Below are 72,089 nucleotides of genomic sequence, written 5' to 3'. Positions count from 1 at the left end.
TGGTGAGTTTGAGTCCCAGGTCGGGCTCTGTACTGACAGCTCAGAGCCTGGAGCCTGCTTCGGGTTCTGTGTCTCCCTCTCCCTCTGCCCCTCCCCTGCTCATGCTTTGCCTCTCTCTCTCAAAAATAAACATTAAAAAAAATTTTTTTAAAGAGTAGGTGGAGTGATTATTATAAGGATATTTCTAAGACCCTTGTGCACAGCCAGGCTTCAGAGGGATCAGCCCTAAAGAGTCAAGAACCAAGGCTACTCTTACCACCACTCTGTTACCACATGGTCGCTTGTCTCTCTTTCTCTGAAAGGCCTTACCATTTTATGGCATCTATGGAAAGACTGGCTTCTCTGCTTACTCATCATTCAACTGGCCAAACAAAACCTAACACTCCAGTCCCTGCCCTACACCTTCCACTAACATCTTCCACTGTGTCTCTTTGTTGAAATCCTTAAATGAGAATCTGATTGGTCACTGACCAACCAATGAATGAGGTGAGTGTCTATCAGCAGGCCAAACAGCCATAGTCAAAGATACGTAGGACTGGCCTTTCCAGGGGTTGTGGGTAAAGCAGAATCTCCAGAAGGGGCTATAAACACAAGCAGGAAATAGGTATGTCCTACACAACCAAGAAATCTGAATTCAGTTGTTCTAAAGGGGAGGGGAATCCAGTTCTTTCAAGTGCCTCAGTACTTTCAACTTTCTGTGGGGAATTTGTTTTTCCATCATTTACATATAGCATCCCCTTCCAGGCCTGTGTTGGTAAGTTTGTAAAAACGTGAAAGAATAATTTTCTGAAGGGCTTACTTTTTCATAGCCAATTCCATTGGATGATACAGAGAAGAGTGTTCTCTATAGAGAAGACCTTGACACTTGAGCTTGACCCAAATTTCTTCTCAGAAACTAATTTCATCCTGGTTTTTAGTACTTGCTCCCCTCCTGTGTGTAGATGCCCCCCCCCACCCCCCACCCCCACTTCCCTCTTTAGGGAATGATTTCAGTGCTAGGGGAAATGAAGCAGACCCCTTGGATGAATAGCCTTCATAGGGAGGGGCAGTTATTCTTATTTTCTTAACATTAATTCTTTTCCTCCACTGAATTTTCTTTTTTTTTAAATTTTTTTTAGTGTTTATTTTTGAGACAGAGAGACACAGAGCATGAATGGGGGAGGATCAGAGAGAGGGAGACACAGAATCTGAAACAGGCTCCAGGCTCTGAGCTGTCAGCACAGAGCCTGATGTGGGGCTCGAATTCACAGACTGTGAGATCATGACCTGAGCCAAAGTCGGATGCTTAACCAACTGAGCCACCCAGGCGCCCCTGAACTTTCATTATTTGGTTATAACTTATGAACAATAAAATATACAAATCTTAGAGGTACAGACTAATCACATTTTACATATACACATATATGTATGTCTGTATGTATATAAACATGTGTGTACATGTATGTATGTGTAAATATAAATGTGTGTGTGTGTCTCCATACCCATATAACAACCACCTGAAACAAGATCTAAAGAATTCTACCTTAAAAAAAGATAAAAATAAATAAAAAATAAAGAATTCTTTTTCCACAAAATAACACCTACCCTAACCCTAAATTAATTACTTAAGAATTTTTTGTAACCATAGATGGGTTTTCCTTGTTCTTGAACTTTATATAAGTGGAATCTTACAGTATGCACTTTTTTGTGTCTAGCTCCTTTTGCTCAATATAATATCTGTGGGATGCCTCTATGTTGTCATATTAGTAAGTCTTCCTTTGTTTGTTGCCCCCTTTTCATTGTATATACACGGTTTGTTTAACCTTTCTCCTATTGATGGACACTTATACTGTTTCCAAGCTTAAGAGCTAATATGAATAAGGCTTAAGAAGGGTGGGGGCGGGCAGCCAAAAGCCTCAATGGGAAGAGCATCTGACTCTCGATCCCAAAGTCCTGAGTTCAAGCCCCGTGTTGGGCATGGAGCCTACTTAAAAAATAATAATATGAATATGAACAAGGCTGCTATGAACATTCGTGAAGTAGTCTTTTGAAGACATATGCATTCATTTCTCTTGGATAAATTCTCAGAGTAGGACTGCTGGATCATGAGGTGTGTTCATGTTTCATTCTGTTGGACCTTGGCAGTTTTTTCAAACTTGTTTTGAGACTTCTCTATTTCTCTCTCCCAATCTTTCTGCCCTACTGCCATCTAAAGTATCTCCCTTCTGCTTCTGTTATCAGGCCTTTTTGCTGACTTGCACCTTTCTCCCCGCAGGACAAAAAGCAGTAGCCACCCCTCTTAGAGGCTCACAAGATGATGGAGGCCCTACAGACTGCGAGATCTTTACACTCACCCCTCCACCCACCATAAGGAACCCGGTGACGAGGATTCAGCTCGTCCCAAGGACACCCAAGTGTCCCTTTCATTTTTTTCCACAAGGGCCTAGAGTCCACATTAGGTTTCCAAACAGACCTTTCCTTCCTCGGAAGTGCAATCGTCGTTTTCAGTTTCGTCCGTTCTTTTGGCCACACAGTCGCCTCACTCCTCATTATAGATACTTCCCCAGAAGAAAACTGTGGAGAGGAAGCTCCTCTGAAGAAAGCAGAGAGAAAAGAGAAGCCCCAAACATGCTGATGTGAAAGAGGCCAATACCTCCGAAAAGAGATTAAAAAGATTCCTGCTTTCTTTTTCCAAACTAAAATGATTGGAGTTGAACATGAAGTATCTTAAACACCACAGACTAGAAATTGTTCTTCATGTCTGCATGGACTATATTGGCTTACAGGATATTCATGTTTGCCAGATAGGAGCGATAACTACATTACTCTTATCCCCAACTTTTTAAGATCTCAAGATATTCATGCAAATAAAATCCTAAAATGGGTGGTTCCAAGAATTCCTGTACAGACTGCAATGCCAGGAGACTCAGCTCTCTCTTCTAAATTAAAGTGAAAGCATTTAAACAAATCGATATAAACCAAATGAAGACATTAATGACACCCTGTGTACTCACTGGAAAATTTACAGAGCGAAGCGCATTTACAAAGTGAACTGTAAAGGAAATTATAGAAAACTGAAAGTTTAATGTTATTCTTATTTTATTCTCTGTTTGGCCATGGTGTAGATAGTGGCTACTTATTCATTTATCTTTTACCGAGGTGTAATTGACATGACATTATATTAGTTTCAGATGTACAATGTAATGATTCCATATTTGTATATATTGCAAAAAATCACAATAAGTCCAGTTAATAACCATTACCATATAAGTTACGTTTTTTTTTTTCTTATGATGAGAACTTTCAGGATCCACTCAGTTTTCTAATGACAACGACAAAAGAATTATAATCATTAAAGCAAAACAAAGTTATGGGGCATCTAAGATAATACCTTGAAGATATCATAAACTAAATTACCTAACTTAAAAAACTATTTTTAACTGTAATATCTAAAGTTACTTTTATGTTGACTTTTTAAGCAACCAGTGCAAATTAGTTTGATAAGTATCTCACTGTTTCTCACCTTATCATCATATGGATACTAGCTTAGATTGCTTATTATTTATTTCCCCTAGAACTTTCAGTAAGGTTCCAGACTCAAAGTCTGATTAAAAGTTTACATGGATGATTTCACTCATATGTGGAATTTAAGAAACACAGCAGATGAACATAGGGGAAGAGAAGGAAAAATATGATAAAAACAGAGAGGGAGGCAAACCATAAGAGACTCCTAAATACAGAGAACAAACTGAGGGCTGCTGGAGGGGTGTTGGGTGGGGGTATGGGCTACATGAGTGATGGACATTAAGGAGGGCACTTATTGGGATGAACACTGGGTGTTGCATCCAAGAAATGAATCACTAAATTCTACTCCTGAAACCATTATTACACTATATGTTAACTTGGATTTAAATAAAATTTTTAAAAAAATTTGTTTTAAGTTTACATGGATGTTCTTGTAACTCTAGAGCTCCAAAGACATAAGTTGAGTCAACTATAGGAAGCTGAGCGTGCAACAGGAGTTAACAAATCCCACCGATTGCATTCATTGGGCATTACTGTAGCCATTCTATAAATACTGCCTCCTGTCTGTGCCACTCACCTTGCCTGTAACATAGGAACTTGACTTTTGCATATGTGGTCAAGGGCTTACACCTGTTCCTCCCAAGAAGTGCGTGCAAAAGTTGCTGCTGCTGCCACTGCTTTTACAAAGGAAAAAAAAAAGAACATAAAGACATGAGGTCGCTGGGAGTGTTGCCTGGGAAAGGAAGAGACAGAGAAAGTCATCATACTGTTCTTCTTTGCTATGTGAAAAGATAAAAAGGAAAAAAAAAAATTCCTTCACTCACTTCCTAGCAAATTTTCTTATAAGAACAGATATTTGCTTCAAAATTATGAGCTTAAATAAAAACTGTATTTGAAATCCTAAGAAACTCTGTATTTTGTAATAAACTGGCTGTCTCGTTTGCTTTCTTTTTGATTCATGGGGCATAATCAGAAAAGGGCCAAAGTCGGGCAAACCTGAAGACAGGTAAATGTTTGTGTTTGAATCTCACCTCCCTTTCTGGACCCCCTCCGCTATTACAGCACTCTTCCTGCTCCCCACTCCCCACTCCAGAGTCTTCCATGGCTCACAGGAATCCCAAACTCAATTGCTCTGAAATCTAGTCCATGGAGACCTTGCTGGGTGACATACAAACCTCAGAAAAACTAAGACAAACTAAAGCATCACCGCTTCAATGCCTCAGTCACTGCATCTGTTATAGAAAGCAGGCTGTTTCTGCAGTGTTTCATAGTGGGTACCTTTTCCAGAATAACTCTGGGTATAATTGCAACATTCCTCCCCCTTGAACATGCATAGAGTTGCCCATATGAAAAGTAGCCTACACCTGTAATTTAAAACGTATGATTTAAATGATTTTTTAAAAATCATGATTAAAAAAATTTGTATCCTTTTGTCTAATAAATTTTTCTTTAAAAATACAGTGATGCCTAGCAGGTTTGTTGCCTCAGGGAGATAGTTTTCATCACTAACACCTCAAAGTGAATTTATGTATCAAATGTGTTCCTCTTAGCATGTAAGTGGGCTTTGTTGCTTTTAAAGCGATGGAAGGGTGTGATAACTCTTGTGCTTTGTGGCATGAACAGCCTATGCATGTCTAAAGTTCTGATTATGCTAGAAAGGCATAGCCTGAATCTAATCATCAGACGAACCCAGACTGAGGGACATTTACAAAACACCTGCTGTGTAATCTTCAAAAATGTAGATGTCGTGGTAGGCAAAGGTTAAAGGAGATCAAAGAGACATGATAATTAAATGTAACATGTGGTCCTGGAGGTGGGAAGGAGAGGGAGAGATTACCAGAAAGAATAGTATTGGGATGACTGGCAAAATTTTAATGTGGCCATGTGTTACATAATAGCCTTATGTCAGTGTTAATTTTTTTGAATTTGATGATTATGTAAGAGAACATCCTTACATAATAAGATGAAGTATTTGAAGGTAAAGGAGTATGATTTCTTCTCAAAACCATTTCATCTCAAACCATGCAGGGGGCAGCCAAACCAGGAGAGGAGGGACATGCAGGCTGCATGGGGTTGGCTACTAAATGATTGGTTTGTGGCCCATTTAAACCCTGGGGTTTGCTACGCCCCTGATTAGACATGAAAAATTAAGAAAGAGCTGACTTATTTTATAGATGTTACCGTATGGCATTTGGAAAATCATTTGAAACCAATCAAATGTTAGTTTGCTGGGACTGCTATAATGAAAATGCCACAGCCTGGGACGCTTAAACAGTGCAAATTCACTTTCTCACAGTTCTGGAAGCTCGAAGTGCAAAGTCAAGGTGTCAAGAGGGTGGGCTTCCTCTGAGGCCTCTCCCCTTGGCTTGCAGATGGCTGCCCTCATGCTGCCTCTTCACGGGGTCTTTCTTCTGTGCACGTGTGTGCCGGTGTCTTTCCTGTGCGTGCAATTTTTCTCTTCTTAATAAGGATATCTGTCAGATTGGATATCTCCAAATATAGTCACCCTCTGACGTATTGGGGATTAGCACTCCAACATACGAATGTCAGGATAAATTCAGCCCATAACACGAGGTATCCAATTTTGAAAGCAATGAACTACAAACTCCTAGAACAGCTGCATTATCTAGAGAAAGCTGGCTTTGATTCTAAAGAACACAGTGGGACAATGCTCAGGTGCTTCCATGGAGGGAGGGAGGAAGGAAGGAAGGAAGGAAGGAAGGAAGGAAGGAAGGAAGGAAGAGGTTCAGCATTTTCCTTTTTTAAGCACAGAGCATATCTGACTTATTTGTATAATAAAATGTAAGTAACTTTCAAGTTCCTACTGGAACCTCCAGGCTTGTTCTGAACAGCAGAGGAACAAAGGCATCAAGGATGGGAGGTGCAAACGAGTAGGCGCAGCTGAAACCATGCACTGGGGCGGTCAGTTCTATATACCTCAGCACTTCCTAGGGTCAGCACCACATAGAACCACTGAGTCATCATGAAATAGCTCTTACCTGGAAACACAAAGTCCATCAACAGTAGAAAGGATGACTAAATTGTTATTGTGTCATACAGTGGAATACCACACAGTAAGGCAAAACCGTGGATGACGGCTTCACATCACAGCATAAATGAACCTCACTTCATGTTGAGTGAAAGATGTCAAATACAAAAGAATACATACAATAAGATTTCATGTATATTAAATTCAGGGGCAGGCAAAACTAATCCATGGTGACAGAGGTCAGAATAGTGATGACATTTAAGGGGTGGTTGGCTGAGTAAGGGCAAGAGGGAGACTGCTAGGAGCTAGAAATATTCCATAACTGGGGGCACGTGGGTGGCTCAGTTGGTTAAGTATCTGACTTCGGCTCAGATCATGATCTCACAGTTCGTGAGCTCCGCATTGGGTTGTCTGCTGTCAACGCAGAGCCTGCTTCAGATCCTCTCTCCCCATCTCTCTCTGCGCTCCCCTCAAAAATAGATGAACATTTAAAAAAAAAAAGAAAGAAAGAATTATTCCATAACTGGATCTGGATGGTGGTCACACAGGTGTGTGCATTTATAAAAATTCATCAAACTATATACTTGAGATTTATGTATCTTACTATATGTAAGTTATCAGTTAAAAATTTTTAATGCTGTAGGGGCGACTGGGTGGCTCAGTCAGCTAAGCATTCGGCTTCAGCTCAGATCATGATCTTGTGGTTCATGGGTTTGAGCCCTGCATCTGGCTCTGTGCTGACAGCTCAGAGCCTGGAGCCTGCTTCAGATTCTATGTCTCCCTCTCTCGCCCCTCCCCAACCCATGCTCTGTCTCTCTCTGTCTCTCAAAAACAAATAAACATTAAAAATTGTTTTAATATGTTTAATGCTGTAGTATAAAAGAAATCAGTAAATATATGCTAATTATAATTATAGATTTGTTTATCGAACAAGCATTCAAATATTCTATTTTCTCGTAGATACCAAGGTTGTATAAAGTAATACTTCACTGATAATAAATCAGACCAAGAAAGGCAAATACTGTATTATATCACTTATATGTGGAATCTAAAAAAGCCAATCACCGAGACAGGGAGAGCAGAGTGGTGGTCACCAGGGGCTGAGGGGTGGGGAAATGGGGAAATGGGGAAATGGGGAAATGATGGTCAAAGAGCATAAACTTCCAGTCATAAGATTAACATGTTCTGGGAATCTAACATACAGTGTGGTGATTATAGTTAATAACACTGTATTATAGACTTGAAAATTGCCAAGAGAGTAGACCTTAAATATTCTCACCACAAAAACAGAGATCGTAATCATGTGACAGGATGGAGATGTTAGCTAACACTACTGTGGTAATCATACCGCAATATATGTGTGTCAAATCACCATGTTGTACACCTTAAACTTATACAATGATCAATGTCAATTATCTCTCCATAAGTGGCAGGGGAGCAATATTTCACTGGAGAAATATTTCACTGAAACATCACCTCCTGACAGTAAGCAGAAGACTGCATATTTTTTAGTATATGGCAATAAGCATTTGTCTTTCCCAGCGAAGGCAAATTTCAACCGGAGTAGTCTGAACAGCCTTAAATATAACCCTATACTTCATACAGTTGGTTAGCCAAAGAACCACAGAAAGAGATTAACACGCATGCCAAACAGAAAGTCTCTCCTACAATTTCAACATGGGAAATTTATGATAAGCCTGAATTGGACAGTAGCGGTTCAATGATTTGTATAGAAGGGACCGTGACAAAGTATGACATCTGAAACCTCCTGACACAGATGTCCAAGTCCTTACGGTGGCCTGCATGACCTGGACTCCCACTCTGGGTCCCCAACCTCTTCCTCTCTGACCTTATCTCCTACCTGTCTCTTCCTTTTTCACTCCACTTGGACACACTACCTGCCTCACTGTTCCTCAAATAAACCAAGCATATACCTGTTAGTGAACTTTTAAACTTCCTGATATTTAACCCTAGATGATTCCAAATCAGCTTCCACATACCAGGGGTAACCTCAGGATTTTAAAATCTTCTCCAGAAAAGGGGCACCTGGGTGGCTCAGTTGGTTAAGCACTCTTGATTTCAGCTCAGGTCATGATCTCATGGTTTGTGAATTGAAGCCCTGACAGGGCGGGGCCTGCTTGAGATTCTCTCTCTTCCTCTCTCTCCGGCCCTCTCCCACTCATGCATGCACACTCCCTCTCTCTCTCTTTCTCTCAGAAATAAATAAGCATTAAAAAATAAAATAGGGGCACTGGGTGGCTCAGTCCATTGAGCAACTGACTTCAGCTAGGGTCATGATCTCGCAGTTTACGAGTTGGAGCCCGTGCCAAGGTCTGTGCTGACAGCTCGGAGCTTGGAGGCGGCTTTGGATTCTGTGCCGCCTTCTCTCTCTGCCCCTCCCCCACTTACATTCTGTCTCTCTCTGTCTCTGTCTCTCTCTCTCAAAAATAAATATGCACTAAAATTTTTTAAAAAATAAAATAAAATAAAAAATAACACCTTAAATCAAATTAAATTAAATTTCCCCAGAAAAAATAACTTATTGAGGAGATACATACATCCCTCTCAAAAAATAGTTACTGCCACCTATGCATGCTTTCCACCTTCTTTTAGGAATTTTAACGTGAATATCCCTCCATTTTAGTGCAGATAAATCTCTCTCTTTTGGGAATTTGTTAGAGAACTGGTCGTAATAGCAACCAGAGATAGAGAATCTGCCAATAATAATCTCACTCATTTTGTAATTTCGTCAGGCTTTCATTAGCAACATCTATCACTTAAAAAAAAAAAAAAATCTGAGTCCAGTCCTCTTTGTCAAATTTTCTTCCAGGCCAAGGGAAGACATACAGGTTTCCTAGGAAGGCTAATCATCTGAGATGCCTCTTCAAACTGTTAGTCTTTAAATATCTGTTCACCAGTCGGGAGAAACTGATTTTCTGACAACAAAATTAATAACACACTTTGGTTCATGTTCTAAACAGAAGGGTTATTACATGTTTAGTACATAGTAAACCCTTTACTTTCTTTAGAAATATCTTTCAAAAATAAAAAAAAATTTAATTAAAAAAAAGAAATACATTTCAAAATTTTATTCCCTTGGAGAATTAGATGCCCACCCTTATTCAAAACAGAGGTAGATTTCATACGATCATTGTGATCATTTATGATCATTATACAATCATAAAATTGTGTTTGAAATCTGTTTTAAAGTTCTCCATGTTGGCAAAGCATTTCTCATTTTCTGTAGTCCCTTTTCAGTTTTCCTTGGTGGTGCTTTCCTCAAATCAACATGTTGAGAAGTACATTAAGGACTTACGTTTTAGACACAAAATAGGTCGCTCATTTCCCCTAAACAAGATGTTCTACAGTATTTCAAATTCCGAGTTCTTGTGTACTGACGGCTGACTTACACATACCAGCTGGCTGACATCAAGGTTGGAAGTGTGTCTGGGGCTGTACCAGGCAAACTCCCCATGAGGCATGCCAACAGAACTAGCCAGTGTGGACTCCCCAAATCCCATTCATTGTGAGCATTGGCTTACATTTTGCTGCTTGTACAGAAACCACACTTGAAGACCATGCTTCCAGTGAATCACAAAATGTCCTGAGCCCTCTTTGGATTAGCACTATTGGAAGTGGCCTGGTTGGCCCTCCTTGCCACTCTGCCTTTGCCCTTCTGCTCACATTTCATCGCTGTGAGGCAAATTTACTTTCATAATTCTCCAACTTTTTTCTTTTACTCAGGATTTCCAGCAAAGTCCACAGCGCTGCCCTACCACCCCCATACTCCCATCGGCCTAGCCCTCCTCCAGCCACTGCTTCTGCCTTCTGACCTCTGAGTCACCAGCCACCTGCTGACATCAGGGGAGGGCTGACACTGTCCCAAAGACCGAGGCATATGCATTGGTCTCTTCTCCCATTGTGCTTCATAAACCCCTGGGACTGGACTACTGGAGTGTTTAACTGTCAACGTCCACCAGAGGGCGCCACAACACTGCCGGTACCATGTGATGGCCATGGATCACACCTACCGTTCAAATAGATTAAGAACTCGTCAATATTGGGCCCTTAAAAATGGAAAAAGAAGACCTTTTCTTGCATAGACAAAAGGAATGGATAAATACCCCTCAGGTAACGTTCATCACGGATTTAGCATTTTTGCCCTTGTAAAGGACAGGATAAGACTTACAGTGAGCCTTGAGTACAGTGAGTGGGGCTTTACTGCCACCTCCTGGAACATGGCTTGGCAGCACTGGGCAATCCTGGGCAGAGCCAACGGAGTAGGGAGGGTGTCATCTTAGCAAAATGGATTTAAGGCCAACTGCAAGCAAACCCTGAGCTCAGAACTTTCATAATTACCCTGAAATAATTCGTCTGCCCAAACAGAACCGACTTCTTCAGCCTCTACCCTGGAAGGTAGGAGTGCTTATCTCTTACTTCTCTCAGGACCCAACAGAAGAATGGGAACCTGACAACCTTACTTAAAAAGCCAAGTGATTTTAAAGTACATTTTGCTGGCTGGTACTGCGGAAGACAGTATGGAGGTTTCTCAAAAAATTAAAAATTGATCCAGTAATCCATATGATCCATATGATCCAGTAATTCCACTACTGGGTATTTATCCAAAGAAAATGAAAATCCGCATTTGAAGGGATACGTGCACCCCTATGTGTATTGCAGCATTATTCCAATAGCCAAATTATGGAAGCAACCTAAGTGTCCATTGGAAAATGAATGAAGAAGATATGGTGTACATATATATGATGGAATATTATTCAGCCACAAAAAAACAAATGAAATCTTGCCATTTGCAACAACATGGGTGGATCTAGAGAGTATAATGCTAAGCAAAATATGCCAGTCAGAGAAACACAAATACCATATGATTTCACTCATGTGGAATTTAAAAAACAAAACAAAGGGGGGAGAAGAGAAAGACAGACCAAAAAACAGACCCTTAAATAGACAACCAACAGAGGGTTACTAGAAGGGTGATGGGTAGGCAAATGGGTGAAATAGATAGATACAGGGGGTTAAGGGTACACTTATCAGGGCGCCTGGGTGGCTTAGTCAGTTAAGCCTCCAACTTCAGCTCAGGTCATGATCGCACCTTTGGTGAGTTTGAGCTCCACATTGGGCTCTGTGCTGACAGCTCAGAGCGTGAAGCCTCCTTCAGATTCTGTGTCTCCCTCTCTCTCAAAAATGAAAAAATGTTTAAAAAAAATTTTTTTTAAAGAGTACACTTATCTTAATGAGCAATGAGTAATACGTGGAATTAATGAATCACTATATTCTACACCTGAAATGAATGTAACACTGTATGTTAACTATACTGGAATTAAAATAAAAGTTTAAAAATAAATAAATACATTCTACTGGCTGGGTTGCATTTCCCGATACAAAATATTTTTTTTTAATTTTTTAATGTTTAATTTATTTTTGAGAGAGAGTGTGAGTGGGGTAGGAGCAGAAAGAGAGGGGGACAGGATCCGAAGCCGGCTTTATGCTGACAGCAGCAAGCCCGATGCAGGGCTCAAACTCATGAACCACAAGATCATGACCCGAACAGAAGTCAGACCCTCAACAAACTGAGCCACTCAGGCACCCCTCAGATCAAAATAATTTTGATCTAAAATATACCTTGAGCCAAACTATATGATCTTAATCTGGAATCTGGCTTTGTTTTCAGGAGGTAGGAAAAACATTTACAAAGGAAAATCTCCAAAACTCAAGCTACAATCTACCTTTTTTTAAGACTTTTAAGATCTTTTTAATTTTTTTAACGTTTTATTTATTTTTGAGACAGGGAGAGACAGAGCATGAACAGGGGAGGGTCAGAGAGAAGGACACACAGAATCAGAAACAGGCTCCAGGCTCTGAGCTGTCAGCACAGAGCCCGACGCGGGGCTCGAACTCACAGACGGCGAGATCATGACCTGAGCCGAAGTCGGCCGCTTAACCGACTGAGCCACCCAGGCACCCCATAAGATCTTTAATATCTTTTATTCACAGAAGGAGGAAACCAAATGACTGATAAACATACGAAAAGAATAATTATATAAAAATATGTGTAACCTCAGTAGTAAACAAGAAAATATAAACTAAAGAGATGAGTTCCACCCATCAGACTGGTCAAAATGGAAATTATTAGTAATATCTAATATGCTCTGGGTGTGAGGAAATACTTTCTCATACACTGTTGGTGGGAAACAGTACAGCATTTTTTGGAGTACAGTTTGGCAGAACCAGTCAAAATCTAAAATGAAGCCTACCTTTTGCAGCTCCAAATATCCATCTCTGCTGAGCTTTGTGACTGTTTCTCCAGCATCCATTCTATGTATATTCTCCAAGCTGGGTGGTTCCACAGGTAAACTGACATTGGCCTAAACCAATCAGAAGAATCCTGTTTCCTTTTGCTCCTGTCATTATTAATTCAGATAAAGGAATTTAACAGAGGCTCAAGCCAATAGGTGCATGCCATTCCCCTGGCTACAGTGCTCGATTAACAGTGAGCAATATCCAAATTTGGCTTAGAGTGAAATGAAGTTTTGTCTGGTGGCTAGAGAAACGCACTTCCTCCTCCATAAGTGAATGAAGAAGCATGTGACTCCAGGAGTCTAATCTCCCAAAGTTTATATTATCTAAACAAAAAAGTTTACATTCATTCCAGTTCTAAATAACCATACCCATATATTTATTTCAACAAACACACACTGCTCTACCATTGACTGAGCGGGGCTGAGTAAATTCCTTAAGCCTTTTAAGCCTAGTAACTTGCCTATAAAATACGGCTTATATTCCTTCCTTCATAGGATTATTCCTATTGTCACATGGAAATCACTGTGTGAGATGGTGTGGAACAAAAATAGATAAATAGGATGTTCCCTATTCTTATTCTTTAGAATAGTTCCCATCTTTAGAGACACAGAAAATTTAATGGGGTGATGACACTGGATTATTGTTCTTGCATATGGACCTCAGAATCAGGCCCTGACTCTTCTGGAGAGTCTAGGAACAACTTAATAAACAACTTTTCTACACACACACACACACACATACACACACACACACACACAGTATCTTCTATATATCTACATATCTATATCTACATATCTATATCTATATACCTATATATAAATATAGATATAGATATAAATATCTATATATCTATATATAAATATAGATATATAGAGATATGTAGATATAGATATGTAGATATATACATATACATATACATATACATATACATATACATATACATATACATATAGTTGGGGGGAAAGACAGTAGGTATACATGTAAGCAAAAGGAAAACAAGTTGGGGAGGAAAGTAGCCAGTTGGAACACTGTTGTCATGGGGAGGAGGGATAGTTTTAAATTCTAGCAGCTATGTTAATAGAGATCACCTTCCATATCTAGAAGCAAGGAGATAGCTGAATGGGTATAAACTGACAAAAAAACCCTATTCTCGTGACTGATAGGAGATACTCCCATTGACTAGAGACAGAAATATACTGAATGGAGATATTTTAGTTTCAATTCCCTGATTCTTTCTTATTTTAAATTCATGTTAACCAATGATACATTTTCTAAAATTTTGCTAGAATCTTTCTCACTTCTACAGATGATCCTGCATGCCAAAGTAGAACGAGAAAGGATTGAATAAGGCTATGTAATGGGGAGAAATAAAATTTCACTGAAAACAAAGGAAAATAACATTTTGTGGGTGGATTTTTTTAAGAGAAAATTTCTCAGTGTATAGTACATCCAACATCAGATATCCACAAACATCTATAAACACAAAGCTCTAAATCACAAGTTACTTACAAGTGATGAGAAGTGATGTCAAGGTTTGTGGTAAGGTACTTCTCAGAAGGCCATGTTAAGAAACAAATACACTGTATGTTAATTACAGTTGCAAATTTTCTCATGTCTGAAGTTAAACAGAAAAAATAAGGCCTTATAAAAGCAGTGAATGGAAAACGTAATTTTTCATTCACATAGAGGCATGTTAAGAGTCCATTACCAATGTAAGAACACATCACAAAACAATAAAGAAAAATTCATTTAGTACAATTCACAAGAACCAGCCTTAAAGCCTTAGGAGCAGTGACCCTTGCTGTTTCTAATTCCCTGCCAGTGGTTCAGTTTTATATAGGAAGGCTTAGAAAACAAGTTAATCACATTTTTCAGTCTAGTCTGACTCAGAGTTTAGTGCAGATCGAAAGTTCTATTGTAGCACAACTCAGATAAAAGAACAAATAATGAGAGAGTCACATAAGGAAACATGACTTCTTTGTTCCCATTTCAATAGAAAGTCAGCTATTCTAACTGAGCAAAGGATTCTCAATCAGGAGACCCAAACTCTAAGCCTCGGTCTGTTACAGCTTTGACCAAGCGGTCTTTACAAGACATGTTACTTTATGACTAGGCAGCTTGTATCATGTGCTGTATAAAAAAACTAACTTGCCAACACCCAAAAAATAAAAAGTCCAATTAAAAATGGGCAGAAGACATGAACAGACATCTCTCCAAAAAAGATATACACGTGGCCAACAGAAACATGAAAAGATTCTCAACCTCACTCACCATCAGGAAAATACAAATCAAAACTACCATGAGATATCACCTCAAACCTGTCAGAATTACCAAAATCAAAAACATAAGAAACAGCAAGTGTTGGCAAGGATGTGGAAGAAAAGGAACCCTCACGCACTGTTGGTGAGAATGCAAACTGGTGCAGCCACTGTGGAAAACAGTATGGAGGTTCCTCACAAAATTAAAATTAGGGCTACCATATGATTCAGTAATGTCCACTACTAGGTATTTACCCAAGAATATGAAAATACTAATTCCAAAGGATATATGCACCCCTATGTTTATTGCAGCATTATTTGCGATAGCCAAATTATGGAAGCAGCCCAGTGTCCATCAATCCATGAATGGATAAAAAATATATATATTCTTTATATATATAAAGAATCTTAATATGGGATATATATATATGTGGAATATTATTCGGCCATAAAAAAAGAATGAAATCTTGTCATTCACAACAACATGGATGGATCCGGAGAGTAGAATGTTAAGCAAAATAGGTCAGGCTGAGGAAGACAAATATCATATGACTGCACTCATACGTGGAATTTAAGAAACAAAACAAAGGAGGCGGGGAGAGACAAACCAAAAAGCAGACCCTTAGAGAACAAACAGAGGGTTACCAGAGGGGAGGTGGGTGGGGGAACGGGTGAAATAGGTGAAGGGGATTATGGGTACACTTATCTAGATGAGCACTGAGTAATGTATAGAATTGCTGAATCACTATATTGCATGCCTGAAACTAATATAACACTATATGTTAACCATACTGGAATTAAAATTTAAAATAATTTTAAAAAGATAACTTGCCACCTCTATATCAAAGTTTCCCCCCCAAAAAATTAACAGATAATTTAAAATTTATCTAAGTACCATACAGTGCTATACACATTATTTGTATTCTCTTCATTAAATAAATGCAAATAAAGCCATCTATGGAGCTCAGTAAGGTATAATATTTATTCATTTTAAAACATACATCCACACAGCAAGCCCATTTCTCCCCACCAATACGTATACATATTTCCTATTAGGCTTAACCATATTCTTCTAAGGAGAGCAAAGTAATCTTAAGCTGAAAGAAAGAATTACTTTGGTTCAGTATCTATAGGCCCAGTTTGCAAAATCTTCTTTTTCAAGTAGTTCTGCCAAGGTTCTAACCAGATATGATCTTTGAATCTCAACTTGCACTTACAGTATTTAATTTTTAGTTCCTTAATTCTAAAGTTCACAAAATGTGTCAATAGGCAAAATACACCAAAAGCAAATACAGAGACAAAAAGGTAATTGATCCTAGATCCTCAGTCATTGAGGTGATATGTTTACACTGATCTTTAAATAAAAATAACATTGAAATAAGCTGGAAAGCCACTTGACTTTGAAATATTGTCTTCTTTCCATACTGTACAGTCTATTGGCAATATTTTTTAAGTAAAAATGAAACAATATCTTAATGTGAAGCCTATTAATGTCTATACATTAACTGTCTTTAGCATATTAGCCATACCAATGTAGTCAAACACCTGGTCAGAGGTTAAAAATAGAGTTTCAAAATCAAGACCAAATTTTAATTGAACCACCTATAGACTTCTACATTGGAATCTCTCATTTTGCCTCCTCCTGAATGTCCTGCTTTTTTGAGGACAAAGTATCTAAGGTCAGAATTTTACTATTAAGCTCCTCAGAGTAATAGAAAAGAGTATTAGTTAAATTCTTGGGCTAAGTTTTAGTCAATGCCTTTTGGAAAAAACAACACATTGTTAACTGGTTAAGGCAAAAAAAACCACACAAATTCTGGTCCCCTTAACAGCCATTCTCTAAAATAAATTCAGAGTGTGACCAGCAACCTAGAAGCCAAAAACCTACAGCCAAATTGGCTTAAACTTCCCACCTGGAAGTCATGGACTGGGGCATGAGAAACGGTGTGTGGACTGTATGTAGGTAGATATTTTTGCATGTTCGTGAAGAGCTTTTGGGAAGGCCTATGTGTTTGAGGAAATGAGAAGACAGGAGCATCTCTGGGTTCTGTCTGATATCACCTTCAAACTATCAGTGGACAGGAGTGAGGTCCATAACAGTGGACACTTCCTCCCCAAAGCCTCTTCAGCTGGGGAGTTCAACAGTAACTGGCCTAGAGAAAAGTAACCAGTCCTAGTCAATCAGTAACACTGCTTCCCATCTCCTGGTTTTGTATGTATATACTTCCCCTTTCAAGGAGAAGCATAGTCCTCAACTCCAAGGTATACCTACAAAATTCTCCTTCACTATTCTCATTCCATAATCATGTTCCCGCACGCAGGAACACTGGCTCCAGAATCTCACAATACAGAGGACTACCCGATGTCAGAGTCATACTAAGTCATGAGAAAGAAAAGGCTTCTTTGAGAAATTTGGATCAGTGTGGTTCATAGAAGATCAGCAGAGAGGCCAGATTCCCATAGTACAATGATCAAACATCAATCACGATAATCACAGAAACCAAAGATATACATCTATCCATAGAGAGCAGTTACATATCTCCTTAAAGCCTAGAAACAAGCAAGCTTTATAAAAGTATATTAATAGGTAAGTTATGGTAAAGGAAACATTTTCTCTTACTGATCCTAGTTTTTTCATTTCTTCAAATGATCCTAGTTTTTATCACCTACCACCACCAAACCCATTCCTAAGTAAATGTACACATTTATACAGATAACACAGAGTTCAATGCATAAATAACATAACCATTATAATGTTTCTCTCTCCCTTTTTAAACTCATTTTTAATCTTGGGTAATTTTAAATCACAATCTACTAACAGTAAATACACATTCGTGGAACAAGAACCATATCACTATTCTTCCATTGGATATATCTTGAAATAGCAACAGTGGACTTGAAAGGTGATGGGATAGCAGTTGGGGAGGGGCACTTGTTCAATCTTCCTTCAAAACACTTGGAAGTCTTTGTCTTTTTTCTTCTACAAGGCCTTTCCCAGAAAATGCAGGCAGTTCAAAAGCAAATGACCAAAACCACAAATCTCTCTTTGTAGGATATCAGCACTTTGGTCACAAGAAGATGTCATCTCAAGGGCTAGAGTAGCATCTAAAAGCACAGGGGGATACAGGCAACCAAACAGTTTACATAAAAATCTTTCTAGAAAGTGATTTATATCTTACTTGCTTTCTCACATTGAATATATTTATAATATTGTAAGTATTACACAGTCTAAGAAAACTTAATACCATATATAACAAAAACAAGATTTTAAAGAAAACCTTTAGGATAATTATCAACCAAAGCTGTCATGTGTAGCACACCATCTCCTTTTATGTAAATAATGATTAGTTTTGACAAAATAGATCCAAATTTTATAGAGGCTATAGTTTATATAGTACGTATAACGAGTGCATTGCAAAGACGTCTCCCAACGCCTGGAAAGGGCCCTGTACCAATGAGGAATTAAAACTTAAGATTTGTTCACTTCATAGTAAATTCACATTTGATGTCACAGACGTTCAAAATGCTTTGTGGAGAATGAGATACCACCTCACAGCTGTCAGAATGACTAACAGTAACAACTCAGGCAACAACAGATGTTGGCAAGGATGCGGAGAAAGAGGATCTCTTTTGCACTGCTGGTGGGAATGCAAAATGGTGCAGCCACTCTGGAAAGCAGTATGGAGGTTCCTCAAAAAATTAAAAATAGAACTGCCCTACGACCCGCAATTGCACTACTAGGTATTTATCCAAGGGATACAGGTATGCTGTTTTGAAGGGGCACATGCACCCCAATGTTTATTGCAGCACTATCAACAGTAGCCAAAGTATGGAAAGAGCCCAAATGTCCATCAATGGATGAGTGGATAAAGGAGATATATGTATATATATATATGTATATATATACGTATATGTATATATATATATATATGTATATATATATATATATATATATACATATATATATATATATGTATACACACACACACAATAGAGTATTACTCGGCAATCAAAAAGAATGAAATATTGCCATTTGCAACTACATGGATAGAACTAGAGGGTATTATGCTAAGTGAAATTAGTCAGAGAAAGACAAAAATCATATGACTTCACCCATATGAGAGACAAAACAGATGAACATAAGGGAAGGGAAGCAAAAATAATATAAAAACAGAAGAGACTCTTAAATATGGAGAACAAACAGATGGTTACTGGAGGGGATATGGGAGCGGGGATGGGCTAAATAGGTAAGGGCATTAGGAAATCTACTCCTGAAATCATTGTTGCACTATATGCTAACTAACTTATGTAAATTTAAAAAAAATAAATTAAATTAAATAAATGCTTTGTGGAGGTTAACAGATTAATTCCAACAGTACATTTATGAGAGTGTGGGATTTTATTACCATCATATTTTACAGAGTTAATAAGATATTAAACATTAGGTGACTGGTCTGAGGTCACATACCAAATTGCCACTCAAAAGGTCTGATCTTTGGTTTTCATTTTTTTAGTACTAAACAGTTATATTTAAAAGGAAGGCAATCCTGTTACCATTTAAAATTGACACTTAATTTTTCAAATCACTGTTGGTGCCTAATCAAGTGAATTCTTAATTTACTCTGTTTTCCTTTTTAAAAAAATTTGTAACATATTTCTCCTGGGGGTAGGTCCCTGGTGGGGTGGGAACGTGTGCCAGTGGGTCCTGTTCTTGCTGTGCAGACACATGGTGCAGGCCTGGAGCTTGTAGCTCCCTTTTTACCGTGGTGGAGTAGCAGGACAATAATAAAGTTCATCAGAAACAAATATAAAAAATAAAATATAAAAATAAAAAGGAAGGCAATCATCTAGAATAGTGCTGATCCCTCTTTATTGGGAAAAAGATTACCAAGCAATCATTTCATCTTTCTTGCTTTACGAGCCCAAAGGGCAAATGACTGATAAGGGAGATAAGTATATATCCTTCCACTGCACTCATCACCCTGAATTCACCTTACTGTATCCAGTAAAACACAGGAGATTAGTTTAAGGGCAAGAGCTGTAAGCTCCATGGAAAGGGATTTCATCCCAAAGACAAATACTACTTTTTTTTTTTAAGTGGCACAAGTCTTTCTCTACCAGGTGTTCTCACAGAATCAATCACTAGAGAATGCTTAACGGCAGAATTTGGCCTTTAGCAAGCTACAAAATATCTCCCATGGAAGGTTTACTTTGCATTAAGTATGAGAAACCAGACATACCCAGTTCAGAACCAAAATGACTCTCAGTGCTGGTGTTCCATTCGAGGCAAATCAGCCTCCAAATCATCTAACAGGGGAGATCCTGAAACCTAGAAGTTAATAATCAAGCATTAAAGATTCTCAAAAATTGTAAAAGTCTCACTCCCCCCCTGAAAATCCCAAGTCTTGTTGTTCAAGTATCAGGTGTTTATAATTAACCATTCATAGCGCAAGCTGCTTGCACAGAAGACGATGATGAAGTAAGAGGCTGTTATTCTTTGACCTCTTTGGTGATACGTGTGTTAAAAAGATGCTTCTGATGTGCCAAGGTAGTGTAAACCCACTACAACCCATCTCTCCTACTTATTACAAACAAACAAACAAACAAACAAACAAAAAACCCTTTAGGAAAAATATGAAAAACAACTGGAGATTAAGGAGAGGGGTCAAAAGTTGGAAATGTGATCCTTCACATGGGGGGTAGGCTTCCAATTTTGTTTACTTTTTGCTCCTGTGACTTTGCCCAAAAGGCAGGCCCTAGTCTCAGAGTAGTGAAGAAGTACAAAAAGCTAAAAGTCTGAAAGAAACTCCCTTGTTATCCCAGAGAAACCCTGCAAGCCACAAAGTATGGGGGTGGGTTGGTCCTGGAGCAAACAGAACTAGAGCAAGGGACTCCCTAATTCTGTGTATAGACTGATGGGAGTCTGAGCCCAGCTCCTGACACATGCATGCATGCAGCAGCTCCAAACCCAGAGCAGCAACAGCTTGGCGAACTGAGCTGAGATTTGAACTACCTGCACAAGTCTCCAGCTAACCCCTGAGCCACACAAGCACAGGACAGATGCAAACTACGATATCAAAGACTTAGAGAACTGAGATTTGAAACATTTCTCACAAGAGATAAGGCAGAATTTGCAGTGAGAACAAAACTTCAATGACTGCCTGCTAAAATAAAACGTCCACATTCTCCAGAGGATTACAACACGACCTGGAGGCTACACAACCTAATATTAACAGTTTCCAAGATACAATCAAAGTTATTGGCCATAAAAAGATCCAGGAATGTGTCATCAATTCTCAATGGAAATGGCAATCAACAGATGCAGAAATATATATGCTATACAGGCATATATAACTTAATTAAGTTTATAAAGTCCCAATATTTGGGTCATCTCGGGATCGATATGAATGAAGAAACAGGAATTCTTAGCAGAGAAATATAAGCCCTAAAAAAGAACCAAGTGGACATTTTAGGACTTAAAAATACAGTATCTGGGGGCGCCTAGGTGGCTCAGTCAGTTAAACATCCAACTCTTGGTTTCAGCTCAGGTCATGATCTCATGGTTTGTGGGATCTAGCCCTGCATTGGGCTCTGTGCTGTCAGGGCAGAGCCTGTTTGGGATTCTCTCTCTCCCCCTCTCTCTGCCCCTCCCCGCTCATATACTCTCTAAATACATACATACATACATACATACATACATACATACATACATACATACATAAAACAGCATCTGAAATTTAAATATCTCCCTGGATGGGCTTAATAGCAGAAGGGAAACAACAAGGTAAAGAATCGAAGAACTTAAAGATAAATCAATAGGAATTACCTAATGTGAAGAGCCAAGATAAAAAAAGAAAAAAAAAAAAGATTAAAGAAAGCAGAGTCTCAGGAACTTGTAGAAAATACCAAAAAGTCTAATATCTATGTCACTGGACTCTCAGAAAAAAAAAAAAAGAGAGAGAGAAATTATGGCAGAAAAAAATTTTTGAAGAAATAATGACCAAAAACTTCCAAATTTGGCAAAAGAAGTAGGTTTTCAAATCAAGAAGTTCAGCAAATGCCAAACAGGATACAAAGAAAACTATGCTTAGACACATCTTATTAAAACTAATGAACACAAAACGATGAGGATAAAATCTTGAAAAGAGCTAGAGAAAAATGAAACATTACATACAGATGAACAATTCAAATGCCTAAGAATGTCCCACATTCTGATAGAAATCAGAGAGATCAGAAGACAGAGGAATGATGTCCTTATAGTCCTGGGAGAAAAAAGTTTTTAAAAACCTACCAACTCATATTCTATATCCATTGAAAATATATTTAAGGGATGAAGGCAAAATAAAGTCATTCTCAAATGAAGGAAAACTAAGAGTTTGTCACCCATCAGACTTGCTCTGGAAGAAATGCTAAAGGAAGTTTTTCAAGCTGAAGAAAAATGATACCAAAGAATAAAAGTATAATCTTTAAGAAAGAAAGGAAGAACAACAGAAACAGCAGGTAGTTAGGTAAATACAGAAGACTACTTATTTCCATAAATTGCTTAAAATATCTATGACTATTTAGAGCAAAATATATGACAATGTAGTGGGGTTTTCGGTGTATGTAAATAAGACAAAGAATTCTAACATAAAGTCCAGGTTGAAGTAAAAGGACATATGCTTACCACTACATTTTACAAGTGGTACAATATTTACTCTAAGTAGACTGTGGAAGGTTAGTTAATATATATTGCAATCCCTAGAGTAATCACTAAAAAAAATAATACCAAGAAATATACCCAAAAGCCAATCCTAAAAATATTCAAATACAAAAGAAGACTAAAAAGGGAAAACAAAGGAATAAACAAACAACAACAAATATATATATATATTTGTTATATATATATGTATTTGTTATATATATGTATATATTTGTTATATACACATACATATAAACATAGAGCTCGATCCAGATATATCAATAATCACATTCAATGTTAATGGCCTAAGTATTTACTAGCAGGCAGAATTCTAAAGATATCACCTGGTTAGTCAATCAAACTATTGTAGCTACTGCTGTGAAGCAACTTTGCACGTGGAATTAATGTTACTAATCAGGTGACTCTAAGATAGAAAGATTATCCTGGCAGGTGCAATGTAGGCCTGCAAGGCCAATCACACCCCTCTTAAAAGCAGAAGAGGAAGTCAGAGATGAGGCAGAAGGGGAGGTAAGGGAGGGTCAAAGAGTAAGAAGGATTTGATCACTATTACTAGCTTTGTAGATGGCAGAACTAGACCATGAGCCAAGGAATGTGGTCAGCCTCCAGAAGCTGACAGCATCCCCCAGGTGTCAGCCAGAAAAGAAACAGGGACCTCAGTCCCACAACCTCATGAAACTCAATTCTGCTGACAATCTGAGCGGGCCTGGAAATAGATTCTCCCCTAGAGTCTCCAGAAAGAAATGCAGTCCCACTGACATCTTGATTTGGGGTCTGTGAGACTCAAGAGGAGAAGAAGCTATTCCTAGGCTTCTGACCCATGGAAATTGTGAGACAGTAAATATTTTAAGTTGGTAGAAGTTTACTAGCTGTAATAGGAAACACATTCCAATGAACAGAATTGGAATTGACAGAATGGATACAAAAGAAAGACCCTACTTCTATGAAATGTTGTACATTAAAACAACAACAACAACAACAAGAAACAGATAGTATAAAAGTAAAAAGATAAACCATGGAGACAAATAAGTAGGCTTGAGTGGCTATTTTATTTTATTTATTTTTTTTTTTTTTAATTTATTTTTTTTTTTTTATTTTTTAATATATGAAATTTACTGTCAAATTGGTTTCCATACAACACCCAGTGCTCATCCCAAAAGGTGCCCTCCTCAATACCCATCACCCACCCTGCCCTCCCTCCCACCCCCCATCAACCCTCAGTTTGTTCTCAGTTTTTAACAGTCTCTTATGCTTTGGCTCTCTCCCACTCTACCCTCTTTTTTTTTTTTTTTTTTTCCTTCCCCTCCCCCATGGGTTTCTGTTATGTTTCTCAGGATCCACATAAGAGTGAAACCATATGGTATCTGTCTTTCTCTGTATGGCTTATTTCACTTAGCATCACACTCTCCAGTTCCATCCATGTTGCTACAAAAGGCCATATTTCATTTTTTCTCATTGCCACGTAGTATTCCATTGTGTATATAAACCACAATTTCTTTATCCATTCATCAGTTGATGGACATTTAGGCTCTTTCCATAATTTGGCTATTGTTGAGAGTGCCGCTATAAACATTGGGGTACAGGTGCCCCTATGCATCAGTACTCCTGTATCCCTTGGGTAAATTCCTAGCAGTGCTATTGCTGGGTCATAGGGTAGGTCTATTTTTAATTTTCTGAGGAACCTCCACACTGCTTTCCAGAGCGGCTGCACCAATTTGCATTCCCACCAACAGTGCAAGAGGGTTCCTGTTTCTCCACATCCTCTCCAGCATCTATAGTCTCCTGATTTCTTCATTTTGGCCTTGAGTGGCTATTTTAATCTCAAATAAAATTGGTTTCATGGCACAGAGCACCACAAGTGATAAAGAGAGGCATTTTCTAATGATAAAAGTGATAATATATCAGGAAGACAAAAACTATTATAAGTGTGTATGTACCTAATAATAGAGATTTAAAATACAGGAAACAAAAATAAACAGATATAAGAGAAAATAAATAATTCCACAGTCAGTGAAAGATTTTGACAGCACTCTTTCAAGAACTGATAGAACCAAACAAAAAAATCATTAAGGATATAGAAGATCTGAAGAATACTACCAACCACCTTAATCTAATTTCGCATTTGTAGTAGGCTGTGTCTAACGACTGAAGAATATACATTATTTTCAAGGAAACAAGGTTCATTCGCCATGATAGACCATCTGCTGAGCCATAAAACATATCTCAATGAATCTAAAATAATCAAAATCATACACAGTATATTCTCTGACCATATGGAATTAAATTACAAATCAATAATAATAAAATATCTAAGGAAACGCTAAATAACTACTAAACAACATGTTTCTAAATAATTCCTGGGTTAAAGAAGAAATTACAAGGGAACTAAGAAAATGTTTGGACTGAGCAATAATGAAAAACACAACACATCAAAATTTGTGAGATGATGCTTAAACACCACTTAGAGAAAAAATATGTAGATACATACACATAGAAGTATATAATGTGTGTAAGTGTGCAGGAGGTGGACAAGTGGAGACAGAGTCCACGGGTTATGCAATACTTTACTTACAAAAACCTATCTTACGGGTGTTCCAGAAGGTACATAATAGACTTTTATAAATGTGAAAATGTTTGTGTTATGCACAGAAACAAAATGAAGCTCAACGTATTGATCCATACCATAACGTAAGAGTGCAAGGCAAGTCACAGCTTCTGCCAGAAAGCCTTTTGCTTTCAGTCTCTCGCTGTTTCTCTTCCCACTGACATCTTCCACATATAAACTCATGTTATTTTGGTGTTGATTTGTGTTTTTCACTACACCTACTTTCTCCTTTATTGTATTTTAAATACAACTGGGAAATGAACAAATAAACTAAGAGTAAAAATGCAGAACAAGTTTATAAATATCAAAGGAATAGTTCAAATCAACCAAATAAAAATACTGACGTATGAAGGCTGCCAAAGCCTTTCTTCTATTTCATGAGACAAGATTTGGTTATGTGAACCCTGAAAAGTGGTTTTGAACAATAGTACCCTCACAGACAGCAAGTGAAAAATCCTGCACCTTTAAAATCCACATTAAATTTTAGACATGTACAAGGAATTTATTGAGATACTATAGTTCCTAAAAGTAAAATTTGTGATGGTAATTAATCTTCATGCAACAGGAATTTATTTAGCTTTGATTATATTGCTGCAGAAATTGTTAACAAGAGATAAGGCAAAGTAATAGCAGTCAAAAAACCTTTTTCTCAGGGTCACTGTGTAACTGCCTCTGTAATTTGTTGCCCTCAACAACATAATTTCCCTTGTTGATTGAGCTCTACCAAACTATTTAAGGCATAGTAGTAGAAAAAACCATCCACATAGATATGGAGGCAATACTTAAATGAGGATGGAGACTTAAATTCCAAAACAAAAGTTGCCTAGCATCAAGGAGAGGTGAGAAATCTGTAAGTACAATGATGCATATCCAAAGTTTATACCCAGTTATGGTTGGCTCAGGGAATTTAAAAGTTTGCGAGTTTTCTTAATGTAAAAATGAGTGATAGGACTGATGTTAAAGCAGCAGAAACATAAATATTCTGTAGAATTAAGAGAAATTATAGAAAAATAATTATATATAGAATAGCAAGTCTTTAACATGCACAAAGTAGATAGTCTTGGGGAAACGTGTCAAATAGAGGATACATTTTAAAAGGATACAGGCAATTCAAAGAGTGGAAGATAGGTTATAGCTTTGGGGTTAACTCAGTGAAATACTATGAGTTACCACAAAAGTTATATAAAAGCCATAGCTAGGCTACACACACACACACACACACACACACACACACACACACACACACACACATAATTTTAATCTATAAAAAACTGATGACGGTAAGCTGGAAAATGTCTATATAAGTATACATGTAATAAAGGTACTAAGTGCAATGAACAGTAAGAAAAACTTTGACAAACAAAATTGTATGGATCCCACCAATAAACCTGCCCAATCCTTAAGAGTGAGCTTTCCCTAAGATACTTTAATAAGGACATGAGACCCAAATTCTATCTAACCTATAAAGTATTTCTGTACCTGATGTAATCCAATACTGGGGGCGTGCAAGTCAATAGTGGCCAGAGAAGGAATTCGAGATTCTGAGAGAATTTTGTTCTCTTTCCTTATTAACCTGGAATTTCGAGCTAGATAAAAATAACCACAAACACATTTAAAAATTAGACATTTGTATTAGTTTTCCACATTCTATAGCTGTCCCTCAGTATATACTTAGTGTACATATTTACATACATAAGTCTGTAAATATTTACATATGGAAATACATAAAGTTACTACAATTTTTTACTTTTAATATTTTTTTAGTTTACTTAACATACATTTTATTTATTTTTTAAGATTTTATTTTTAAGTAATCTCTACACTTAACATAGGACTCAAACTTACAACCCTGAAATCAAGAGTCACATGCTCCACTGACTGAGCCAGCAGGTATTCCAATGTAACATAAATTTTAAATAATATAAACAAAAAGGCTGAAAAGTATTATACATACCTATGCCTTCCAAGGCTCTTAGTTCAGGGAGATGATTATAGTTCAGTTCAGGCAAACGGACATCTGTCTTTGAGTATTCCCTTCTTTTCTTATTTGCCTGAAGTAGGCTCTTTTCACTTGGGACCTAAGATCAGAATGATTAACACAAGTGAATTAGCCTTCAGGTAAGCTGGGCTTGCCTCTTTTGTAACTACTATATTGATATCCTAAAATTTAGGAATTCAAGAATAACACAAAACTCCAGAAGTCCTGTAATGAGATTTTGAGTTTCTTTATTTGGAATTTTCTGCTTGTTCTTTTAATAGAGTAAGTGCTAAGACTCTTGGTTCAAATTAGTTATAAAATAATTAGTTTAAAAAAACCTATCTGCATGTCCAAAAAATAGTAAGTTCAGACCTCAGGTTGGTCTTCAACCTACGTGTTGTAGAAAGTTTAGGCAAAGTTCTGCCTCCAATAATTTTCATTAAGACTCAAGTGTGTCTTCTTCCCATTAATCTCTACCTCTTTTCTTGACGGCCTCTTAAAAATAAGGATAAACAGAAATAAGATCTAAAACTGACAGCCAGTTTTGATTATGCAATGCCTGAAAGAAGGCTGATATCAATTCCAGCAAAGTGCTTTTGAGCCAGCTACTCTGAAAGCCTTGCTGATCAAAGTAATCCTCCAAAGCAGATCAAGAATGTAAAACACAAAAATATCTACAAAGAAATCAGTAGGGTATTAAAAAAAGGAAAGTACTGTGGATACAGAAATCGTGGGCCAAGAATAATTAAAAGAAAAGCAAATGTAATGCCCAAATCATGAGAGACATGAAAAGAAGGCTACTCTTGTTCAGCTCTGAGGATAACGAGAAGGGTAGACAAGGGAAATCTGAGAGAAAAATACTCTTTGGGAATACATCCACACCTCCATTCCCTGGCACAAGAGTTCATTCACCACAATCTGTAAGCATTTTCTATGGTGCTAGACATGTTCTAGGTGTGGGGTAGAGCTGTAAGGAAAACAGAGCACATATTCCTACCTTGGAAATGTACATTCTAGTTCAGGAGACAGACAATATATAAATAAGCAAATATAGAGGCTGGTAGGTGTATGTAATGGAAAAAAATTAAGCCAGGAGAGAGAAAAGAGAGTAATGCGAGACAAAATGAGTTCTAATACTAGGGAAGACCTCACAATAAGGCTTCATGTAAGCCAAGGAGGAGAAGAAGCAAATTCTTTGGATTATCTGGGGGAAGGAATGTTCTAAAGCACAGGAAATAAGTGCAAAAGCCCAAATATAGGAGCATGTCTGGCCAGGTTCAAGGAATACAAGGAAATCAGTGGGTTGCAATAGATTGACCAAGAGTAAGAGAGGCCAGGGGCACCTGGGTGGCTTAGGCAGTTAAGCATCTGACTCTTGATTTCTGCTTGGGTCATGATCTCACATGATCCCAATGTGAGATGGAGTCCCACATTGGGCTCTGCACGAGAGACTGCTTGGGATTATGTATCTCCCCCCCTCTCTCTCTGCCCCTCCCCTGCTCACGTTCTTACTCTCTCTCTCTCAAAATAAATAAATAAACATTAAAAACAAGTAAAATTTCAAAAAAAAAAAAAAAAAAGAGAGAGAGAGAGAGAGAGAGTAGCCAGGGGTGGAATAAGAGGGATGGGGACCTGGGTCAATCAGGGACTTATAAGCCCCGTTAGGATTTTGGTCTTGACTCAGAGATGACCAGTCAATGGAAAAGTGATGATGATTTAAGTTAACTTTAAAAAGAAGCATTCTGGCAGTTACGTTAAGCAAAGTAACACTCCTCTGAACCTTCAGAAAACCTCTGAGCCTTGTACATGCTGCCATTCTTATAATCTGACACTGTTTTAATTTGTTGATCTTCTACTAGACCACGAGCTCCTTGAAGAGAGAGATTGATTGATTCATCTCCAGTGTCTCATAATAAGTTATCAATAAATATTTATTAAATGAATAAATAGAATACTTTCTTTTTTTAAAAAAATGTTTATTTATATATTTTGAGAGAGAGATAGAGCATGAGCAAGGGAGGGGCAGAGAGAAAGGGAGGGAGAGAGAGAATCCCAAGCAGGCTCTGACTGTCAGTGCCCAGTGCAGGGCTTGAACCCACAAACCATGAGACCATAACCTGAGCCGAAATCAAGAGTCAGACACTTAACTGACTGAGCCACCCAGGCACCCCTAGAATACTTTCACCAAAAATCTTATGTGAGATACAACAATTTATCTTGTCACCTACTCCAAAAAACAACTGATCACCAAGTATTAAGTTAAGAAAATTTACTGTTACTAAAAAAATTAAAACATGTCATTTAAATAATATATTTAAACATCAAGACTTACAAAACTTACTTAAACTTTAAGACTTTCACATTTATGATTGTGACAGGTTGGGATGATACACGTACAATTAAGGTTCCACTTTATATGTCTCCAAATAAGATTCCCAGTTCTTCACTATTATATTTAACATTAATAGAAGTCTAGAAATGACTAATGCTTGCTCTTCTATCATGGGAGTAACAGTTCACTTACTGATGTGGTCACATTAATATTATAAATGCCTGATGGAGAATGTTTATGTGGTTTCACAAATGGAATGCAATACTTCTTGGTTTTCTCATCCACTCTGCAACAACAACAACAACAACAACAACAACAACAAATTTAAGTTAGAACCAGCAGTAACTATTTTTTTCAAGCACAAAACCAAAACCAAATGACACAAAACTAAGTGACATGCAGTTTAATCAGCATTTAATGCCTATTCATAATCATACAATGCACGTAATTCTGGTGAAACGTTCTGTCCTTTACCACTACCCTCATGCCTCCCACCTCGCTCCCAAGTCCAAACAAATAAATTACTTTTCTTTCAGCAAAATTTCCCAAATGAGCTTCTTTGTACCACCAAATACCCACAGCCATACCATGTAGCAGCAGACGCCCAAAACCAATTATTTCTTTTATTATGATAACCTCCTTTCACATTTTTAGAATAAATATTTATAGACCCTCTTCACCTTACAGAGCACAATCCACTTTCTTAAGACTCAGGTGAATGTTTTTTTTATCAAATGCTAATGACTTTCATTACATAGGCCAAAAGCATTTTGAAACAGAACACTTACAAGAATGAAGAGCACCCAGAAGCCCGAAAGTAGAATGTGGCTGAATCGATTAACACTCGCAATTTGCAGACATACCCTGAAACAACATTTTGTTCTTATTTTTCTCATTCATACCTGTGACTCTGAACTCCTGGGATATTCACCATTCCAGAATTAACACCGGGAGCTACCGTGGAAAGATTGTGCGCAAGTGGGGGAATTGCCACGCCTAGATTTCTGGTGTGATCCACGCTTCCGTTGCTGCAATCTCTGAGGCTTGTAGAAGGCACGGTTGTGATGCGGCTCATCCCACTGTCAGGGAGACAGCTCGCATTTGAAGCTCGACTGACTTTTTCAACTTTTTCTCCGTCCGGTTTTGGCCCTTTTATTTTAAATACTTTAGAATCTTTAATTTTGGGATCAGCATTGGTATCCTGACCATTAATAAAAATGTTAACAACATTAATGATCTGAGGAGAATGAAAAATTACCTCTTCCTGTAAAGAACTCGTCAACTACTGCAGAATTCCATAAATATCACCTTCTCGTGCCCCTGTTTTCTTTATTCTATCTATGGAATTAAAATTACACCCAGGATTCTTGGTCAGACATTTATTTTGAATAGAAATGCAATAGCTCTGCTATATATCAGGTGAATATGATACACACATATATCAAATTTATATATATTTCAGTAGAAAAATGTGAAAGAGAAATTAAGTATCACTACTTTTGTTCTTATATATCTAAAGTCAGGAAATACAAAACTGAGAACTGCCTTCTTCTTTTGGTTCATTTGAAAAAATGTGAGTGGATTGTTGATGGATTGGAATTACCTTACCAAGAACAGATTCTAGGTAACCAACATGCAAATGTAAACTTCAAATAAATTAAATACCCAAATCTCAATTTTAAAGTGCTCTACTTTATACAAAAAAATGTAAATGATATTTTTCTCTCATATCATTTAAGGGAAAAAATGATACATGCATGTGTTTGTGTTCATGTGTTTGTATGTGAGTACATGGGTCTAAATGTTCTTAGATAAGTATGACTTCCTGACAAGACCTACTGCACAGTCTGATACACACTCTGGTACACAGTAGGCACTCAAAACACGATATGTTAAGACAGTTTTTCAAAAGGTAACGTCTATAGAGAAGGTACATTTTTACAACTAAGCTAAAAGTTAACAACTTGCTCACTGCTCAGAAAACCTCTTTTTTTATATTCATTTATTTTCCTCCAAAAATAAAAGGATATATTACATTTAAAATTTAATACACATGAAAACATGGACATTTACCTGTACCACAAGCATTTTTCTATCTTCGCCTAAGGAATCACCTTTTTCCTTTTCCTTCTTTCTGCTTTGAGATTTTTTAGATAAAGAAATATTTCTGGCATCTTTCTGTACTTTTAACTGTAGTTCCTGAGAAAACCTACATAAAAATACATTTGTCAATACAAGAAAATTGTAGGGGCGCCTGCAGTGGGTTAAGCCTCCAACTTTGGCTCAGGTCATGATCTCATGGTTCATGAGTTTGAGTCCCTCCCCTGCTTGCACTCACTCTCTCTCTCTCTCTCTCTCTCAAAAATAAATAAACATTAAAAAAATTTTTTTAAACACAATAAAATTGTATAAGACAGATAAACCTAGAAAAAATTCATTTTCAAGATTTTTTTTTTGTATTGAGTATTAAACTAGAGTATGTTATTTAAAATAAGAAAAATTATTGGGGCACTTGGGTGGCTCAGTCAGTTAAGTGTCTGACTTTGGCTCAGGTCATGATCTCACGGTTCGTGAGTTTGAGCCCCGGGTAAGGCTCTGTGCTGACAGGCTCTGTGTTGGAGCCTGCTTGGGATTCTGTGTTTCTCTCTGCCCCTCCCCCACTCGCACTCTGTGGCTCTCTCTCTCAAAAATAAACATACATTAAAAAACATTTTCTTTTCATGAGAAAAAGTATGGCCTAGATTAGCAGTTCTCAAAAGGCAGTCTGTAGAACCCTGGGAATCCCTGAGAACTTTTCAGGAGGTTCACAAGGTCAAAGCTATTCTTTACCTTAATAGGAAGATGACTGCTTTTCCTCTACATTAACACTGGCACTGATGGTGTAAAAAGCAATGGTAGGTGAAACCGCTGGCACCTTACCAAGAATTAAAGCAATGGCACCAAACTGTACTAACAGTTATGGCATTCTTCATATTCATACGCACATTCTCAGTTTAAAAAAACAAAGGCAGTTTTGCTTAAGAACGTCCCTTATGAAATAATAAAGAAGTATTAATTTTATTAAATCAAAACCTTTGAACACAAGTCTTTTTTCATATTCTGTGTGAAAGAAGGGAATGTGCATGAAGCACCCCGTTACGAACCGAAGTGCAGTGGCTGTCTTAGGGAAAGGAACTGTGTTATTGTTTGAGATACAAACTAAACTAGCCACTTCTTTCGTGCAACATTTTTTACTTGAAAGAAAGGATGACAGAAAACTACAGTTATTCAGACTTGGAGTATTCTGCAAACATTTACTTTTAAAAAATGAGCAAAGGAAAACAACTGACAGCATTTGTGTTGACGATAAAAATCACATTTTTATGCAAAATTACAATTCTGTTAAACTTGTGTGCACTAGTGTGACTGTAGCCAATTCTCAATACTTAAAAAGACTTTTCTGATGAGAGAGAATGTGACTTTTTGATACTATATAATGAAATGTGTCACCATTTTAAAGATCTGCATTATTTAGCAAAACAGTATTTTCCAAATGACTAATAATGATTCCACAAAAACACACATGGCTAAAAGCTCTATTCAAAGTGCAAGAAGATAGATAAATGGATTTTAATGTAACAGGGTATGGAAAGCTCACTGATATGTTTCAGACTCTGCAATGCAACCAACCCTTAAGAACTACTACTGCCAAGTTTTGGCATAGTATCAAAATTTAGGTTATGGACTCAATAAAGAATACCCACAATTATCTAAAAGGGCTATTAAAATACTCTTCCATTTTCCAACTCCATATATATGTGAGGCCAAGGTTTATTTGTAGATCTCAATCAAAACAACCTAACACAACTAATTGAACGCAGATGCAATATGAGAACTGAGGTATCTTTCATTAAGCTAAACACTAAATGGATTGGTAGAAATGTCAAGCATTGTCATTGCCACTCATCTCACTATTCTTGGTTTTGTTAGCTACACTGATGCCAGCAGCTGAGACAGCACAAGAGACCGCACCGGCAGCTCTGGCACTCACAAGTTTGGCACATCCAGGTCCCAGCACAGCACTGGCAACAGTGTCACATGACCGGGTGTGATGTGGGTACAGTGGCAACAGGAGATGGTACCTTTGGAAATGCATCAGTACCCAAAACGATGGCAACACGAACTCGTAGCAACACACAAATCAGTGACCTGAGTGGTAGATGTCACCACAGGGAGACAGAAAGAAAAGCAGGATGTAACTGCTTCATGTCAACCTAGACCCCTAATTCAGTGAACGCGGGGGACCACTCCTAGGAACTGCATTATTGCTAAGGCTGAATAGAGGTAGGGTGGTCAATATTTGAGACTGTATACAAGCGGGTGTGTATAGAAATAAGAGAAATACCTTTACTTTAACTCTAGGTTGGGACACCCCAGAAAACATGAGCCAGTACTATACCTCTCAGCAAATCCATCCATATGAAAGAAATCATGGTGCAGGAGCTCAGCACAGAAGGGCCTTTTGTCTGGGTCAATATGTAAGCATTTCTGGAAAACCAAGGAATACATACAGCTCATATCAAACAAAAACTGCCTACATTTAAATTTCTGAATGTAGAAAAATAGAAAATTGCTGTTTATAGTCAATGAACTTTAAAAACATAATAAATGATAAAGAAAAAAATACAAATCTAGACAATGACCACTAGTGGTTGCTAATATCACAAAAAGAAAGACCATCAGACATGTGGTGTCTCTAGATGGAAACATACAAACCTCTTACGACATGGTCTTGCCAAAAATCAACCTGATTCTGATGAGCTCTAGCTCTAGTTTATAAGAAATACAAGACAGAGGAGCATATTAAACTATACTATGTGGATAATTCTAAGGGTCAAACAACCTACTTTCTTTAACAAATAAATGGCAAGGTTTAAACAAAAAAGAAAAGAGATAAAGATGAGCTCGTAAATTAAGATATATCCACCAATTGTGATCTATAGACTTCATGTAGATCCTAGTTCGAACTATAAAAAGAAATTATGAGAAAATCAGTGACACTTTGAGCATTAGTTAGATGTTTTATAATATTAGGGAAATATTTTTTCCCTAATTTTTAAAATTTAAAGCCTTGCACAATAGAAGGGAAAGGGCCTATTCTGTGTATACCACTGTGCTGGATACTTCACATAGATTATCTGATTTTAATGCAGGTCTTGTTCTGACTTATTAGAACCACTTAATGCCAGGAAAAACAGAAAAAACTCAATAAATAGCTTTAGATGAACAAGAAAAATTCTACAAATGATTAAGGTATTTATAAGTGAAGTAATAGAATATCCAGGATTTGCTTCAAAATGCTACAAAAAACAAAGCTGAGGAGGATGAAGATAGGTAAAAAGAAGACTGTCAAGATGCTGTTAATTGTTGCATCTAGATGATAAATACACAAGGGTTCATTGTACTACTATTCTTTCTACTTCTCTGTTTGGAGTTTTCCAGAATAAAATGTTTAAACGTTATGGGAATTCTATTATAAGGGACATAAATAAACCTGGCCTCCATGAAAAATATTTAAATCTGTTAGAAGATTACATAGAAAAGTAGAAATGTATTCATCTAAGAACTTGTTACAATTGTTTATAAGCTTAATAAACTTTTATTAATGAGTTATTTTAAAAATTTTAAAAGCAAAAAATATCTTGAGTAAATGTGATATGATCTTGGTGTTTTAGATATACTGCACTTATTTTATCAATACTTCAGGAAAGTCCTAATTAATAAGAATTTTTTGATCTAACAACTCCAAAAGGTCTAGTGAGAATTGCCCTAATATCTCCCTCAACTACAAGGCAAAGGTGATGATCATTTGTAAATTAGCTTCAGCAAATCTAGTCGTTAAGCAAAAGCCTCCTTAACACTACAGTACATGTCATGATCCTATGCCCTGTGCTTTAATAATTTGCTAGTTCTTGGGGCACCTGGGTGGCTCAGTCAGTTAAGCTTCCAACTTCAGCTCAGGTCATGATCTCACAGTCCTTGAGTTCAAGCCCCGCATTGGGCTCTGTGCCGATAGCTCAGAGCCTGGAGCCTGCTTTAGATTCTGTGTCTCCCTCTCTCTCTGTTCCTCCTTCTCTCTCTCTCTCTCTGTCTCTCTGTCTCTCTCTCTCTCTCAAAAATAAAAAATATTAAAAAAAATAATAATTTGCTAGTTCTTTACCTTTCTTTTTATTTCCTTATCCATTTTTCTTCTCTTTTCCACTTAATATAGGCTTGCATTTCAAATGTTAAACATTAAAAAGATACTGTTATGAGGATGTTTTTATACTTAAAACATGCTAGATAACACTAAACAGTTTCTTAAAACAAATAAAATTTTCAGGCCTTGCACCTGGGTGGCTGAGTAGGTTAGGCGTCCAACTCTTGGTTTCAGCTCAGGTCATGATCTTGTAGTTTGTGGGTTTGGGCCCCACATCCGGCTCTGTGCTGACAGTACAGATCCTGCTTGGGATTCTCTCTCTCTCCCTCTCTCTTTGTTCCTCACAACTTGTGCGCACGCTCTCTCTCTCTCTCTCTCTCTCAGGATAAATAAATAAGCTTAAAAAAATTCCTTTAAAAATTTTTTTTCAGGCCTTTCCTTCCAAAGATCTCCCTGCCAAATTATTTAACTTTTTAAACTCTTTCTTAATGTACAAAAATTACAGCCACCAGGGCCCAAACGCAGGACATTGGCATTGTGGTGTGGAATACCAGCTTTAAATGTGTCTGTAATTGGCATGACATCCCATGCCAAAATGTCTTATGAGAAGAAATAGAGGTGAACTATAAAGTCATAGCCAGTTTCCTCTCTACTCTGCAATCTAGGAGAAAAAACTTTCACCCAAGGGCAAATCAGGGTTACTCCAATGAACAAATCAAAGCAAACCTGGTGGAAGGTTCAAACACTCCACCACTACAAGCAAGGAGGAGCTTTGCAGAGGACTGATCAGTGGGATAGAGCAGTCAAAACGCAACAACAGAGTGCATGTAACACACTCCAAAAACACTTCCTGAAGTGTCAGGCCCTGGACAGCATATGACCCTTTTTAATATAGTAGTACTCACAGATGCAGGACGCATAACAAGCTATTAAACACATAAAAGACAGAAACCTAGCCAAAATGATGAAATGGAAGAATTCTCCTCAAGAGAAAATCCAGGAAGAAATGACAGATAGAGAATTGTTCAAAACAGATATAAACAATATATCTGAGCAAGAATTTAGAATAACAGTCATAAAACTAATAGCTGAGCTTGTAAAACACATAGAAGACAGCAGAGAATCTACTGCTGCAGAGATCAAAGACCTAAGGAATAGTCACAATGAATTAAGAAATGCTATAAATGAGATGCAAAATAAACTAGATACAGTGACAACAAGGATGGAAGAAGCAGAAGAGAGAATAGATGAAATAGAAGATAAAATTATGGAAAATGATGAAGCTGGAAAAAAGAGGGAAAGGAAATTACTAGATCACGAGGGTAGAATTAGAGAGGTAAATGATTCCATGAAATAAAATAATAACCGTATCATAGGAGTTCCAGAAGAGGAAGAGCAAGAGAAAGGGGCAGAAGGTTTATTTGAACAAATTATAGCTGAGAACTTCCCTAATCTGGGGAAGAAAACAGGCATCCAAGTCCAAAAGGCACAGAGAATTCCCTTCAAAATCAACAAAAACAGGTCAACTTCATGACATATCACAGTGAAACTGACAAAATACAAAGATAAAGAGAGAATTCTGAAAGCAGCTAGGGACAAAGGGGCCTTAACCTACAAGGGTAGATACATAAGGTAGTAGCAGACCTGTCCACTGAAACTTGGCAGGCCAGAAGGGAGGGGCAGGAAATATTCAATGTGCTGAATAGGAAAAATACGCAGCCAAGAATCCTTTATCCAGCAAGGCTGTCATTAAGAATAGTAGAGAGAGCAACCGACAGAATGGGAGAAGATATTTGCAAATGACATAACAGATAAAGGGTTAGTATCCAAAATCTATAAAGAACTTATCAAACTCAACACCCAAAAAACAAATCATCCAGTGAAGAAATGGGCAAAAGACATGAATACACACTTCTCCAAGGAGGACATCCAGATGGCCAACAGACACATGAAAAAATGCTCAACATCACTCATCATCAGGGAAATACAAATCAAAACCACAATGAGATATCACCTTACACCTGTCAGAATGGCTAACATTAACAACTCAGGCAATAACAGATGTTGGCGAGGATGCGGAGAAAGAGGATGAGGATCTCTTTTGCATTGTTGGTGGGAATGCAAACTGGTGCAGCCACTCTGGAAAACAGTATGGAGGCTCCTCAAAAAACTAAAAATAGAACTACCCTACGACCTAGCAATTGCACTACTAGGCATCTATCCACGGGATACAGGTGTGCTGTTTTGAAGGGACACATGCACCCCCATGTTTACAGCAGCACTATCAACAATAGCCAAAGTATGGAAAGAACCCAAATGTCCATCGATGGATGAATGGCTAAAGAAGATGTGGGATATATATACAATGGAGTATTACTCGGCAATCAAAAAGAATTAAATCTTGCCATTTACAACTGCGTGGATGGAACTGGAGGGTATTATGCTAAGTGAAATTAGTCAGGCAGAGAAAAACAAAAATCATGTGTCTTCACTCATATGAGGACTTTAAGAGACAAAACAGATGAACATAAGGGAAGGGAAACAAACATAATATAAAAAGAGGGAGGAGGACAAAACAGAAGAGACTCTTAAATATGGAGAACAAACTGAGGGTTACTGGAGGGGTTGCAGGAGGGGGGATGAGCTAAATGGGTAAGGGGCATTAAGGAATCTACTCCTGAAATCATTGTTTCACTATATGCTAACTAATTTGGATGTAAATTTTAAAAAATAAAAAATTAAATTAAAAAAAAAAAAAAAAAAAGAATAGTAGAAAGAAAGGTTTTCCCAGACAAACAAAAACTAAAGGAGTTCATGACCACTAAACCAGCCCTGCAGGAGATCCTAAGGGGGACTCTGTGAGTGGAAAACAGCAAAGACTACAAAGGACCAGAGACATCACCACAAACATGAAACCTACAGATAACACAATGGCACTAAATCCATATCTTTCAATAATCACTCTGAATGTAAATGGACTAAATGCCTCAATGAAAAGACACAGGGTATCATAATGAATAATAAAAATAAGATCTATCTATATGCTGCCTACAAGAGACTCATCTTAGACCTAAGGACACCAGCAGATTGAAAGTGAGAGGATGAAGAACCATCTGTCACGCTACTGGACATCAAAAGAAAGCCAGAGTAGCCATACTTATATCAGACAAACTAGATTTTAAAACAAAGATCGTAACAAGAATTGAAGAAGGGCATTGTATAAATTAAGGGATCTATCCATCAGGAAGAGCTAACAATTGTGGAGGCACTTGGGTGGCTCAGTCAGTTACGCATCCTACTCTTGATTTTGGCTAAGGTCATGATTCCAGGGTCATGGGATCGAGCTCCACATTGGGCTCTGTGCTGACAGTGCAGAGCCTGCTTGGGATTCTCTCTCTCATCCTCTCTCTCTCTCTCAAAACAAATAAATAAACTTTGAAAAGAAAAAAAAAGAAGAGATAACAATTGTAAATGTTTATGCCCCCAATGTGGAAGAGAGCACCCAAATATATAAACCAATTAATCACAAACCTAAACAAATGTATGGATAATAATACTGCAATTGTAGGGGACTTTAATACTCTGCTTACAACAATGGACAGATCATCTAGGCAGAAAATCAATAAAGAAACAATGGCTCTGAATGGACTAACACATTCTTCTCAAGCACACATGGAAAATTGTCCAAAATATATCACATACTGGGTCACAAAACATCCCTCAACAAGTATAAAAAGATTGAGGTCATACCATGCATATTTTCAGATCACAATGCTATGAATCTTGAAACCAACCACAAGAAAAAATCTGGGAAGCCCCCAATTACATGGAGGCTAAAGAACATCCTACTAAAGAATGAATGAGTCAAATTAAAGAAGAAATCTAAAAATATATGGAAGCAAATGAAAATGAAAACTTGACAGTCCAAATCCTTTGGGATGCAGCAAAGGTAGTCTTAAGGGGAAAATTCATTGCAGTTTAGGCCTATCTCAAGAAGCAAGAAAGGTCCCAAATACACAACCTAACCTTACACCTAAAGGAGCTAGAAAGGCAGCAGCAAAGAAAGCCCAAAGCCAACAGAAGAAGAGAAATAATAAATATTAGGGCAGAAATAAACAATATAGAATCCTAAAGAACAGCAGAACAGATCAATGAATCTAAGAGCTGAGTTTTTGAAAGAATAAACAAAATTAATAAACCTCTCGCCGGACTTCTCAAAAAGAAAAGAGAGAGGACCCAAATAGATAAAATCACGAATGAAAGAGGAGAGATCACAACCAACACCACAAAAATACAATTATTAGAGAATACTATGAAAAATTATATGCTAACAAACTAGACAATCTGGAAGAAATGGACAAATTCCTAGACACTCACACACTACCAAAACTCAAACGAGAAGAAATAGAAAGTTTGAACAGACCCATAACCAGTGAAGAAATTGAATCAGTTATCAAAAATCTCCCAACAAATAACAGTCCTGGGCCAGGTGGCTTCCCAGGGGAATCTACAGAAATTTAAAGCAGAGTTAATACCTATTCTTCTCAAACTATTCTAAATATAGAAATGGAAGAAAAACTTCCAGACTTATTCTATGAATCCAGCATTACCTTGATTCCAAAACCAGACAAAGACCCTACTAAAAAGGAGAAATCAGGTCAATACCCCTGATGAACATGGATGCCAAAATTCTCAACAAGATACTGGCAAATTGAATTCAACAGTATGTTGAAAGAATTATTCATCATGATCAAATGGGATTCATTCCTGGGCTACAGGGTTGATTCAATATTCACAAATCAATCAGCATGATACATCACATTAATAGAAAAAAGGATAAGAACCATATGATCCTGTCAATAGAAAAAGCATTTGACAAAATACAGCATCCTTTCTTAATAAAAACTCTCAAGAAAGTCAGGATAGAAGGAACATATCTTAATATGATAAAAGCCATATGTGAAAGGCCCACAGCTAAGATCACCCTCAATGGGGAAAAACTTGAGAGTTTTCCTCCTGAGATCAGGAACACAACAGGGATGTCCACTCTCATTACTGTTGGTTAACTAGTGTTGGAAGTCCTAACTTCAGCGATCGACAACAAAATGAAATAAAAGGCATCCAAACTGGCAAAGAAGTAGTCAAACTTTCCCTCTTCACAGATGACATGATACTCTACATGGAAAACCCTAAAGACTCCATCAAAAAACTGCCAGAGCTGATACAGGAGTTCAGCAAAGTCGCAGGATATAAAATCAATGTACAGAAATCAGTCATGTTTCTATACACCAATAATGAAGCAAGAGAAGGAGGTATCAGGGTATCAATCCCATTTACAATTGCATCAAAAACCATAAAATACCTAGGAATACACCTAACCAAAGAGGTAAGAGATCTGTATGCTGAAAACTATAGAAAGCTTATGAAAGAAATTGAAGAAGACCCAAAGAAATGGAAAAACATTCCATGCTCACGTTGGAAGAACAAATACTGTTAAAATGTCAATACTACCCAAAGCAATGTACACATTCAATGCAATCCCAATCAAAATTGTACCAGCATTCTTCACAGAGTTAAAACAAACAAACCTAAAATTTGTATGGAACCACAAAACATCCTGAATAGCGAAAGTAATGGTAAAAAAGAAAACCAAAGCAGGAGGCATCATAATCCTAGACTTTAGCCTCTACTACAAAGCTATAATCATCAAGACAGTAGCACATAGACAAATGGAATAGAATAGAGAACTCAGAAATGGACCCACAAATATATGGTCAACTAATCTTTGACAAAGCAGGAAAGAATATCCAATGGAAAAAAGACAGTCTCTTTAGCAAATGGTGCTGGGAGAACTGCACAGCAACATGCAGAAGAATGAAACTGGACCACTTTCTTACAGCATACACAAAAATAAATTCAAGATGGATGAAAGACCTAAATGTGAGACAGGAAACCATCAAAATCTATAAAGAATTTATCAAACTCAACACCCAAAAAAACAAATAATCCAGTGAAGAACTGGGCAGGAGATATGAATAGACACTTTTCCAAAGAAGACATCCAGATGGCAAACAGACACACGAAAGATCCTCAACATCACTCCTCATCAGGGGAATACAAATCAAAACCACAATGAGACACCACCTCACACAAGTCAGATTTATTAAAATGAACAACTCAGGAAACAACAGATGTTGGTGAAGATGTGGAGAAAGGGGAATCCTCTTGCACTTTTGGTGGGAATGAAAACTGGTGCAGCCATTCTGGGGAAACAGTATGGAGGTTCCTCAAATAATTAAAAATGGAATTACCCTATGACCCAGCAACAGCACTACTAGGAATTTATGCAAAGGATACAGAAGTGCTGATTCAAAGGAGCACATGTACCACAACATTTATAGCAGCACTATAAACAATAGTCCAATTATGGAAAGAGTCCAAATGTCCATCAACTGATGCATGAATTAAGAAGATGTGGTATATACATACATATATACATATACACATACATACGTATACAGTATGTGTATATAATATATATTAAATGCACATATATGTATATACACATATACACATACATGTATATATACATGTATACATACATATATAATACACACACACAGTTCCACACAGATGGAACTGAAGAGTATTATGCTAAATGAAATAAGTCGGTCAGAGAAAGACAGATATCACATGACATGATTTCAATCACATGTGTAATTTGAGAAATTTAATAGATGATCATAGGGGAAGGGTAGTAAAAATAAGATAAAAACAGAGAGGGAGGCAAACCATAAGAAATGCTTAAATACAGAGAAACTGAGGGTTGATGGGGTGGGGAAAATGGGTGATAGACATTAAGGAGGGCACTTGTTGGAATGAGCACTGGGTGTTATATGTAAGTGATGAATCACTGGATTCTACTTCTGAAGGCAAGACTACACTGCATGTTAACTAACTTGAGAATAAATTAACTAAAAAAAACAAACTAAAAGCAATATAGGGGCACCTGGCTGGCTCATTCCGTGGAGCATGCGACTCTTGATCTGGAGGTTGTGAGTTTGAGCCCCATGTTAGGCATAGAGCTTACTGGCAAAGAAAGGGTGGGGGCAGGGAGAGAGGCCTGCCTGGCTCAGTCAGTAGAGGATGTGACTCTTGATCTCAGGGTCCCAAGTTTTGAGGCCCACGTTGGGGGTAGAGTTTACTTAAAAAAATAATAACACTTAATATAATACTTAAAATAATACTTAAAAAATACAATAATACTTAAAAAATAATAACAGTGGTGCCTGGGTGGCTCAGCCAGTTAAGCGGCCAACTTCGGCTCAGGTCATGATCTCACGGTCCATGAGTTCGAGCCCCGCGTCGGGCTCTGTGCTGACAGCTCAGAGCCTGGAGCCTGTTTCAGATTCTGTGTCTCCCTCTCTCTGACCCTCCCCTGTTCATGCTCTGTCTCAAAAATAAATAAAACGTTAAAAAAATTTAAAAAATAATAACAAAATAAAATCAAGAGAGGAAATCGTTGACCTAAAAGATCAACTAGACAAGAAAAAGAGAAAACCATGTCTCCATAATATAAATTCACTGTAAGAAAGTAAAACATATGATTACCTTTGCTAAATCTATCACAACTTCAGAGAGCTTGGGATAGCGTCTTTCAAGAGGTTCTGTTTCCTTGATTTCAGGCAACCTTACTCCAGCAAACACAGGATTTTTATAAAACAGCTCCTGATGTCTTGGAATTAGATTACCTGGAAGTGAGAACAGCACACATCTCTGTCATTATACCTCATGATAGAAATGGCAAAGAGACAGGTGATGTGGCATGGACAAAAGAGTAGAACACAGCTTATGGACTTGGAGTTAGGGCTGTCTCAGCATGCAAAATCACCCAAAAACAGTGTTCTTATGGTGATGGTACCTGGCAGTCTTCAATAGTGGTTTTGATGTAAGTCAACTCAAGAAAATTAACATTCTTATCTCAACCTACTCATTTAGAAAATTCACAAGCCACTATATATAGAACTGAAGTCATGAGGGTGCATAGGAAAAGGATAGGTAAAGAACATTTTCTAGTTTTTTAGAAATAAGTACCAACACTTCATTTCTAACAACAAAGCATAAAGTGCTGACCAAAACAATGAAAATATTACTAGTCATATGATCAGAATCTAAATAAGTTCCACCCTTTAAGAATTTAGTTTGAAAATGAAAATAAATTGTTTTAATTATTAAAATTTAAATTTTAAAAAATTAAAATTTTTTTCAAAAATTTAAAAATCTACTGATTTTGTACCTGTGTTTAAAGTCTGATTTGAGCAGTTTTATCTTTTTCTTCAACTTTAGTACCTAATCTAGTATAAAATACATATGAAAATTCTGCTGTAAGAAACTACTGTATTGTTTATTGAATTTCTACCCTGGAAACTTAAAATCCAACAGTTAAATGCCCCCCCCCCAAGTATTTTCCCATTATTTCCATTTTCCAAGATCCATCTCCCAATATGAAGTTCGTATTTCAACAAATGTAAGACTTTGATAATCTAGCTTTAAAATTCTGTCCAAAACACTAACAACAAAAGTCATATCTGCAACAAGATTAAACTACCTAAGAAGTCTCGGTCTCTCAATTTGAAGATGAGGATAAGGGTAACAGTCAGATTCCACCAAATACTTGCTAACCCCGCCCCTCAGAAAAAACCATTTGCATCCTCTACATGTGATTTATTGATGCAAAAGTGCAGAGAAAATGCACAGCCTTTGCTCTTTTCTTTGTGGGGAGTGGGGCAGGAGGGTGGATGAGAGCATGAATAAGACCATTTGCCAGACAAACCAAAGCCAGACTGAGAATGAATTAATATAAATAGATGAGATTTTCCTATTTGCTCCCTACCTCCACTTAAAACACATACCATCTTTAATATACTAACAAGTAGTAAAATCAATACAAACAAAAACATAGGAGAAAAACCTCTAAAATTTAAAATGCAGATGTATAATCTTACCTAAACACGTCATAATATGATATAGCTGATCAATATCAGAATCTCCAGGAAAAAGGGGTTCTCCCATGAGCATTTCAGTTACCAGACAGCCAATGGCCCATACATCAACAGCCCTGAAATAAAAGCAATGTGGTATAAAATCTGGCATCCTACTATGTTTATGTGACTGAATCTGTTCTGCATATTACTATTTGGTATTGAGAATATTAGTAGCAAGCGTTAAATTACTCATAAAAATACATTTCCCTATAAACTTCAAGTAATGATTCCCAATTTTACCTAAGTCAGATTTCCAGAAACTTCAATCACGTGACAAGAAGGAAAAGGCTTCTCAAAACCGTTATTATGTGTACTTTATTCTGGAAATAAGTTTTTTGGGTTTTCATTCAAAGCCTATTCATTCTTTGTTTATACATTATTCTAACCAGGTTGATCAATATATCCCACCACACACTGAAAACAGCAAAACAGCACAGGAGAAGGTTGTTTGGGACACATACAGTAACAAGGGGAACTAGGAGCTAACAGGAAAAATAGAAACATTATCTTAAAAATCAGACCCAAGAACTTAAAGCAGAATATGCTGGTATCATTCACATAGGGACAACTAACTTGAAATTGTTTAAGGTCATAGCTGAATTATAAAATGGTATAAAGGGGTACCTGGGTGGCTCAGTTGATTAAGCATCCAATTTGGCTCAGGTCATGATCTCACAGTTCATGAGTTTGAGCCCCACTTTGGGCTCTGGGCTGACAGCTCAGAGCCTGGAGCCTGCTTTGAAATCTGTGACTCCCCTCTTGTCCCTCCCCTGCTCGTGCTCTTTCTCTCAAAAAATAAACATTAAAAAAAAATTTCTAATAAAATAAAAATAAAATTATAGAAAAGTTACAGTATAACAAAATGAGAACTCAGAGTAATCAAGAAAATATTAAATGATGTGTGCACTGAAAACACAGAAAGTGTAGAAAACATTTTTAAATGTTTATTTATTTATTTTGAGAGCGAGAGAGAGAGAGAGAGTGTGTGTGCATGAACATGTGAGTGGGAGAGAGGAATGGGCAGATAGAGAGGGAGAGAGAATCCCAAGCAGGCTCCACACTCTCACTATGGAGCTGGACACAGGGCTGGATCTGATAAACTGTGAAATCATGACCTGAGCTGAAATACAGTGGGGAGGCCTAACTGACGGAGCCACCCAGGCACCCCTAGAAAACATTTGAGAAAGATTTCTACCAAAAGCCGTGAGTTACCATCCCTTCTTCTTTGAAGAACTCATTTATGCAGATAATTTATATTTTAAAAACGTTCCACTCAATTATGTTTCTCCCCTCATCCTTGTCAATTCCACCTTGCCTCATTCCAAGTGTCAGACTTACCCAATCAGTGTTGTCTTTCTTTACAAGTAATAAATACATCTATTTCCAACCCACTGTAGAGAACAGACCACACACACCAAAAAACCCACTTGCTCATCTTGATTTCTCTACCTTTAAAATAAGTATGCTCACCCCAATTTATTGCAAGCACACAAGCACACGCTCGTACACACACACACACACACACACACACACACACACACACAACATTTAAAGGGGAAGCACCAAAAAGAACAAGTCTTAAAGTTCCCTAAATGTAAATTTAAGAAACACAACAGATGAACATAGGGGAAGGGAAGGAAAAATAACATAAAAACAGAGGGAGGCAAACTGTAAGAGACTCTTAAACACAGAGAACGTGCTGGGTGGGGGATTGGGTAAATGGGTGATGGGCATTAAGGAGGGCACTTGTTGGCATGAGCACTGGATGTTACATGGGAGTGATGAATCACGAAATTCTATGCCTGAAATCATTATTACACTGTATGTTAACCAACTTGGATTTAATTTGTTAAATAAATAAAGTTCCCTTAAATGTAAAACTTTCCTTTCAGTGTTAGAGTGATCTTTCATTATATTAGAAACATATTCCATTTTATCAAGAAAAAATGTGTTAAATATGCCCTCTCTGCCCTCCACCCCCTTTCCTGATGTCTTACTTGCCATACTTGACATCGCCGACCAATAGTTCTGGAGCTCTGTACCATCGGGTGGCCACATAATCAGTATAAACTTCCCCAGGGGCTGCCAATGTCCGCGCAAATCCAAAATCACATAACTTGACAACGCCAGATTGGGAGACTAATATATTCTCTGGCTTTATATCTCTGTGTATGATCTAAGACAAAAAGCGAAGTATGACATATATTGGCACATCAAGTTAAGTATGTTATTTTTTGAGCACCTGCCATGTGCAGGGTACTATTTTTGTCCCTATAACAAATACAGATAAAAGCATATAAAATTGTTCCTGGCTTTAAAGAAACTGGGACCTAGCTGAGCAAGAAAGAACATTTATGCTTGAAATTTCACTTAATCAAAGATATTGGATGAAATATATATTACTAAATACCAAATCAATTGTTCTGTTAATGACTACTCTCAAGACTAAGAAAGTAAGACTATCATTGAAGACTAGACTGGTCACGGAAAAATTTTATGAAAGACAGGTCTCTAATACTATGTGTGACCTCAATAAATGTAGAAATGGAAGGACAATCCAAGTTAAGGTAACAAGAAGAGCAAAAAAGCAAAGACAAAAATAGATCAGGAAACTCTGGGGAAGTGTTTTTCCTAGAGTAGAGGTTATATACTAGGGTGGAAGGCTGACTCAACTTCCAGCCTGGGAAGTCTGAGTTGGTGTCAAGGCCATGGGAATCCACAGAAGTGACATAACCGATATGGTATTTATAGATGTTGGCCCATAAACAAACTAAGTCAGAAGAAGGACTAAAAGCCAGGAGAAGAACATTGGGACAACTACGAGAGGATAAGGGCCCAAACAAGGCTGGTATTCAGAGGAATAGAATGGAAAGAGGTACAAGTTAGAAATATCTTCAGTCAAGAATGAACAGAACTTAGGAAGTAATCTCAGATATTTTACTTAAACCTGGGAATCTAAAATAATGGTGGTTCCATCAAAAAAAGAAACGTCTAGGGGCGCCTGGGTGGCTCAGTCGGTTGAGTGTCCGACTTCGGCTCAGGTCATGATCTCACGGTCTGTGAGTTCGAGCCCCGCGTCGGGCTCTGTGCTGACAGCTCAGAGCCTGGAGCCTGCTTCGGATTCTGTGTCTCCCTCTCTCCCTCCCCCTCCCCTGCTCATGCTCCGTCTCTCTCTGTCTCAAAAATAAATAAAAACATTAAAAAAAAAAAAAAAAAAAGAAACGTCTAGAAAAAGTTTGTTCTGATGGAATAGTAAGTAGTTTAGTTTTAGCCATGTGGGCTTTTAAGTGGATTGTTGAGCACCCAAGTGGAGGCATTCATCAGGCAATCAGAAATGTAAAAAGAGTAAAACAAGGTCAGTTGTTAAGATTTCTAAAGGAGAGACTATGGAAGGAGAAAACAGGACAGTGGGAGAAATACTAAAAACTCTACAGCTAGGCAAAACAAATCATCAGGCTTATTCTCTAATACAAGTAAGCTTCATTTTGAAATTTTAAAAAATATATTTATTTTAAGCTCTTCCAGATGACCAGCATCTATCTGCCATTGCTGAGCATTTTGTAAGGCTACCAACTTCTGTTACATCCTAGACATCAACGGTGAGGTCACAGGGCCAGCCCCACTCTATTAGCATTTGTTACTTGTATAATCATACCAAAAAAATGTCATTTAAAAATATTTTGTAAAACTGGTAGAATCAATGTGCTGAGTTATTCATTTTATAAATGTCGTTTCACCTAGAGGTGCTTTTATATGATATTCAAAGGATATAAAATGATTGTGATAGAAATAGGGTAAGAGCAGGGATTTTCATACATCACAACTAGGCAAGAGAATGTGAACTTAAAATTTGTGCATTTCACTCAGCAAATGCTACCTTAAAAAAACAAAAAAGCAAAAAATCACAGCAAACAAATTTTAAACTCTAGTTTAATATGCATAGCTGAAGTATTTAAAGTTGAAATGTACTGATGTCTGTAACTTACTTTCAAATGCATAAATAAATAAGACAGAGTAATGGGTAGATAAATAGATGACTAGATGAATAAATATCTCATAAAGCAAATACAGCAAAATGTTAACAAGTATAGAGTCCACATGGTGGTTATATGGGTATTTCATGTACACTCTTTCAACTTTTCGGTATAGCCTAAAATTGTCATAATAAAATGTTGGAAGAAAGAATACATGTTATTATGAATCATGAAAATTAGCAGTATCAAAGTAACACAGTTTATTTCAATTACTTTACTGGTCCAAACTTTAGGTTAGGCAAGTGTCTCATTAATTAAGTGATAGTATCTGGTGAGTTAATCATTGGCAAAATCATTATTTAACCTAAATACTTACATTGTGACTGTGACAAAATCCAATTCCATTAATAATCTGAAATAAATACTTCTGAACCAGTTGGTAGTCTAGACCATTTGGAAAGAGCTCCAAGTCATCAAGAATTGTATGGTCAACAAATTCAAAGACTAGGTACCATCGTTTTTTTTTCTTACACACTTCCAACAGATTGACCAGATTTTCATGTCTCAGTTGCTGTAGTAAAAAAAAAAAAAAATGCAAAATAATTTTTCCAAGATCAAATTATGTAGCAATTAGTCACAATCTAAAGTCTTAGGATAAGAAAAACAAATAAAATTCATAAACAGTATAAATTGTTAAAAGTATGTTCTGGTTTTTAAATTATAGTCAAAAGACCATACTGCCCCATTCTCCTCTCAGATAATACAATAAAGCCAATGAGAAAGAAATGTAGCTCCACCTTTGATGGAACTAAGCAGGATCTAGACCCCTACCCACTACGAATGAGGTGGGACTGCCAAATCTAGTCAAGGTGAAACAGAAGTTTAGGAAGATACCAAGAGATCACCTGTGGCTAAAAAGCTGGTAGAGCCAAGTAATCCAAAATTGGTGACATACCCTGAAAAAGGAAAAAACAAAAACAAAAAACTCCTTCTTTGCTATAATAGGAACAAGATTCATAGGCTGTCTGTGAAAGCAACCCTAGAACTGAATGGCACCGAGAAATACCAGGGAAGGGAGGCCTGAATAATTACACAGAAACTCATTCGCTGGAAGCAATCTCTTGGTGAGGCCAAATGGAAGGCAAAACAACTCATTATGAACAAATCAGCAAATGCAAGGATAACAGAAGTCAATCCCACAGATCAGGCTTGCATTGTAAGGAACATCATTGTGAATCATGGTGAATTCCTGCTAGCCTGAAACAAGAGCATAGCCTTTCCCCTAAATGAACCTTCTACAGATAGCTAGTCCAGGAAGGGCTCACTTTGTTACAAGATAAGAAACAATCAAAAAGAAACCAATCCAGGATCTATTCAAAGATGCTCTAAGAAAAGAGGAAGAAAGAAGGAAACAAATAAACATTCACCAGAAAATGTTGCCACCATTAAAGGGAAAGAAACCACTAGAATATAGCCCTAAAAACCCTCAAGGAAAGAGTGATCCAGGAACTTTACATCCAACAAAACTGTCGTTCAAGTAAAAGACAACAGTGAAAAATATTGAGAATGGTGAATTCATTAGTGTGGGACTAAGTCTTAATAAAAATGTGCACATCACAATCACAAAACAGAAGGTGACTATTTAAAATTTAACAAGGCACAAACAATATTTCTTTTTTTTATTTTTAATTTTTTTTTTTAACGTTTATTTATTTTTGAGACAGAGAAACAGAGCATGAACGGGGGAGGGTCAGAGAGAGAGAGAGGGAGACACAGAATCTGAAACAGGCTCCAGGCTCTGAGCCATCAGCACAGAGCCTGACGCGGGGCTTGAACTCACTGACCGTGAGATCATGACCTGAGCCGAAGTCGGCCGCTTAACCGACTGAGCCACCCAGGCGCCCCGAGGCACAAACAATATTTCTAACAAATTTAGAAGAAAGAAGAAAAGATGCAAACAAGAGTGTACATATGTTGATTTCCTTGTCGATGGGTCAAAATTATATTTTTAACATGAAACTTTAAATTACAAGGCCTAATTATATTTACAGGTTTAATGGTAAACAATAAGATAAATAAGATGTCTTCGAAAATCAGATGAGTTGGGGCGCCTGGGTGGCTCAGTTGGTTAATTGTCTGACTCTTGATTTCAGCTCAGGTCACGATCTCAAGGGTCATAGGTTCAAGCCCTGTGTTGGGCTCTGAGCTGAAGTGTAGAGCCTGCTTGGGATTTTCTCTCTCTCTCTCTCTTTCTCTCTCTCTTCTCTCTCTTGCTCTCTCCATGCCCCTCCCCAACTTGCTCGCTCTCTCTCTTTCTCAAAATAAATAAATAAACTTAGAAAATCAGATGAGAGAGTGGGAGAGAAAAGGAAATAGAAACATAATAATTACTTTACAAAGGATTAAGTATATCATATAATGCTATAGTTATAAAGGTAACAAATAGTAAAAAATAAAACCTTTCCAAATTATCAAAGGAAACACATTCAATATTTTAAAAATAATTTAGAAATTATATAGAAAAATATTTTTAAAGGTGTACTAAAACAGCATGATATTACAAATAATAATAACTAATACATACTGTTTACTATGTTCTAAACACTATTCTAAGCACAAAAACCCTATGAAACAGGTACCATTATTATTAGTCTGATTTACAGACAAGGAAACTAAAGCACACAGATTTTAAGTAACTCGTCCAAGGTCACACAGCAATAACTGCTAGACACAGGATTCAAAAGGAAGCATGAGTACCTACAAAACCCAGTCACTGTGGCCTGTCTTTTCCTGACAACATTTCATGTTTGCTTAGTTCCTCCTTCATGTCCAGAACGTCTGCTATGTAAGCACACCCAGACATGTAGCTGATTTGAATGAAAAATATTTAGATTTCTTATTCTTAACCACTAAGCCATACTGACTCTTAAGGGGGAAAAAAATTAAAACTAAGATCACACTTACCTGTTACATCATAACTATAAATGGGCTAAACTCACCTATTAAAAGATTCCAGATTGAATCACAAAGAACTTTCCAAATATATCACTGGTTAAGTGAATTAAGGTAAATCCATACAATGAAATAAATTGCAGCAATTTTTTTTTAAAGGGGAGTTTTATGTCTACTGATATGCAATAATCACTAAGATACATTAAGTGAAAAAAGCAAGATCAGGTCAGTGAGTAGAGTGTGCTGCCATTTGACATGCACACAACACTGCTCCATATACATCCATATTCTTGTATATGAATAAAGTGCTTCTGGTAGATATAGTTGTTTACAACTAAATTGCCAGCATACAAAGATGGCAGGGAAAATCATTCAAATTTTACAATATATTCGGGGCACCTGGGTGGCTCCGTCGGTTAAGCAGCCAACTTCAGTTCAGATCACAATCTCGAGGTCTGTGAGTTCGAGCCCCACGGCAGGCTCTGTGCTGGCAGCTCAAGAGCCTGGAACCTGCTTCTGATTCTGTGTCTCCCTCTCTCTGCCCCTCCCTTGCTTGTGCTCTCTCTCTCTCTCTCTCAAATGGTAAACATAAAAAAAATTTTTATAGCATATTCATGTGTTAAAATAAAATATGCATCAGTGTGTTAAAAGATAAACTGAAGCACATTAAAATTTATGTAAGAATTTTTGAGCAAACATCAATTTGCACAGGGCATCATCAAACTGAAAGAGGTTAGGAGCATTCTCGCAGCAGAAGCTAAGGGAAAGGCTTGTATAGAGCAGATGCAGAAGCAGAGTGAGGAAATTATTTGGTTGGTTATCTTGTAAGTGGTTGCTTTATTTAGGAAAGCCAACTTTGCTGTTTGTGAGTGGTTGTTTTTAAGTTACAGTATCTTAACTTTCAGGCATTTACAGAAATTGACTCTGGCTTAGGTTTCGTTCAGTTTGCTCTAGTGGGTGGCCAAGGCATTCCAGCCACCTCAGTCTAAGGGCTCCTTGTTTGCCCTTTAACAAGCAAAAGGTTTTTATTATAAGCATACACAAACACACACACACACACACATACTCACACACACAGACTTCTGGTAAAATTAAATCTAAAAAGGTATGGAAACTTCTGGTTTCTGATTCTGTGTGTAAAGAGCTTGGAAGTTTCTACTTCATCCTAACAAGTAAAAAGCAGAATACACTATGGGCACCAGGGTGGTTCAGTCAGTAAAGCATCTGGCTTCAGCTCAGGTCATGATCTCATAGTTCGTGGGTTCGAGCCGCAAGTTGGGCTCTGTGCTGGCAGCTTAGATTTTGGAGCCTGCTTGGGATTCTTTGTCTCCCTCTCTCTCTGCACCCCACCCCCACTCCTGCTCTCTCTCTCCAAAATAAATAAACATTTTTTAAAAAGCAGAATACACAAAAATCAACAACTCTTGTTAGATCCATAACAGAAGAGAGGATATAGGCAAGCCACTGCCCCCAAGATTGAAGAGATAGGCAGGAAAATATATGGAGTCCTTTTACTGGAGCAGATTTACAGGTGGAAATCTTTGCAGGAACCAGTGCCAAGGCAGGAAAACCTGAACTGTAATTGGCAAATTACTGGAGGCTCACTATGGACAAATCTGAAAGTTAAAAACCCCAGAGGAACCCAGTCACAGAGGGGCCCCCACCATATTGTAAGATTTATCTCCAGGAGCTCAGCCAGATTCCCAGAGTAAATTTTGGAGAAAAGCCTCCTTCTCCTTCCACAGGTAGAGGAGAAAGGAACCATTCTGAAATATGCCAGAGCTCTGTTCTTCTTTTTAAAAATTTTTTAAAATGTTTATTTATTTTTGAGAGAGAAAGAGAGAGAGAGAGAGAGAGAGAGAGAGAGAGAGAGAGAATGCAAGTGGGGGAGGGGCAGAGAGAGAGAGAGAGAGAGGGAGACACAGAATCTGAAGCAGTCTCCAGGTTCTGAGCTGTCAGCACAGAGCCCAACGCAAGACTGGAATTCACGAATCCCAAGATCATGACCTGAGCCAAAGTCAGACACTTAACCAACTGAGACACCCAGGTGCCCCAGAGCTCTGTGCTTCTTAACAAAGCCTGTCCTGGGGGTGCCTGGGTAGCTCAGTTGGTTAAGTATCCGACTCTTGGTTTTGGCTCAGGTCATGGTCTCATGGTTCATGAGTTTAAGTCCCTTGTCAGGCTCTGCACTGACAGTGCAGAGACTGCTTGGGATTCTCTCTCTGCCCCTACCCAGTTCTCTGTCTTTGTCTAAATAAATAAATAAATAAATAAACAAACACACAAATAAACATTTTTTAAAAATTAAAAAAAACAAGGCCTTCCCTCAGCAAAAACTGGTTAAGCAGAGTCTAAGCAGCTGTGGTATTTTCAGAGCCTAAATGGCCTGAGGAAGGGAATGCTCAACTTCATACTACTCTAGCTATCCTGTCCCACCTAAGGAAGGGAGAAAAAACTGAGAAACACTTGCAAAGTTCACCATCCAGAAGTATAAGAACATTAAAAGACTGAGACCTATATGTCCTTTTACAGGACTACAAAACTCTTCCCTTCCCCCCTGACCTCCGCATTCCTAAAACCTATTTACAACAGTTCCTTTTACCCAGTATATCATTTCCAGCTATCAAGAAAATAGTACAAGACATACCAAAAGGCAAAAAAACAATGTGAAGAGACAGAACAAGCATTGAAACCACACATGGCAGGGATGCAAGAATTTGAAGCAACTATGACTAATATGCTAAAGGTAAAGTAGACAGCATGCAGTAACAGATGGGCCATGGAAGCAGAGAGATGAAAATCCCAAGAAAGAACCTAAAAGAAATGCTGCAGATAAAAAACAGTAACAAAATGAAGAATGTCTTTGGTGGGTTTATTGGTAGACTAGACACAGCTGAGGAAAGAATCTCTGAGCTAGAAGATATGTCAACAGAATGGTCAAAAACCAAAAAGAAGAGAACAGAGACAAAAAAAAAAAAAAAGAATATCCAAAGACTACAGGACAACTATAAAAGGTATAACATAGATGTAATGGGAATATGAGGAGAAGAAGGAGAAGAAAAAAAGAAACAAAAGAAGTACTTGAAACAATTATCATTGACAATGTCCTCAAAATTAATGTCAGATACTAAATCACAGATTCAGAAAGTTCAGAGAACACCAAGCAGGATAAATGCCATGGGAAAAAGACAAACAAACAAACAAAAACCTACCCATAGGTCTATCATTTTCAAAACATAGAAAAATCAAAGATGAAGGAAAAAATCCTGAAAGAAGTCAGAGGACAAAAACATCTTATACAGAAACAAAATAAGAACTGCATCCAACTTCTCCTCAGAAACCATGCAAGCGGGCTCCTGGGTGGCTCAGTCAGTTAAGTGTCTGACTTCAGCTCAGGTCATGATCTCACGGTTCATGAGTTCAACCCCCACATCAAGCTCTCTTCTGGCAGCACAGATCCTGCTTCAAAACCTTTGTCCCCATCCCTCTCTGCCCCTCCCCCACTCGTGCATGCTCTCTCAAAAATAAACATTAAAAAAAAACATGTAAGCAAGAAGAGTGGAGTGAAATATTTAATCTCAAGAGAAAAAAAAAAACGCCAATCTAGATTTCTGTATCCTGCAAAATAATCCTTCAAAAGTAAAGGAAAAACAGTTTCTCAAACAAACAGAAATTGGGGAAGTGTGTTGGCAGTGGACTTGCATTGCAATAAATGTTAAAAGAAATTATTTTTTAACACTTTTTAATGTTTATTTATTTTTGAGAGAGAGAGACAGAGCACAAGCAGGGGAGGGGCAGAGAAAGAGAGAGAAACACAGACTCCAAAGCAGACTCCAGGTTCTGAGCTGTCAGCACAGAGTCTGACACAGGTTTTGAACTCACAAACCATGAGATCATGACCTGAGCCAAAGTCTGACACTTAAGTGACTGAGCCACCCATGTGCCCCTAAAATAAATTCTTTAGAGAAAAGGAAAATAATATAGGCCAGAAACTCTGATCTACATAAAGAAAAGAAGAGCACCAAAGAAAGAGTAAGTGAAGGTAAAATAAAAACTTTATTTCTCTTATTCTTAATTGATCTAACAGAAAACAATTTGTTCAAAATAATAATGCAAAAATGTATTTGATTATATAGACTTATGAATATCTTTTATATATATATGCTTATGTATGCTTATTTATAAGTGAGATGAATGGAAGCAATGATACAAGAGACAGGAGAAAGGAATTAGGATTACTTTATTATTATAAGGTACTTATACACCTGTGAAGTGATATAGTGTTTTCTGAAAGTGGATTTGGAATATTTGCAAATGTATGTTGCAAATTGTAGGGTAATCACTAAAAAAAAAAAAAAAATTAAAAAGAAGTATAACTGGGGTGCCTGGGGGCTCAGTTGGTTAAGCATCAGACTCTTGATTTCAGCTCAAGTCATGATCTCAGTCTGTGAGATTGAGCACCACATCAGGCTCTGCACTGACAGCATGGAGCCTGCTTGGGATTTTCTCTCTCTCTCTCTCTCTCTCTCTCTCTCTGCCGCTCTCCTGCTCATGTGTGTTCTCTCTCTCTCTCTCTCTCTCAAAATCAATAAACAAACTTAAAATAAAAAGAAGTATAGCTGACAGGTTAAGAAAGGACAGAAAAATGGAATCATATTAAATGCTCAATTACACTCACAAAAGGCAGAATAAAAGTGGAAGACAAAAATAGAAACAAAGAACAAGGGAAACAAGTTGAAAACAGTAACAAATATGGTAGATATTAACTCAGCTCTATCCTCACTTCTAAAGTCAATGATCCAAATGTATCAACTAAAAAATGGAGATTGTCAGAATGGCTCAAAACATGCAACCTTACTATACATTATCTACAAGAAATGCACATTAAGTATAAAAATACATATTAATTAAAAGTAAATGGATGGAGGGCCACCTGGCTGGCTCAGTCAGTAGAGGGTGTGACACTTGATCTCAGGGTTGTGAATTTGAGCCCCACGTTGGTTGTAGAGATTACTTTTAAAAATCTTTTTTTAGAATTAATTAAAAAATAAAAGTAAATAGATGGAAAAATATACCACACTGATCAAATGGAAGCATGAGTACCTATTATTAATTTCAGATAGACCAAACTATAAAGAAAAATTATCAAGGATAAAGGAGGGCATTATATACTGAAAAGGGGGTCAATCCTCCAAGGAAACATAACAGTTCTTAACGTGTATGTGCCTAACAACAGAGCTTCAAACTATAGGAGGTAAAAATTGATAGAACTTCGGGGAGAAATAAACAAATCCACTATCATAATTGGAAATGTCAACCATTCCACTCAGAAACAGATACATCCAGCAGGCAGAAAATCAGTAAGGACACACACACACAGTTGAACTCAACAATACCATCAATCAACAGATATAACTGATATCTACAGACTATCCAACAACAGAATTCACATTTTTCTCAAGTTCATATGGAACATTCACCATGACAGACCATACTGTAGGCCACAAAACATACCCTAACAAATTTAACATAATAGATATCACACAATGTCTACTCTTGTACCACAGTGGGATTAAACTATAAATTAATAAAAAAAAAAAAAAGATAACTGGAAAATCCCAAAATATGTGGAGATTAAACAACACACATCTAAAATAAAAACATAGATTATCAGTTCCACCTTTCTCTTTCTCTTTTATTCTTTCTCTGTGCTTGTTTGTTTTTTTTTTTTTAGAGAGAGAAAGAGAGCACATTAGCAGGGGAGGGGCAAAGGGAGAGGAAGAAAGAATCCTTTTTTTTTTAACGTTTATTTATTTTTTAGAGAGAGAGAGAAACAGAGCATGAGTGGGGGAATGAGTGGGGGAGAGGCAGACAGAGAGGGAGACACAGAATCCAAAGCAGGCTGCAGGCGCTGAGCTGTCAGCACAGAGCCTGATGTGGGGCTTGAACTCATGAACCATGAGATCATGACCTGAGCTGAAGTCGGACGCTTAACTGACAACCACCCAAGTGCCCCTGTGCTTTTATTTTTAAAAGCTGATGACTACCCCATTTGATAGGGGCAGACTAGGTAATTCAGACCAACTCTCCTATTGAGAATTCCTAAAACGTTGGATAAAATATTTTTAAATCTTAAACATATAAAAGACCCAAGAAGATAGTGAGGAATTACTGGGCCAAAATCAAGAACAGAACTCAGAGTTAATTTCAGTACTCAAATCAAAGCTGGTTTTGCCATCAAGTAACAGAGGTAGACCTGAGCTTGGATATTTGTGGCCTTTTGGGGGCTGAAAAGGAAGGAAAAGTCAAAGTCCAAATGCATTTCAGAGGTGGGTCTCTGAGGCCCAGTTTAAGCTGACACCCTAAGAACTACACTGCCCCAGTAAAAATGGACAGAAATGAACCAGTACCCACTAGACTTCACATCATCTATAACAGTTTAAGAAACCCCAAACCTTGAATTTAGATTAATGTATTGGACTGGGAGCATCCCCATGCACCTGGCAGAAGTAAATGAATATCCTCTCTGGAGGAAGATAATTTTATCTTAGCCTCAAATTATTTCCAAAAAGAAATATCCAAAAACAATATCCAGTACAAAAAGGTAATGAAAAACGCAAGAAAGTAAGACACTATAAAAGCAAAAACCTTGAACTTATTAAGGTGGTCCTGAGCTCGCAGTGTGTGTATACCAGACCAGGGAAAATTTTAATGTAAGTAACTACTAACTAGTAAAGGTAGTTAATTATTAACAGGGATAAAAAGACTCTAAGGTATATTTCAAAATAGCAAATACAGACTAGCTACTACTTTCAGGGCTGAGGGAAAGTGCATAGAAAGTAACCAATACATTAGAAGAGCCTCCAGCCACAACCAAGGCTGAGATTCAGACTTCATTAGAGAGAGCATAACTGCCACAGACTGCCAGTGGTGAAAAAAATTGCTACAGGACACAAGCCAGAGGTGACGGAAGGGTGGGCAGCCAGCCAGGTGATAGAGAAACTTGCCAGAAATTGCAGGCAGGCAGAACTGGTTGTGAAAGATACTGATGTGAGCCTCAAAACCTCCCATAGAGTGATCTCATCCCAGTGCCCCAAAAAAAAAAAAAGCAGGCCAGAACCAGGAAGGGAAGCCTCTTCTTAAGGACTATAGTGTCCTTCCATGCCCTCTATGGTCAAAGCTTAATATCAAACTAGCTGGCGAAAGAGAAATGTTTATAGAGTCCAGCTCTACTTCCATGAAGTGGGGCAAAAAGGACTGACTTGAAACTGAAAGGTGGTAAATTGATTACCAGCCCAGGGTCCGTGGATACGGAAGAAGAAAATTAAAATCTTCCCAGGAAGAAAATGTCTTCACTTTAGCCTCAAATTATTCCAAAAAAATAATGTTTAAAATGTAGTGTCCAGCAAAAAAATCAAAGACAACCAGGCATACAAAGAAATATGATAGCACAAGTAAAAACCATCAGAACATAAAGAAGACAAAGCAGAAGCAGAGTAAGTTCAGATATTGGAATTATCAGATACAGGCTACTATGCTTTAAAAGAAAAAAAAAAAAAAAAAGGGCGCCTGGGTGGCTCAGTCGGTTAAGTGTCAGACTTTGGCTCATGAGTCTGACTTCAGCCTAGGTCATGATCTCACAGTTCATGGGTTTGAGACCCGCGTCAGGCTCTGTGCTGACAGCTTGGAGCCTGGAGCCTGCTTTCGATTCTGTCTCTCTCGCTCTCACTCTCTTTCTGCCTTCCCAAGCTCGTTCTCTCTCTCTCTCTCTCTCTCTCAAAAATAAATAAACACAAAAAAAAGAAATTAAAAAAAAGAAAAAAGTCAACCTCAAAAAATTGAGGAAACTTGGGGTGCCTGGCTGGCTTAGTTGGTAGAATATGTGGCTCTTGATCTCTGGGTCATGAGTTAGAGCACCACACTGAGGGTAGAGTTTAAGTAAGTAAGTTAATTAATTAATTAGTTAAAATTAAAACAAAAAAGCAAAGCTTAAAAACAAACAAACAAACAAACCAGGACACCTGGCTGGCTCAGTGGGCAAAGCATGTTTGATCTCCAGGTTGAGTGTAGAGCTTACTTAAAAAACAACAACAAAACTGAAATCATAAAAAGTGATATAGCAGATTTAGAACCAAATACAAATTTTAGAACAGAAAAATATAGTAATTTCTGTTTGCAATAACAGTAGACTAGGTAATTTAGAACAAGTAGAAAAGCTTAAAAAAATATATAAAGCCACTATTTTAAGGGACAAGAGAGATGAGATAATAAAGAATATCTAAACTAGTATCTTGAAGACAGAGACCAGGGAAGTGAGCCAAGCAATTAGAGTTGTTTTTTGTTTGTTTGTTTTGTTTTAGACCCTGGAAACATATCATTTCAGAGAGAAAATTAAGAGTCTGAGTGGCACTTTTGACAGTCTTGTGATCTAAGGTAATAGTGATTGGTGTCCAGGGGCCAGCAAGATGGAAAGAAGGGGGATGGCCCTGATGAAATCCTCTCACTTTGAGTTGGCCCAAAAAGTCCACAAACTATGATAAGGGTGAATCAGGTCTCTCAGGAACTACAACTCAAATTCAAATTATGTAACTTTCTCAGATTGGATTGAGAGGATGGCAGAATGTTAGGTTTCCTGGAGTACCCTCAAGAGTGCCCTCAAGAGCCTCACAGAAGCAAGTGTAACTCCTCTCAGGGAAAAGATAATATCATCCAGACACTCAAACTATGTATACAATTTTTAAAAATTAATAGAGGCATATCAAAAATAAAAAGATCAAGAGAAAAAAAAAGCAACCAATAGAAATAAACATATGGGAGATCCAGATAATAGGTATTAGATACAGATTTCAGAAGACTGTAATTTAAACAGTCACGAAAGCACAATAAAGAATTTGGGCAGCAAATTGGAAACTATTTTAAAAATCCAATAGAAATATTCTAATTGAAAAATATATCTCTAATTAAGAAATCAGGAGTGTCTGAGTTGGTTGAGCACCCAACTCTTGATTTCAGCTGAGGTCATGATCCTGTGGTCATGAGATGGAGCCCCACATAGGGCTCTGCACTGACATCAGGAAGCCTGCTTGGGATTCTTTCTCTCTGCCCCTCCCCACTCTCAAAATAAACAGATAAAGATTTTTTAAAAAATCAATGCTTAAGTATAAAAGTAGATTAAAAATAGTTGAAACTGAATTACTGAGTTGGAGGATAGGTCAGAAGAAAATACCTAGAATAAAGTAGGGAAAAACGAAAGGATGAAAAACACAGAAAGAGTATAAGAGACATGGGGGAGGCCTAATATATAAACTGAATTCTTAAATGGAGAAGAGAGAGAATAAGATAGTAGCAATACATGAAGCAATAATAGCTAAGAATTTTCTAAAAGTGACAAATGACATTATTTTACAGATGCAAGACGTATAAAGTCAAAACAAATAAATAAAAAGAAACCCACATCAAGACATATTATTGTAAAATTGCTGAAAATCAAAGTCAAAGAGAAAACCTTAATGCATCCAAAAGAAAAAAGGACATACTAAGAAACATCTGATGATTCAAGAGCAGTGAGAACCAGAGAAACATTGGAATGGTATCTTGAACACACTGAATATAATGAATTGCCAACTTAGAACTCTATATCCTATGGAAATAATCTTTTCAACAAAAAGTAACATAAAGAGTTTTTTTTTTCAGACGAACAAAAATGGACACTGTTTCTTACCAGTGGATCAGCTTTAAAGAAATAATGTAGTTTTTTAAAACTCTTTTAATGTTTATTTATTATTGAGAGAGAGCATGTGCGTGTGAGCGGGGGAGGGGCAAAGAGAAAGGGAGACACAGAATCCAAAGGAGCCTCCAGGCTGTGAGCCATCAGCACAGAGCCCCACACAGGACTCAGCCCCATGAACCGCGAAATCATGACCTAAGCCGAAGTCGGACACTTAACCGACTGAGTCACCCAGGCTTCCCATTAAAGAATGTTTTAAATACAAGGTAAATGACCCTAGATAGGAGCTCAGAAATGTAAGAATGGTTGATGAGTAATGGGAAGGGTAAATATTAGGTATATCCTAATAAATACTGACTGAACAATTTGGGGAAGGATTTAAATATAGGGAGAATTAAAAACACATATCAGGAATATCACATATATCTCTAGTGATTCACTACAGTGAATATGACTATGAGATACTGGCACAAACTTAGACATATAGACCAATGGAACAGAATAAAGAGTAGAAAAGCCATTTCTACATATAAGGACATATAGCAAATGAGGAATTCAGAGAGTGGAGAAAAGTTGGTATTTTCAGTAAATGTTTCTGGGATAACTGGACATCCATAAAGGCAAAATAAGACTTGACTGTGCCATACAACATAGTTAAGATCAATTCTAAGTGTACTGAAATATAAATATGAAAACCAAAGCTATTAAGTTTCTTGATGATAGTATAGAAGGCTACCCTAATCTCTAAGTAGTAAAAGACTTCTTAAGCAGATAAAGGAAAGGAAAATATTAAAGGAACCATAAGGAAAATATTGAAACCATAAAGGAAAATATTAAAAATTTGACTACATTGAAATTAACAACTACTGTTGAGTAAAAATAACATTAAGAGAGTGAAAAGAGAGCTTTTTAAGAGAATAATAAACATTAAACTATAGTGGTTAGGAATGCATATTTGGTAAATGTGGGGGAAAAAATCATGGCAGTGATGAACATGCACATCAGGATAGTGTTTACCTTAAAGGAGAGGGAGGGGCTAGTGACCAGGATAGTAAAAGAAAAGAGTTGTTGGCAGTGTTTTATTTCTTGACCTGGTGGTGGTTCTGAATGTTTGCTTCCTAACAATTCATTGAGCTATAATTATATTTTTGTGTATATCAACATATTGGCTAAATTTCAAAATAAAAAGTCACTTAAAATATAATATCCCAAATAAATGGCTCAGTGATGGATATTAATCATACTGAGGAGAAAATTATTGAATCAAACAATGAACCAGAACGATCTATACAGAACAGTGCATAGAAAGACAGATGAAGAAAAAAAAAACAACAGATAATTCAGTGAGAAGATTTATGTTAACTGAAGTCCCAAAAACAGAGGATAAAGGGAATGAGTTGGAATAATAAGTGAGAATTTTCTGGAATTAATGAAAGAAATCATATCATAGATTCATAAAGACTCCAATCCCCAATGAAGCAAAATAAATTAAAAGATATCCAAACTAAAAAAAAAAAAAGAAAAAAAGAAAAAAGATACCCAAACTACATACAATATGGTGAAATTTCAGGAAAACAAGATCAAAGGAAAATTTTTAAGTAGCCAGAAAACAAAACTAACTTATGCTAATTAAAATCAGGATACTTGTGATCTGGATAGAGCAAGAAGGCAGTAGTGTTGGGAGAAGACATAAGGGGGCTTATGGAGTGATTGTAATGTTCTTTTTCTTTATTTACATGGTGGTAATATGGAGTTGTTCAATTTTAAAAAAATAGAGATGATTCTTATGAGATATACACTTTTCTATATTTTATGTCCACTTTATGTTATAAAAGGCTGAAAGGAAAAAAGATCTAGACATAAAAAACCAAACTTATAGGGGCACCTGGTTGGCTCACTTGGAGGAGTGTGTGACTCTTGATCTCAGGGTTGTGAATTCAAACCCCATGTTGAGTATAGGGATTACTTAAAAATAAAATCTAAAAACAAAACAAAACAAAAAACCTTATAAAAGAGCAGCAGTTGGGGAGCAGTTGGACTGACAGCTGACTTCTCAGGAGCCATAATAGATGCCAGAGGACAAAACAGTGTTATCTTCATTTTATTGAAAGAAAATACTTGCCAACCTAAAATTCCATACACAGCAAAAATATCTTTCAGGGATGACAGCAAAAAAGACACTTGCATGCAAACTAAAATTGAAATGTTTTGTCCACAGTAGATCCTCACAAAAGGAAATCCTAAATAATACACTACAAAAAGAAAAGAGATCCCAGATAAATGGCCAGGGATTCAGAAGAAAAGGAAGAACAAAGAAAGTTATAGGCAAACATAAACCTAAATGAACTCTAAAAAATAATTATGTCTTGTGACATTTAAAAATATGTGAGAGTTAATATATGACAATATTAGCATGCAAGATGGAAGAGAATAACCAGAGATAAGTATTGTAAGGATTTGTATTACCTGGAAGAAGAATACAAGTATTAGATAATGTTAGACTTCAACAAATATCTAAGATAACCACTAAAAAGTGAGAAACAAGATACAATTTTCAAAACTATTACAGGGAAATAAAGAAATGATGAATGTAATTAATCTAAAGAAAGAAAATAAAAAGAAATGTAAAACCAATAAGACAAATGGCACATATTAAGATGGTAAATTTATACTGAAATATATCAGAAATTACATTACATGTAAATAGACTAAATATTCCAATTAAAAGGGAGGGTTGTCAAACAGGATAAAAAGCAAAATGTGACCATGTGATGTTTACAAAATACGCATCTAAACAAGAATTAAGATGAGATGCCTGGGTGGCCCAGTTGGTTAAGCATTCAACTTCGGCTCAGGTCATGATCTCATGGCTCCTGAGTTCGAGACCCACCGTCAGTCTCTGTGCTGACAGCTCAGAGCCTGGAGCCTGCTACAGGTTCTGTGTCTCCCTCTCTCTCTGCCCCTCCCCCCACTCACACTGTCTCTCTCTCTCTCTCTCTCTGTGTGATGAAAGTGTTTGCACAAATTATTTTTTCTAGGATTTATGTATAGTGGGAAAACCTGGAGAAAAAAAATTTTTAATGCCATTTACCCCCATCCCCTCCCTTCTGAGATGTCTTACCTGGCCTTGAACTTCATGTTATAGTATCGACCAAACTGTTGTACCTCCTAGGACATGTCCCATCACTTTTGCTGTTTCTGTTCCCTCCAACTGGGACAGCTCTTGTCAGCCATTGATATTAATATGAGCCAGGCAGAGTGTGCCTATATAAACATCCCCCAGTAAAAACCCTGGACACAGAGTCTACTGAATCTTCTTGGTAGATGGTATTTTACATGTGTTGTCTCCCATCCAAGTACTAACCAGGCCCAACCCTGCTTATCTTCCGAGATCAGATGAGATCGGGCACGTTCAGGGTGGTATGGCTGTAGACTACATGTGTTGTCAAAGCTCATTTTTGGAAAAAGTAAGTACATCCTGTGTGACTCCACTGAAAGAGGATTTTTGGAAACCTGTGACAAGTTTCCTCTGGAATTCACCCATGTGCATGTGCCTTTTCCTTTGCTGATTTTCCTTTATATCTTTTCACTGTAATAAATCAGAGCCATGAGATAGCCATGAGCTGCTATCTACTTAGTGCTCTGAGTCCTCCAGTTGAATCATGGAACCTGGAGTGGTCTTAGGACCCCAAACACAGATGATAGATAGATAGATAGATAGATACAGAAAGAAGCAGCAAATACTTTAAAAATCATATTTATATTCATGGGATAAATGAATATGCATAAATAACAATTTCATTTGTTTATTGCCAAAAAAGAAGAAACTTATATCTTAAAGTTTAGTATGGAAATGAATATAAAAACTGTAATTTTTTGTAAAAATATAACCCTGATCAAGAGACAACTTTTTTTTTTAACTCAATACACATATTTACTCACCTTAAGTAACTTGATTTCTCGCATAGCAATTTTTTTAACCATTTTGTCATCATCGCTTTCTAAGAACTTCTTTATGGCCACGATTCTTCCAGTATCTTTATTCCGACACTTCATCACCATTCCATAGCTCCCTTCTCCAACCAATCCTAGATTCTCATATTTTTCCATTATTAATTCAAAACCAATAGGAATTCTTCCTGCTATGGAAACCAAAACATGGAGTTAATAATGTTGAGTATATTAATTTCTTCCACCTTCCCAGGAAATTAATTCTTCCCCACTTGTTTTCCATATTAGAGGAGTCACTGTGTCAATGGCTGTCCTGTGCTGTCTCACAATTTCTTACTGTTTCCACATCTAAGCTGTTTTCAGAATATTAACATACATTTCATAATAGACAAAGCAAATGGAATTGAAGCCATTAAATTTAAATTATTAGATGCCATGTTAATGAAATTCAATATATTTTTAATTCAGATAAAGCAATACTTGAACCATCATTCAAAACAATTATAGCTTACTTTAGAAAAACAATTCCTTTTCACTCAGAGGTGAAAAAGTACAAGCGAGTTTGGTTTTGTTTTTTTTTTTTAAGATTTTATTTACTATGTAATCTCCATGCCCAATGTGGGGTTTGAACTCACAACTCTGAGATCAAGAGTCACATGACCTACCAACTGAACAAGCCAGGCACTGCAATGAGTTTGCTTGTAGTGAAGATCAAATTTATTTTTTTTACATCAGGCTTAAAAAAGTGAAGTTGAAAATCTTTATGCATTTTCTATTCAATTGGGAAAAATATTTGTTCACAAAATGACCACTTACCAAATTAACACTAAGGAACTTTGATAAACTTTTTTTTTTTTTTTAACTTTTCTTACCGTAGTAATTAAATTCCCATATTGAACTTACAAAATAACAACAATGGCATCACAGTACATAAGCAGATTGTTTAAAAATTAAATTTTGGTAGTACCACATACAATATCTCAAAAATACTTTTTTTTTTTTTTTTAATTTTTTTTTTTTCAACGTTTTTTATTTATTTTTGGGACAGAGAGAGACAAAGCATGAACGGGGGAGGGGCAGAGAGAGAGGGAGACACAGAATCGGAAACAGGCTCCAGGCTCCGAGCCATCAGCCCAGAGCCTGACGCGGGGCTCGAACTCACGGACCGCGAGATCGTGACCTGGCTGAAGTAGGACGCTTAACCGACTGCGCCACCCAGGCGCCCCTCTCAAAAATACTTTTAATGATTACTCACTATAAGTATGATCATTTGAATTTTATGTTTAGAATTCTTTTACATCTCATTATATGACATTTTCTGGTTAATAGCAATCCTAATAATGATTGATGAAGGATCAGCAATTATTCCACTACATATTTTGGTATAGAAAAAAACTTTTCAGTTCAAACTCAGATTTTAATTTACAAGGTTTGATTGCCATGAAATATACAAGCTAAGAAAACAAATATAAAGTTAAATTTATTTTTTAAATCTGAATTTGAAATTAAATTCCAGAAGCAAAGAATAAAAAAGTATTGTTCTTAATCCCAATACGGTTCTAAAAGTTTTAGAAGAAAAAATAATCTTTCAGTAACTATATATTCAAGTGATGATTCATAACTGAATTTTTTAACTTAATAATACAAAAATACTCATTTATAAAATGTGGAAAGAAAAAAAAAACTCTCACTTATTTCATTAATTGTGTCCTCATGGCCATCTAAAACTAATTTACCCAGAGTGTGAATTGTGATGTTTTATTTGCTTCCCTATTAGTACACTGATAACAAAAAACAAAAAAACACCCTCTTTGTTCTAGCAAACTGTGATAATCCAGTGTATATATTTTCAGCAGTTTACCTTAATAATTTAGGGTTATTATAGATAGATAGATAGATAGATAGATAGATATAAAAAGCGTAGATATACATGGAAAACCAGAAGATTGATCTGCTGGGGAAAAAGATGAAAATAAATTCCAGTCAACACCAACTCCAATTATTTCACTATTTTACTACTAGCTTTGATAGTAGATTCTATAACCTGTTTAGAGAGCAGTGTCCCCAATGCTAACTTTTCACATATTTGACATATTAACTTCCATTTAACATCTATTAACTATTTTGAATATATTTTTAAATAAAACGTGTGTTTGGAAAAAAATTGTCAGTGTAATTCTCTCCCGCCTTGCCTGAATTTTTTTTTTCCTTCCATTAAGACAGCATGCTTTATTAAGGACTAGACTTTAGGTTTATCAAGCCAAGGACAAAAATAGCTGGACTCTATAACCTGGATCTTTTTAAACATTTTGCAGTTGGTGCCCTCAATATTTGAAAATGCAAAGTGAACAAAATTAAAATTACCTTAGGCATGTCTGAGATCTCCTGAAGCATATCACAAGCTAACATTAAGCGAGTTGACTACTCCAAGTTTATTCTGGAAACCAACCACACATTTAGTCACAGCACATTGAACACACCTGCTTTTCAAGCAGCACTGCCTCCAAATACCTTAAAAGTATCAGAGCTTAAAAAGCCTGTTTCCTGAAACAGTTACTCATAAACTATAGCTTTTCATGCCTTCTACGCCTGTGTGTAAGGGTGATACAAACTAAAATGATGCCTGGACAATTGGCAATGCGGTATTGCTGGATATGTGCCATATAAGCGTATGGTTTGAATCTCAACAATTTAGACAATAAAAATAGTGCGAATTATTTTGTTAAAGACAACCAGATTGAAATCTATCACAGATCAAAGAATGTGATAATAGAAGCTTTTAAAAGTACTATACTTACTGTTTCTTTAAAATCCTTTCGCATGGAAAGACCCAAAGGTTTTCAACCTGGAAACAAATTTGAGGTGAAATGCATCTCGCTCGCAGGTCTGAAAGATGCTGACTAGCAAACCAGCAAGTCCGGAGCTGTTATGATTTCTTCTGTGGACACAGTCACGGGTCCTAGGTGAATCAGGCAGGGAGGCAGATTGGCCTCAGCCTGCCGCAGGCTCACACTCAGGAGGACCACGGGCCGCATGCTGTCGTCGTCAAGGCAACGACCTCACTCTGCCCCAACCATAGGCTCAGCCTCCAGAAAGAGATACGGCCCAGGTCGGAATGCGTCCACGGCAGGCACCAATACGCCTGTTAAGGCCAGACTTGTAAGAAATTAGCTGGATGCACCGTCTGCCAGCTCGGAAGGTGCCCAGTCCCTGGAGTATGTGAACCTGCGTGGCTCCGGCAAGCCCTGGGCAAAGGCGTTGGCCACAGAGCTGCAAGGGGGCGGGTTCTCCCCCGCCCGGCCCCGCCCGGAGTGCGCCAAGCCTCCCGTGTTCTGATTGGCTGGGCCCTGTCGTCATGAGCTACGATTGGCTTAGCGCCCACCACTCGCCCCTTCACCTGGGGCTCGGCCCAGGTTCAGTTCACTTAAGCGCAGACGCCAGCATCCACACATGCTTCAATTCTCAAATAGAGGGGGTGCACTTTTCTGCGATCCCGGTGCTCACGGAGAGGATAGAATGGGTGGTGGTTATGTAGAAAACGGAAGGCGGAGACAGGCACAGCTTCGCCGCTGGGGCGGTGAGCGGGCCCCGGGCCCCTGGCGCCCTCACCGGGGAAGGTTCAGGCCTGACCGCGGTTCGATGCTTCCTTTCCGGTCGGGGCAGTGGGACCAGGGTGGGCCAGGTAGGGGGTGAGGGTGACAGCCTAGGAGGTGATGATTAGTAGGTGAGGCAAGGTGACAGCACAACTGACGTTAGGAGGGACCTTGGGAAGGACACCCTGGGCACTGAAAGTGAGGGGATATGCTTTGGAGATAATGGAAAAGGGAGAAGGGACATGAATGAAAGAAGAGGAAAACGGCTCAGGAGGTCGGGGAACTAGAAGAGATGTACAATACTGGCGTGTGGCAGCCAAATAGAGGGCAGTTGGGGGTGAGACGTTTCAGGCACAGGCCGTGCCTTGCTTGAGGCTAAATCCATGACCAGGCAAAATTGGTAAGTCAGAATTACCCACAGGCTTAAGTCACATAAGAAACAGGGCATTCCTCATCTTCAAGTAATTTGGGGTTTAGGCCATACCCCTGCAGTGAAGAGGCCTTAAGCACACAGTTACTTTCATGTTAAATCATCAGAACTAAACATTTTATAATCGTCTTTGTTCTCTAGAACACCTTGATCCAGTGAAGAGAGTGTCCTGGAATAGAAGGTATTTGTACCCATAGTCAATATTGAGGTATGAATCCCTTCTTGTATACTAAGAAATAAATATTCTGATTTATAAATCATCTTTTGTGAGTTTGGGTAGCATGAATTAATCTGCCAGTGCTTGATCACCTTGGGCAAGCTGCTTAAAATCTACTTCTTGAACCTGTAATAATGAGGAGCAGACCTAGGACCTGGGTATGGAAAGAATACAATTCTTAGGTCAATCCAAGATGTCCTAATGTAGCAATTAGCTCTATCCTTAGTTGTGACCAAGTGGGGGGGGGAGTCATGTACCGATTTTGTTACCTCTATAGGCTATAACAGAATCTCACGAACTTCTGCTATATAAAGGGCAGACCCCCTTGCATAAAGTGGCAAATCGAAGTTTGTTGGGACTGAAGCTTGAGAACAAGAATACAAAAATATTTTACTTTTCCAACTTTACAAATATATTCAACAACATAAACATATAAAGTCCCCTCTAGGCAAGAGGTCCTGAAGCTTAAAAATAACACATTTATATCCCCAAGGGAATCAAAAGGATAAAAGACTAAAAATACTAGATTTGGTGAATAGACAATGCTTGAGAAAACAGTTTCAAAAAGAACTGAGTTTGAAAGCTAACTGTGAAGGACACATACAGTATTCAACAACTCAACATTTTGGATAAAGCCATCTGCAGGTAGCATTATGTACAAGCAGGGTTGGGTTATTGCTTATTTTTCTTTTTTATTAGGAAATGTCTGTAGGGAAAAAGAATGGAGAGAAGCTTTAAAGAGGCAAGAAAAGGAATAATGAAAAGCCAAGAACAGGTGTGAAGAGAAGGTAATAAAGTATGAAAAGGTCTTAACCTTGAAGAGACTTAGAGAAAAAAGAAAAAACTGAGAAAAGTGTAGGACAGATACATTAGCTGGCCTAGATCTTCTTAGTAAAAGAACATTTTGCTGAAAAAGATAATGATTGAGGCTCAAGGATCTGAGAGCAGAAATACCTTGAAATAGGTAGTTACAAAAAAGTCATTTTGATATGACAAGAATACGAAATACTAAAATGTGCCCAGTTGACCCAGTTTCACCCAGGGTGAAACTGACTCTTTTATAGGATTTTGCATCCCAGGGGCAAGAATTAAGAAAATAGGTGGCATACAAGCTAACTCTTAGAGAACTGGTAGTGCAAGGAGAATAAACAAAGGAGTTAAAAAATCAAGTATGATGGAGGGGAGCCTGGCTGGCTCAATCAGAAGAGAATGTGACTCTTGATCTTGGGTCATGAGTTCAAGTCCCATGTTGAGTGCAAAGCTTACTTAAAAATGTTGTTTTTTTAAAAATCAAGTACGATGGAGAACGAACCACTGAAATGGCTTGCCATGGGTCCCAGCTAGATAGGGAGACATATTATGACAGAATTTAGCTAATAAACTGATAATACAAAGGCACCCTAGGAGTGGCGGTCACATAGGCATGAAGTGTAATGGGAGTAAAACAGGAGAAAAAGTGATTATTAAAGCAATTTGTGAATTTAAGACCTTGGAAATGGCACAAGATGATGACAATCAGTTCTGAAGGGTGGGATGTTGGCTGTTCCTTGGGGTAGCTGAAGATTAATGAAAAATGTCGTTGGAATTGAGTTCAATTCCATGAGGTCACAGTATGAAAAATGATGAACTTTTTATGAAAAATCATAACATGAACTACTCAGGTGAGACACTAGAAGAGTTTGAGAAGGACATTTTAATCACTGAAGAAAGTGAAAATATTCTAAAAGAACTAAAGAAAAGAGTGTGGGAGTGCATGAGATTGTCAATGAGAGAGGAGAGCTTGAGATACGGCAAAGAAACAAAGGTTAAAAGAGACTAAGGACCATATGATCCAGCAATTCCATTCCTAGGTATCTACCCAAGAAAAATGAAAACATATGTTCACACAAAAACTTTTACACAAATGTTTATAGCAGCGTTGATATTCATAATAGCCAAAAAGTGAAACTCAAATGTCCATCAACTGATGAGTGGATAAACCATGGTATATCCATACAATGGAATATTATTCAGCCATAAAAGGGATGAAGTACTGACACATGCTACAACTTGGATAAATCTTGAAAACATTATGCTAAGTCAAAGAAGCCTGACATGAAAAGCCATGTGTTGATTCCATTTATGTAGTGTCCAGCATAGGCAAATCCATAGAAACAGAAAGTAGATTAGTAGTTACCAGGTACTGTGGGGGGGGGGGGGGGGGGGATGGGAATGAGGAGTGATTACTAGTGGGTATGGGTTTCTTTTTAGGGTGATGAGATAGTGGAATTATATAGTGGTCATGGATATACAACCTTGTGAATACACTAAAAACCATTGATCTGTACACTTTAAAAGCAT

The 72,089-nt window shown here is 37.4% G+C and overlaps 2 protein-coding genes across 2 annotated transcripts in view; one reads left to right on the top strand and one right to left on the bottom strand.

Annotated features, from left to right (window-relative positions):
• Positions 1 to 2,619, top strand: part of ODAPH (odontogenesis associated phosphoprotein) — an 8,149-nt gene extending 5,530 nt beyond the window's left edge. The window contains exon 2 of the mRNA XM_042933995.1: positions 2,255 to 2,619. Within this exon, the coding sequence (XP_042789929.1) occupies positions 2,255 to 2,619 (365 nt within the window). The remainder of the gene's footprint in view (positions 1 to 2,254) is intronic.
• Positions 2,620 to 16,027: 13,408 nt separating this feature from the next.
• CDKL2 (cyclin dependent kinase like 2) lies at positions 16,028 to 68,770 on the bottom strand. Its single transcript, XM_042936183.1, has 14 exons — positions 68,308 to 68,770; positions 65,501 to 65,700; positions 49,256 to 49,450; positions 46,903 to 47,081; positions 44,867 to 44,979; positions 43,473 to 43,612; positions 34,122 to 34,210; positions 31,757 to 31,892; positions 30,586 to 30,884; positions 29,876 to 29,969; positions 27,328 to 27,451; positions 26,853 to 26,959; positions 20,310 to 20,398; positions 16,028 to 18,174 (listed from the first exon to the last, which is right to left on the bottom strand). Exons 2-13 carry the CDS (start codon positions 65,666 to 65,668, stop codon positions 20,333 to 20,335), a joined length of 1,710 nt encoding a protein of 569 aa, XP_042792117.1. The 5' UTR covers positions 65,669 to 65,700; positions 68,308 to 68,770; the 3' UTR covers positions 16,028 to 18,174; positions 20,310 to 20,332.
• Positions 68,771 to 72,089: the final 3,319 nt, after the last annotated feature.

This window comes from Panthera leo, chromosome B1 (assembly GCF_018350215.1).
Source record: "Panthera leo isolate Ple1 chromosome B1, P.leo_Ple1_pat1.1, whole genome shotgun sequence".
Lineage (NCBI taxonomy): Eukaryota > Metazoa > Chordata > Mammalia > Carnivora > Felidae > Panthera > Panthera leo.
Note: the sequence above shows the minus strand (reverse complement) of the source record. Positions and strands in the feature narration are given on the sequence as shown.

Bases quoted from the DNA above. Each gene is read 5' to 3' on its own strand.
- CDKL2 (XM_042936183.1), bottom strand. From the start codon at position 65,668: ATGGAAAAATATGAGAATCTAGGATTGGTTGGAGAAGGGAGCTATGGA. The intron at 31,893-34,121 runs GTATAGTACTGG...ATTTTTATGTAG, and splicing joins ATGGATGGATTTGCTGAGAG to GTTTTCTCAGGAACTACAGT. The intron at 29,970-30,585 runs GTATGAATGAGA...TTGTTGTTGCAG, and splicing joins CCAGGAGTTCAGAGTCACAG to AGTGGATGAGAAAACCAAGA.